Raw genomic sequence first — 72,089 nt, 5'->3', positions numbered from 1 at the left:
ACGCCACAACGTGGAGTAGGCAAGTGTTGGACTTGGCCGAACCACGGGATAAACCACTGTGCCATCTCTGTGTTGATCTCTTTGTGGTTATCGTGTAGTGCAAGCTCTCCTCTCTAGCCACTTGGCTTAATTGTGCTAACTCCTAATCATGTTTTGTGGATTAAGTTTCAAGTTTTTACAGGATCACCTATTCACCCCACCCCCTCTAGGTGCTCTCAATTGATATCAGAGCCGTTCTCTTCAAGAAAGGGACTAACCGCCCGAAGAGATGGATCCTAGGGGCAAGGGGATGGTGGTCAACGATAAGGAGAAGGAGTCCTTTGTCAATGATCCAAAGGAGGACAAGCCTACTGACTCGGGCTCGAGCCACAAAAGAAAAGATGGGAAGAAGAAGAAAACAAGGCACATCAAAGAGATAGTCTACTACGACAGCGACGAATCCTCTTATTCCCAAAAGGACGACGACAACGACTATGAGAAAAAGAAGACGGTTTATTCAAACTTCTCTTTTGATTATTCTCGTATTCCTCAATGTACCAATGCTCATTTACTCTCCATTCCACTTGGTAAACCTCCTCATTTTGATGGAGAGGACTACGGATTTTGGAGTCACAAAATGCGTAGTCACTTGTTCTCTCTCCATCCTAGTATATGGGAGATAGTAGAGAGTGGAATGAAATTTGATAGCTCGGATAGTCCTTTGTTTATCAATGAACAGATTCATAAAAATGCACAAGCTACTACTGTGTTGTTAGCCTCATTGTGCAGGGACGAGTACCATAAAGTGAGCGGCTTGGACAATGCCAAGCAGATCTGGGACACCCTCAAGATCTCACATGAGGGGAACGACGTCACCATGCTCACCAAGATGGAGTTGGTGGAAGGCGAACTCGGGAGATTCGCGATGATAAGAGGGGAGGAGCCAACCCAGACGTACAACAGGCTAAAGACCCTTGTCAACAAGATAAGGAGCTATGGAAGCACGCGATGGACGGACCACGACGTCGTCCGCCTAATGTTAAGGTCCTTTACTGTCCTTGATCCACATCTTGTCAACAATATTCGTGAGAATCCCAGGTACACCAAGATGTCGCCCGAAGAAATTCTTGGGAAATTTGTAAGCGGGCGGATGATGATCAAGGAGGCGAGATACGTGGATGATGCATTAAATGGCCCAATCCACGAGCCTCAAACCATTGCTCTCAAAGCGACAAGGAGCAAGGAGGCACTACCTAGCAAGGTGGCGCAAGTTGAGGCGGCCGGGCTTAATGAGGAAGAAATGGCCCTTATCATCAAGCGGTTCAAGACGGCGCTAAAGGGTCGCAAGGAGCACCCCAACAAGAACAAGACGAAGGGGAAGCGCTCCTGCTTCAAATGTGGTAAGATTGGTCATTTTATCGCTAATTGTCCCGATAATGATAGTGACCAGGAAAAGAAGAGTGGAAAGTGGGAAAAGAAGAAGAACTACAAGAAGGCGAAGGGCGAGGCACATCTTGGAAAGGAGTGGGATTCGGATTGCTCCTCGTCCTACTCCGACAACGAAGGACTCACCGCCACCGCCTTCAACAAGTCATCCCTCTTCCCCAACGAGCATCACACATGCCTCATGGCAAAGGAGAAGAAGGTATGTACTCGAAACAATACCACTTATGCTTCTTCAAGCGAGGATGAGTCTAGTGATGATGATGAAATAGACTATTCATGCTTATTTAAGGGATTAGATAGAACTAAGATTGATAAGATTAATGAATTGATTGATGCTTTAAATGATAAGAATAGATTACTAGAAAAACAAGAGGACCTTTTATATGAAGAGCATGATAAATTTGTTAGTGCACAAAACTCTCTTGCTCTAGAAGTTAAAAGGAATGAAATGCTTTCTTGTGAACTATCTACTTGTCATGAAACCATTTCTACTTTAAAAAGTGTTAATGATGATTTAAATGCTAAACTAGAAGTAGCAAGTAAATCTAACTCTTGTGTAGAACATGTTATGATTTGCAATAGGTGCAAAGATTTTAATGTAGATGCTTGTAGTGAACACCTAGTTTGCATTTCTAAATTAAATGATGAAGTGGCTAGTCTTAATGCCCAACTTAAGACTAGCAAAAGAGAATTTGACAAGCTAAAATTTGCAAGGGATGCCTACACGATTGGTAGACACCCCTCAATTAAGGATGGTCTTGGCTTCAAGAGGGAAGTCAAGAACTTAACAAGCCATAAGGCTTCCATCTCCGCCAAGGAGAAAGGGAAGGCTCCTATGGCTAGTAGTGCTCAAAAGAACCATGCCTTCATGTATCATGATAGGAGACAGTCTAGAAATGGTTATAGAAGTTATGATGCTTTTGATTCTTATGCCATGGTTGCTTCTAGTTCTTCTATTATGCATGATAGAAATTTAGCTAGGAGAAATGTTATTAATCACATGCCTAGAAGAAATGTTGTTCATGTGCCTAGGAAAACAAATAGTGAACCTTCTACAATTTATCATGCTTTAAATGCTTCCTTTGCTATTAGTAGAAAGGATAGGAAGATAGTTGCTAGAAAATTAGGGGCAAAATGCAAGGGAGATAAAACTTGCATTTGGGTCCCTAAGGCTATTTGTACTAACCTTGTAGGACCCAACATGAGTTGGGTACCTAAGACCCAAGCCTAAATTTGCCTTGCAGGTTTATGCATCCGGGGGTTCAAGCTAGATTATCGACAGCGGATGCACAAACCACATGATGGGGGAAAAGAGGATGTTCTCTTCCTACGTCAAGAACAAGGATCCCCAAGATTCAATCATATTCGGTGATGGGAACCAAGGCAAGGTGAAAGGGTTAGGAAAAATTGCTATTTCATCCGAGCACTCTATTTCTAATGTGTTCTTAGTTGAGTCGCTTGGATATAACTTGTTGTCTGTGAGTCAACTTTGTAATATGGGATATAACTGTTTATTCACAAATGTAGATGTGTCTGTCTTTAGAAGAAGTGATGGTTCATTAGCTTTAAGGGTGTATTAGACGACAAACTTTATTTAGTCGATTTTGCAAAAGAGGAGGCTGGTCTAGATGCATGCTTAATTGCTAAGACTAGCATGGGCTGGCTGTGGCATCGCCGTTTAGCTCATGTAGGGATGAAGAACCTTCACAAGCTTCTAAAGGGAGAACACGTGATAGGTCTAACTAATGTAACTTTCGAAAAAGATAGACCTTGTGCAGCTTGTCAAGCAGGTAAACAGGTGGGAAGCTCTCATCATGCCAAAAACGTGATGACAACATCAAGACCCCTGGAGTTACTTCATATGGACCTCTTCGGACCCGTCGCCTATCTAAGTATAGGAGGAAGTAAGTATGGTCATGTTATAGTTGATGATTTTTCCCGCTTCACTTGGGTATTCTTTTTGTAGGATAAATCTGAAACCCAAGGGACCCTCAAGCGCTTTCTAAGGAGAGCTCAAAACGAGTTTGAGCTCAAGGTGAAGAAGATAAGGAGCGACAATGGGTCCGAGTTCAAGAACCTTCAAGTGGAGGAGTATCTTGAGGAGGAAGGAATCAAGCACGAGTTCTCTGCTCCCTACACACCACAGCAAAATGGTGTGGCAGAGAGGAAGAACATGACGCTTATAGACATGGCGAGGACGATGCTTGGAGAGTTCAAGACCCCCGAGCGCTTTTGGTCGGAAGCTGTGAACACGGCTTGCCACGCCATCACCGGGTCTACCTTCATCGCCTCCTCAAGAAGACTTCGTATGAGCTACTAACCGGTAACAAACCCAATGTTTCGTATTTCCTAGTTTTTTGGGAGTAAATGCTACATTCTTGTGAAGAAGGGTAGGAATTCCAAATTTGCTCCCAAAGCGGTAGAAGGGTTTTTGTTAGGTTATGACTCAAATACAAAGGTGTATAGGGTCTTCAACAAATCATCGGGTTTGGTTGAAGTCTCTAGCGACGTTGTATTTGATGAGACTAATGGCTCTCCAAGAGAGCAAGTTGTTGATCTTGATGATGTAGATGAAGAAGACGTTCCAACGGCCGCAATACGCACCATGGCGATTGAAGATGTGAGGCCACAGGAACAAAATGAGCGAGATCAATCTTCTTCCTCAACAATGGTGCATCCCCCAACTCAAGACGATGAACAGGTTCATCAAGAGGAGGCGTATGATCAAGGGGGAGCACAAGATGATCATGTAATGGAAGAAGAAGCACAACCGGCACCTCCAACTCAAGTCCGTGCGATGATCCAAAGGGATCATCCCGTCGACCAGATTTTGGGTGACATTAGCAAGGGAGTAACTACTCGGTCTCGATTAGTTAATTTTTGTGAGCATTACTCCTTTGTCTCTTCTATTGAGCCTTTCAGGGTAGAGGAGGCCTTGCTAGATCCAGACTGGGTGTTGGCCATGCAGGAGGAGCTCAACAACTTCAAGAGAAATGAAGTTTGGACACTGGTGCCTCGTCCCAAGCAAAATGTTGTGGGAACCAAGTGGGTGTTCCGCAACAAACAAGACGAGCACGGGGTGGTGACAAGGAACAAGGCACGACTTGTGGCAAAAGGTTATGCCCAAGTCGCAGGTTTGGACTTTGAGGAGACTTTTGCTCCTGTGGCTAGGCTAGAGTCCATTCGTATTTTGCTAGCATATGCCGCTCACCATTCTTTCAGGTTGTTCCAAATGGATGTGAAGAGCGCTTTCCTCAACGGGCCAATCAAGGAGGAGGTGTACGTGGAGCAACCCCCTGGCTTCGAGGATGAACGGTACCCCGACCACGTCTGTAAGCTCTCTAAGGCGCTCTATGGACTTAAGCAAGCCCCAAGAGCATGATATGAATGCCTTAGAGACTTTTTAATTGCTAATGCTTTCAAGGTTGGAAAAGCCGATCCAACTCTTTTTACTAAGACATGTGATGGTGATCTTTTTGTGTGCCAAATTTATGTCGATGAAATAATATTTGGTTCTACTAACCAAAAGTCTTGTGAAGAGTTTAGCAGGGTGATGACTCAAAAGTTTGAGATGTCGATGATGGGCGAGTTAAGCTATTTCCTTGGGTTCCAAGTGAGGCAACTCAAGGATGGGACCTTCATCTCCCAAACTAAGTACACTCAAGACTTGATCAAGAGGTTTGGGATGAAGGCCGCCAAGCCCGCAAAGACTCCAATGGGAACGGACGGACACACCGACCTCAACAAAGGAGGTAAGTCCGTTGATCAAAAAGCATACCGGTCTATGATAGGGTCTTTACTTTATTTATGTGCTAGCAGACCTCATATTATGCTTAGCGTATGCATGTGTGCTAGATTTCAATCCGATCCAAGGGAATGTCACTTAGTGGCTGTGAAGCGAATTCTTAGATATTTAGTCGCTACGCCTTGCTTCGGGATCTGGTATGCAAAGGGGTCTACCTTTGACTTGATTGGATATTCAGACTCCGACTATGCTGGATGTAAGGTCGATAGGAAGAGTACATCGGGGACGTGCCAATTCTTAGGAAGGTCCCTGGTGTCATGGAGTTCTAAGAAACAAACTTTCGTTGCCCTATCCACCGCTGAGGCCGAGTACGTTACCGCAGGACAGTGTTGCGCGCAACTACTTTGGATGAGGCAAACCCTCAGGGACTTTGGCTACAATCTGAGCAAAGTCCCACTCCTATGTGATAATGAGAGTGCTATCCGCATGGCGGATAATCCTGTTGGACACAGCCGCACAAAGCACATAGACATCCGGCATCACTTTTTAAGAGACCACCAGCAAAAGGGAGATATCGAAGTGTTTCATGTTAGCTCCGAGAACCAGCTAGCCGATATCTTTACCAAGCCTTTAGATGAGCAGACCTTTTGCAAGTTGCGTAGTGAGCTAAATGTCTTAGATTCGCGGAACTTGGATTGATTTATAGCATACATGTGTTTATGCCTTTGATCATGTTCCTTAATGCATTTTGTTGTTCATTTATGGTGCTCCAGTTGTACAAGCACTCCCCGGATCTCACAAGTCCTTTGCAAGTGATGCACACATCTAGGGGGAGATGTACTACAACTTGACCCTTTGAGACTAACTGTGTGCTTGAGTTTGCTTAATTTAGTCTCAAAGGAGGTTTGAAAGGGAAAAGGTGGACTTGGACCATGCAAGACTTCCACTGCACTCCGATAAAAGAGTAACTAATTCTGAGTTCATCTTTGTACTCTTATTGCCTTTTTTACTCTTAGTTGAAGATTTTGGTGAGGCAATGGGGTTAAAGGGGCCAAAAGTGATCTCATTTTGGTGCTTGATGCCAAAGGGGGAGAAAATAAGGCCAAAGCAAGAAATGGATCAGCTACCACTTGTGAATTTTGAAAATAGTAGAGTTAGAGTTTTTGTTTGTCAAAATACTCCTATTTGTCTCTTATTGTCAAGTTGGTCTCTTGTGAGGAGAAGGCTTAATTATGGGAAAAGGGGGAGTTTTTGAATCCTTGATCAATTTCTCGTGAAATGTCTCTCTTTATGTTTCAACATGTGTGTTTGACTTAGAGATAGGAAATTGAGTTTGATTTGCAAAAACAAACCAAGTGGTGGCAAAGAATGATCCATATATGTCAAATTTGAATCAAAACATTTTGAGTTCTTATGTGAATTGATTTTGCACTTGTTCTACTTGCTTTATGTTGTGTTGGCATAAATCACCAAAAAGGGGGAGATTGAAAGGGAAATGTGCCCTTGGGCCATTTCTAAGTATTTTGGTGATTTAGTGTCCAACACAAGTGCCTAAGTGTTAAATGGTTGACAAAGTACAAATCAAGTATAAAGGTATGTTTCTCAGACTTAGTACATTGTTTTAGTGACTAATGTATTGTGTCTAAGCGCTGGAAACAGGAAAAATCAAGTTGAAATTAAGGTGGCTTTGTTCAGCCAAAGTCAGCTCTGTCTGGGTGCACCGGACTGTCCGGTGGTGCACCGGACAGTGTCCGGTGCGCCAGGCTGGCTCAGGCGAACTTGCTGCTCTCGAGAAGTGATTAACGGCGTACGGCTATAATTCACCGGACTGTCCGGTGTGCACCGGACTGTCCGGTGAGCCATACGGTCGGTCGGGCCAACGGTCGGCCGCGCGATCCGCGCGAGACACGTGGCCGAGCCAACGGTCGAGAAGGGGCACCGGACTGTCCGGTGTGCACCGGACAGTGTCCGGTGCACCAACGGCTCCCAAGTGCCAACGGTCGGCTTCGCCAAATAAGGAAAGAGATCCGCACCGGACAGTGTCCGGTGGTGCACCGGACTGTCCGGTGCGCTAGGCGATAGAAGGCAAGAATTGCCTTCCTGGAATGCACTCAACGGCTCCTAGCTGCCTTGGGGCTATAAAAGGGACCCCTAGGCGCATGAAGGAGAAAACCAAGCATTCTCTAAGCATTCCTAAGCACCAAGACTTCGATTCCTCGCATTTGATTCTTTGTGATAGCAACTAGAGCTCCATTTGAGTTGTGAACTCGTCGGGTTGTGTTGTGAGCTCTTGTTGTGACTTGTGTGCATGTTGGTACTCTGATTTCGTGTCTTGTGTGCGTTGCTCATCCCTCCCTTACTCCGTGCTTCTTTGTGAACATCAAAGTGTAAGGGCGAGAGGCTCCAAGTTGTGGAGATTCCTCGCAAGTGGGATATAGTAAAGTGAAAGCAAAACACCGTGGTATTCAAGTGGGTCTTTGGACCGCTTGAAAGGGGTTGATTGCAACCCTCGTTCGTTGGGATGCCACAACGTGGAGTAGGCAAGTGTTGGACTTGGCCGAACCACGGGATAAACCACTGTGCCATCTCTGTGTTGATCTCTTTGTGGTTATCGTGTTGTGCAAGCTCTCCTCTCTAGCCACTTGGCTTAATTGTGCTAACTCCTAATCAAGTTTTGTGGATTAAGTTTCAAGTTTTTACAGGATCACCTATTCACCCCCACCCCCTCTAGGTGCTCTCAGTTGGTTATATGGCCACACGAGAATCACAACCGGAGCAACAACAAGTGACATGGATTGTGCGAACTTTGTTACGAGCTCGTTGCGACAGATGCGTGATTTTTTGTTCAGGTTTCGTGAGGTGAGGGAAGGAGCTGACATCGTGGTCCCACGCGACAGCGGCCAGGGTGCGAGACACGCGCAACAGCGAGAGCGACAGATGGTGCAGGACCCGCGCGTCAGAGTGGAAGTCAGACGCGTGCGCAGAGGGCTGCTGGTCGCGCACGTGTGTCTGGGCTGACGGCGCGAAGCAGATGGGCCGAGCTAGGGGAATTCGGCCCAGGTAAGTTTAGGTGAGTTTTTTTTCTGTTGGTCCTTGTTCTCGAATGCTATATATCAAGAACAAAGCAACACAATTGTTAATGATTAAAGAGCTTCGTCCTTCGAAAATTATTTCCTTTTGGATATAATGATCTTTAGACAAAGGTCATGAAGGACATACCTTCATCATCTCGGTTAATAAATATAAATGAAGGAACATGAAACACAGAAGAAGAATATAAATAATGATAATAAAGCAATACATTATCTATATTCTTATTTTATCTCATAAACATGAATAGATATTCATTATAATTGCATATCTTTGGTACCTTTGGCTTGACAGAAGGTGAGAATGTGAGTGACGCAAGGGCGATTACAGTACATGGGTACTGTTCATCTATTTATAGGCACGAGACGCAGCCCGGACGAAATTACATCTATGTCCCTGATAACTGATTATGATCATAATACAAACTATCAAGGACTATACAGTCTTTTCCTCTTTAAGTCGGTATCGTCCTTCTTCTTTAGCATGACACCAAGCCGAAGCTCTTTCAATCGTAGCTTCGGCTTATATCTTCATGTCACACCTGCTTTTGTACTGTCTTGCCGAAGGTGTTTTTGGCTAGAGGACCTTCGGCGGAGAAGAAGACCCCCAACCTTTTCCTTTTCCCCTTTTTATTTCAAGTTTCTAATCTTCAAATTTAAATCTGATTTGAAATCAAGCATCCATTAAATGCACAAACCAAAATCCAACATGAATGCGTTATATTTATTTATTAATCATCCCATTTGATCAAAATGCTTTCAAATATGAAATTCACACACAAATATTTATCTTATGTATAGAATATCTTATTTTGTACATGAAGCTTGAAATTTAAGGTTAATTCATTTGTTTTACGGAACATTATTTTATAATGTAAAATCTCTATTAGGAGATGCCCTTTTTTAGAGAAGGTTTTAACACACGATCCTTAAAGTATGGTTTTATCAATTAAACAATCTTCAACATGAATGCAAAGTTGAGTTTTATTTTGATTATATATTCTATTTACTTAGACAAATGCTTTTAAGTGCATAATTCACAAAAGGATAATCTCCTTCAAACACATAGTGAAGGGTTTCTTTCTATTATTTCTTTTCTGAGTTTCAATTTAAATTTTATGTATCAAAGTTCAAATATTTAGCACTCATTTATTTATTCTAGAAAAGGTTAAACAAATTCAAATATGAAATCTAGATTAGATTACATAGATTACATTATTAGAGCATTTCCCCTACATATATGATTTGACCAAGGAATAAAGTAATTCTTATTATGATCTTTTATTACGAATCACTTTATTTATATGTTTGGGAAGAAGTTTTCCTACATGACCCAAAATTATGATTTTGGGGCGTTACAAAAACGATGATGGTCTGACCATGACGACCGAGGTAGCACGTAAGCAGCTTCGTTACATGCCTCTTATACCTCAGTTGAAACACTTGTTTATCTCCAACAATACAGCCAGACACATGAGATGGCACAAATAAGGCGTTTGTGAGTATCCCGATGTCATGGCGCACACAGCTGATATAGATGCATGGAAGGCACTAGATGACTTCGATTCCAGTTTTATAGACGAAATGCGAAATGCCCGCTTCAGTTTGGCAACATATGGTTTCTCGCCTTTCAATCTAACTGCACTGCCCTACTCATGCTAGCTCGTCTTTGCTGTTCCATACAACCTTCCACTAGCTCTTTGTATGAAATATGAATTTGTTTTCTTGTGTATGGTAATACCTGATTCAGATCATCCTGGAACAAAGATCGATGTGATGATGAGACCCCTGATTGAAGAATTGAAAATTTTGTTGGAAGGAGTCGAGGCGTACGATTGTTACAAGAAACAGAAGTTCAACCTGAGAGCTGTGTTTTTGTGGCCGATTCAAGATTTTATGGCTTATGGTATCTTTGCTAGATGGAGATGTCATGGGATTCTAACATGTCTGATATGCGCTGAAGACACTTTATGCTTCCACTGAAGTTTGGTGGAAATATATGTTACTTCGATTGCCATAGATTTTTTTGCCTCAGGATCACCCGTTCAGGTTTGAGAGGAACGCTTTTAGAAAGGACACGAGTGTGACGAGGGCACCACCCAAGCATCTTAGTGGTCTAGAGATTCTCACGAGACTTAATGATTTGAAACTAAACGAACATGGAAATCGGTTTGAAGGTTTTGGAACCGAGCATAATTGGACTCACAAATGTGGTCTATGGAAACTCCCTTATGTGAAAGCCTTGATTCTGATGCATAACATTGACGTCATGCACCAAGAATGAAATATGGGTGAAAGCATTATCAGCACTTGCCTAAATATCACTAACAAAACAAAAGACAACCCTAAGGCTAGAAAAGATTTGGCCTTAATTTGTAGTCGACCAACTCTGGAGCTAGGAGAGAACAAGAAGAAGACATGTGTTCCTTACAGCCTTAAACCTAAAAGGAAGAAACAATTGATGAAATGGTTGAAAAACTTAAAGTTCCATGATGGTTACGACACAGGCTTTAGAAGGTCTGTGAAATTGAAGACAAGAAAGTTTTTTGGGTTGAAGAGTCATGACTACCACATAATAATGGAAAGACTCCTTCCTATTATGTTCCGTGGTTTTATAAAAGATGATATGTGGAAAGCATTAGCAGAGCTAAGCTACTTTTATAGACATCTTTGTACTAAAAAATAAAGAAAGTGATGATAGAGAAGCTTGAGCAACAAATACTGGTTTTGGTATGCAAACTTGAAAAAATATTTCCTATGGGTTTCTTCAATCTGATGCAACATCTACTTGTTCACCTACCATACGAAGCTAAGGTAGGTGGTCCTGTCCAGTATAGATGGTTGTATCACATCGAACGGATACTAAAGAAGCTACGTGCGATGGTTGGTAATAAGAGACGAGTTGAAGGGTGCATCTCCGAGGAATTCAAATACAAAGAGATAACATCGTTCATGGGCATGTACTTCGTAGAGGAACACAACGTCAACGTGCCAGTGTTGCGGTACCATGTCGATGAAGAGCCCCCTTACAGTGATCTTGAAATTTTTCAATGGAGGGGCAAAACTTAGGACCCAGCATAGCCTACTGTTTCACCAATGACGAATGGAAGACTGTTTTGCTCTACATGTATAACAACATGGAAGAGATGAATCAGTTTCTCCTATAAGTGTGAACTTAATTTTTAGTCATTGTCCCTATCCTGTTTTTTCTTATCCTAATAGGTTTGTTTCCTTGTACTAACAATGAATTTGTTCTCAAAATTGGATGTCTGGTCGTGAACCAACATCAAATCAACGTGATCAGATTCGTCGAGAGGGAAAAGATGGGGGAACGAATTTCTTGTGTTGGTTTTGAGATTATGTAGATAGGAATGACAATATATACTAGGACCTTCAACAATTGTCTGTAGGAGCAGTAACTATCAGAATTTATGGTCGGTATGATGTCAATGGTTTCCGTTTCCGTTCTATAAGGTTCGAATATGCTCATCCTCTTGCAACCACAACCAATTCTGGAGTTGTAACTAGAGTTGTCAATGGTGAAGGGAATGTGACTAATTATTATGGAGTCATTAATGATATACTCTAGTACAAGTTTTTCAGAGATAAACAACTCAAAGTGGTGTTCTTCGATTGTGATTGGTTTACGCCCAATAGTGCAACACGTGAAAACCAATATGGCATGGTGGAAGTCAAACACAATGATCAAATACAAGGCCACAACACTATAATCCTTGCCCACCAATGCGAGCATGTGTATTATATGACATATCAATCTCAGAAGAAGAGTTTGATTGATTGGAGGGTAGTGTACAAATTTAATCCTCGTGAACGACTATATGCTCCTAGTGATTTTGGTTATGTTGAAAATCAAATCGAGCAGGAGGTGGGGGCTACTGAGATTTTCCAAGACGACGAACTTATGAGCATGTTTAACGTACAAACTAAAATGTTGGAAGAATCCTTACTAGGCGATCAAAATGATGTAGAGGTTCCTCCAAAAAGAAAACGAGTGTCGAGAAAGAAGAAAGCTACTTGGCGTCCATTGAATCGATGGAAACAACTGGATCCTGATTATGATTATGATTAATGAGTATATAATTGTATTTCATTATTTGTTTCATTATTTTATACTTCATTCTATATTCATATTTTGATTGATGTACTAACTTGTTTTTTGTTAAAACAGGATGTCAAATAAGGTCTCTTGCTCAGAGTTTGCTTGGGACGAGGAGCAGCTCGAGGAGTGAGGACTCAATGTTTTAGGGCACAAATTCTTCCATGAGTAGACACAGAGCGCTGGCATAACTTTTGCCTCCAGACGATCAACACGATGTAAGTTACTTGATGTTGCATGAGGTAAGTTACTTGTTTCATAGGATGCTTAAATCGAGCGACGGTTGAGAAAAGATGCTACAAATGGTGTGAGGACCATGCGGTAGATGATGATGGAGATGATGCTGGAGACGATGCTGGTGGAGATTCAGCATGTGTGGATTCTGCTGTTGGTGGAGATTCCATAGCTGGGTCTGGATCTTCTCGAGTTAGGAGAACGAGGAAGTTGCATTTTGTTGGACCACCGCCAGAGCTTCCACCCGAGTCTCAAGTTTTGATAAATCCAAGTGGAAAGTGAGTGGCATAGTCTTTGTTTAATTGTTACCACAAGTTATGCATTTATTTCTACATTGTTTTGTGCTTGCAGGACTTGGATCGATGACTCGTTCACATGCACAGGACACTACAGACAGGTGAACATGGTCCTTGGTAATCTTATTCGTCTCCACTGGCCTGGTCTTGTGACTTTGCCTAGTGGCGAGTCTATCCTCACCACCAGGGGAGCATTATCGCTATGGTGTGTGTAGAACGTTTGGCAACACAGGCACTAGTTTGGGGTGCATTATGGGTATGATTTTTCTTTACTAATTTTTCTATCTCATTTTTTTCTAATGGTTGCTTGTATGAAATAACGCTGTTTTTTGCATAAACGATACAAGTTGCCAGAAAATGGGTCATATGATCTGAATGCTCGTTACGTGTTTGAGTATAATGGGAACGATGTCGTTGCAGATGTGTAGGCGTTTCGGACCCGCGAGGACCGTCAACCGACCAGTGAATTTGTTGCTGCGTGTCCCTGCCCAGATGGGTTGATGCAAGATGGAACACAAGAGGGAAATGAGGCTTATGTTATCTCCCACCGGGGTGCTCGTAGTAGGGGTTACAAGCGTCGCGAGAGAGCGAGGGCGAGAGCGAGAGAGAGAGTCCCTGCGTGCGTCCATCTCTGCCTGTCTCGTCTGCCCCGCCTCCCTCTATGTCAACGTGTGCCCACGTGAGCGTGTGTCAACGTGAACCTATCTCCACGTACGTGTTGTCAACATGACTTAGGAAGGCCCTGGACATCCCCTTTTATAGATGCAAGGAGATGTCCAGCTGTACAACGGGGTGTAGCTATGCGCTACGTGGCTGGCGGGGAAGTGCCTTGAGCCATGTACACGAGCTAACGTGGCCGTCGGAGAAGTGCCTTGAGCCCTGTAGAAGCACAGCTGTCGGGCGGCATGGATCCTGCTGACGTTGTCTTGCTTCCATAAGGAGCTGAGAACCCTCGATGTCATGGATGCACGCGAGGAACCATCATTACTGGCTATCGGAGTAGTTTGATGTGACTCCGGTCTTGTTCCTTTGTAGCAAAGGATGGCTAGCTACCGGTAGGGTAATGATGTCTCCCCTGTAGCGTAGTCGGTCCGAGGCCCAGGTCGGGCGAGGCGGAGACTCCTCCCGAGGCTGGGGCTGGGCCGAGGCATGGGGTCGGGCGAGGCGGAGGCCTTCTCTCGAGGCCGAGCCTGAGGTCGAGGCCTAAGGTCGGGCGAGGCGGAGCTCCCTACTGCGCCCGAGGCTGAAATCGTGGGAGATCGTGACTCAGTTTTACCCTGGTGGTTGGCACAGTAACCGGAGCGGGGTGAATAGCGTTGTTTTCCTGTCAGATCGGTCAGTAAAGGGGCGAAGTGACTGCGGTCACTTCGACCTTGTCGACTGAGGCACACGTGTCAGGATAAGGTGTCAGGCGATCCCCGCATTGAATGCGCATGCGATACGGTCGGCTGGTAAGGCTATTTGGCCAAGGTCGCTGCACGACATAGTCTGCCCGAGCTGGGCTTCGGGCGAGCCGAGGGTGCGTCTGCTGACTGAGGGGACCCTCGGGCGAGGCGTGAATCGGTCCGGGACTACTGTTCCCGCCCGAGGCCGAGGCTGGGCTCGGATGAGGTTGCGTCCCTTGGTAGACGAGGCCCTGACTTGAACCGCGTTTTATCAGTCGTGTCTAGGAGTATTGGGGGTACCCCTAATTATGGTACCCGACAGTAGCCCCCGAGCCTCAAAGCGAGTGCGGGCACTCGCTTGGAGGTTCTGCCGGATGTTTGCAAGGGGACCGGCCCTTCTCGGTTATATTTTGTTCCGGTGGGTGCGCGCGAGCGCACCCGCCGGGTGTAGCCCCCGAGGCCTCGGAGGAGTGGTTTGACTCCTCTGAGGTCTTAATTCTTTTTGTGATGCCTCGGTCGGCCTTGTTGTTCCCTCATGCGGCCTGGCCGTAGCCCAGGTGCACGGTCAGGCTCCGAGTTTTCACGCTGGTTTGTTGACGTGGTCAACGGTTCGGCCGTAGCCTGGTGCGAGAGCAGCTCCCGAGCCTCTGCACGGAGCGAGAGGACGATCAAGGACCGTCTCAACTTTTATTGTATGCCCCTTCGTCGCCTCTCCGCAAGGAGGAGGGGGGAAAGCGCCATGTTACCCTCGGGGGGCACCGAACATGGTGTTTCCAGTGAGTTGCTAGCGGGTGATCCGAGTGGACGCCGGAGCCCCATTCGATAAGGGTCGGGTAGTGGCCCAGAGGCGCGCTCCAAAAGTACCTACAGGTGATTTGCCGGACCCGGACCCATTCGATAGAGTCCGAGGGCTCGGTGCCTCCCTCCGGTGGGATTCCGTTACAAAATCGTTCCCGCTGGTCTCGGAAATGTCCTAGGGTACCTCGGGAGCGTAGCCCGAGCCTCGGCCATGTAACGGACGTACCCAGGGTCATCCCTAACTCTGCGTGCTCTGGGGCGGCTGTCAAACCCTTCCGAGGGGCCAGCCTTCGAACCCCTGATAAGTAAAGGGCACAGAGCCCGAGTGCTCTGGGGCGGTTGCCGAACCCCGGAGGGCGCAACCTTCGAACCCCTGATCAGTAGGAGGGCTCGGGGCCCGTTTCCTTCGCTGGGAAGGATCCTTTTTCGAAATATCCCCTTTCCCGGTCCCTATGGCAAGAGAGAGAGAGGGAAAGAAAGAGGACATGAATTTAAATAAGGTGGCGCACCTTTTTTGACGCGGCCATCATGACAGAGGTGAAACGACGCCCGCTTCTCCTGCCGGAGGTGTCGCTTGCCCTGCCAAGGAGTTAATGCGATGGGACGGGCGATTCGTGGGGCGTCTGTTGCGCGTGCGCGAGCCGTTCGAGGAATGGAGCACGAGTGCGTCATCTTTACTCCGTGGGAGAGGGCTTCCCTGCCGCTTCAGGAGAGGGTGCGAGCCTGTAGGTGATTGGACCGCTGCTTCTGCCCGTCTGTTGCTGCAATTACTGTCGGCCCACCTCTGGTCATATCAACCGTCGTGCCTATCCCCGTGGCTGACTAACCCATGATCGTTGCACTCAATTGGCACTGTTGGGTCACGCGCAGGGCTGCCTCGAGTCGCGGCACTGGTTCTGCAGTCGAGTAGACGCGGCATTAGCGCGAGTGGCGGTGCGGTTTCCTTGCACGTAGTAACCGTTGTGCCGGTTACATGACATGTGGGCCCGGGCCTCCATGCTGGACCGCCGGATGCGACGAAGCCGAAAGGGTGCACAACCGTGGTGCGGTTGCATGCCTTCTGCGTGGCGGTCCGCCCTTTCGACCGCTGGTTTCGGCGAGGATGGGGGAATGCTTGTAACTGCGGGGCGGTTATATGCTTCGTGTGCGGCAATTTGGCTTCTTCCGTTTCGAGTCAGCTCGCATGATGTGTGGGACCCAGCCCTCGCGTCGGAGGTGAGAACCCTGGAGCACGTCGGTGGAGACTTTGTTCGTGATGCTTGGGGGTGCGAGTGAGGAGATCTGCCTTTAAAAAGGGATCGACCCCCCAGGCAGTAGACATGCCTTCACACTCTTCGCATTCGTTGCGCCCTTCCACCTTCCGAACCCCCAGATGGGGTGCACCTGCGTTGCCTTCTTTTTGCTGCTGTTTGAGGAGCACGACCCCGTGGGGGTTGGCGCTCTTCAGTCATCGTTCGGCTTCAAGGATTTTCATCAGGCAACCCGGCTGTAGTCCCCCCGTCGGCGGTCACCCAGGATGATGACCGTAGGCCTCGTGGTGGGGAAGAGCGAGTCGAGCCGTGGCCTACCCCCTACCCTCAGCTTCAAGGATGTTCATCATCTGTGCTGGGGAGGAGGGTGCACCGAGCCGAGGTCCGCCTCGGCGTGGGCAGCGGCTCGCTCCTTCCCTCAGTGATCGGGGGAGAAGGGCGTCCGCCGTCCGTGGCGCTGGCAGCTGCTGCGTGTCTGGCTCCCCGACCTGAGTGGCTCTGGCGCTGCTTCCGGTGCCACCTCCTACCGCTGGGGCGGAGCGCGGCTGCCCGTCCACCGCTCGGGTGTCGGTCGCGTCGTGCACGGGCCGACCACGTCTAGGTCCTCCTTGCGCTGTCGGCTGCACCGGGGGGTCGCACAACACGTCGTACGCCACGAGGGCGGTACTCGTGTTCTGGGACGGTCCTGTTCTCATTCTTCTGGTGAGGACGGGAGTGAGGACCTGCCGGTGCGCTTTGGGGCGGCCGCCGCTCGCCGGTGCGGTGTTGGTGGGTAGGTGGTCACTGTCGTCGATGCTGAGGTGGTGGTCGCCATAGGTGAGGCTTCCCCTTGCCGAAGCGGTTGCCTCCGCCGACGAGACCGTCAGTGCCACCTGCGCTCCGGACCTCCGCCTCTTTGGCTTTAATGGCTGGTTCTCGTCCCCCGTGAGGGGACATGAACGAGGGCCTTTCAGCAGGAGCGTTTGCCCTAAGGCCATCGCTGCTGTTGTCTAGCCGCCCGAGGCGGAGGTCGTTGTCGCGCTGCCGGTGCAGTGGTTGCCGGCGAGCCACCTGGAGTTTGTTATCCTGCAGGCCTACTGGTGTGGAGGTTGTTCATTCCTGCGGGAATGGACCCGGAGTCCCATTTGTAATGGTACCCTCTTGAGAGCGAGATGTAATAGCTTTAAGTACTAAGACATCTGTTGTAGGTCGGGACAACCGTCGAGGGCGCTGCCGATGTCTAAGTCTAGGTACCATTGTTACCCCAAGTACGTGTGTTTGTTCTTTGTGGCTGCTGAGGCCTGAACATTTGGGTATAAAGACGTGCTTCTTTCCTCTTGTTTCGAGCATTTGGACTTGTTCGTCGGTAGCAGAATCACTTATCCGAGCGTGAGCTACCTTTCGCGGAAGGTGACGAGTGAGGTATCCGTATCCCGGAGGCGTAGGAGTCCCTCGGCTCGATTGGCCTTGCCGTTCAAGGTCTCTCTCGCTCGTCATTCGGATTCTGTTATCGATGCAGTCGAAAGGCACGAAAGTCGTTTTGGCGAAAAACTTTTCCGAGGAAAGTTTTGACACAGAGGGGGCTTCCCCCTTTCTAGACCCGAGGCGACCGCTCGGGCCGGGACCCTTGCGGAGGGTCTGGCCGTGGTCATCGGGTCTGCCCGGTCTGCCTGAGCCATGGCCTCACAGCAGCGTGCCCGGGCCGAGGGTATGCTTTGGCCGCTCTGCGACTTTGTTTATGTCTCCATTCTTCTCCTTTAATCTGAAGAAAGTTGTCCTGCTGGCTGCAGGGTTCGAGACGGCTCTTAACGAGGCCGTCAAGAACTGCAAGGCGCTTGCCGAGGCGGTTGAGCAGAAGGAGGCCGAGCGTGTGGCCATGTCCGAGGCCATCTCGGCTTTTTGCCAGGCCTTCGGCCTCGACGGCGTCTCCTCGGGTAGCTCCCCCCAGAGTCATCTGCGGGCCTTGGGCAACCATGTGCGCATCAGACTCCGCGGGGCGCTGCACCACGGCGTTAGGCGGGCCTTCGCCGTGCTCGCTTCCCACTACGACGTGGATCTGGAGCGGGTCAGCGAGGGGTACTGCTTACCCAACGATGAGGAGGCTTCCTTAGCCGAGGTCCAGAGGCTTGACGCGGCTGTTGAGGGCCCGAGTGCGGCACTGGCTTCCTCCTTTGAGGTGGAGATCCTTCCGCCCGTGTCGCCATCTGAGGCCGTGCCAGATCCTGCCGAGGGTGGAAATGACGCCGAGCGTGCTGATCCTCCCCCTGCCGATGTCTGAGCCTGCAAGAACAGTTTGCTTGAAGTATGCGTATGTTTTTTGCGGCTGCTGAGGCCAAAACATTTTTATTGTCAGGTTATAAAGCTGCGTTTTCCTCTCGTTTCGTGTATTAGGACTTGTTCGGTAGCAGAATCGCTTATCCGAGCGTGAGTTACTTTTCGCGGAAGGTGATGAGTGAGGTATCCGTATCCCGGAGGCGTAGGAGTCCCTCGGCTCGGTCGGCCTTGCCGCTTACGTGTTCTCCCGTCGTTTTTAGGATTCTGTTATCGACGTAGTCGAAAAGGCACGAAAGTCGTTCTAGCAGAAAAGTTTTCGAGCGTTAGGACTTGTTCGGTAGTAGAATCGCTTATCCGAGCGTGAGTTACTTTTTGCGGAAGGTGATGAGTGAGGTATCCATATCCCGGAGGCGTAGGAGTCCCTCGGCTCAGTCAGCCTTGCCGTTCAAGGTCTCTCTCGTTCGTTTTAGGATTCTGTTATCGACGCAGTCGAAAAGCGCGAAAGATGTTCTGGCAAAAGATTTTTCTGAGGAAAATTTTGACGCAGAGGGGGTTCCCCCCTTCTAGCCCCCGAGGGAGGGTCGGGCTTTGCCGAGGCAAGGCTGATCCTTCCTTGATGGTTAGACTTTATTTATGCATGTAAAGAAAGCGAGATACAAGAACGACTTGAAACATTTTAAGGGTAAAAGCGACGTAGCTGTTGGATGTTCCAAGCGTTGTTGTAGACCTCACCTTGATCGTTGGCCAGCTTGTATGTCCCAGGCTTCAAAATCTTGGCGATGATGAAGGGCCCTTCCCAGGGAGGAGTAAGCTTGTGGCGCCCTCGGGCGTCTTGTCGCAGCCGAAGTACCAAGTCTCCCACTTGGAAGCCTCGGGGCCGAACCCTTTGGGCGTGGTAGCATCGCAGAGACTGCTGATACCGCGTCGAGTGTAGTAAGGCCACGTCCCGAGCCTCTTCCAGCTGGTCTAAGGAATCTTCTCGGTTGGTATGGTTGCTTTGGTCGTCGTAAGCCTTTGTCCTCGGGGAACCGTATTCTAAGTTCGTGGGTAGAATGGCCTCGGCCCCATAGACTAGAAAGAACGGCGAGAAACTCGTGGCCCGGCTCGGCGTCGTCCTCAGACCCCAAACCACCGAGGGTAGCTCTTTTATCCACCGCTTGCCGAACTTATTGAGGTCGTTGTAGATCCTCGGCTTTAGTCCCTGCAAAATCATACCGTTGGCGCGCTCCACCTGCCCATTTGTCGGTGAAGTCCAGGAACTTTTTCCCAGTGAACTGCGTGCCATTGTCGGTGATGATGGAGTTTGGGACCCCAAAGCGATGGATGATATTTGTAAAGAACGCCACTGCCTGCTCGAACCCGATGCTGGTTAAGGGTCGGACCTCGATCCACTTGTAGAATTTGTCGATGGCGACCAGCAGGTGCTAGAAGCCCCCGGGTGCCTTCTACAAGGGACCGACGAGGTCCAGACCCCATACGGCAAACGACCAAGTGATGGGTATTGTTTGCAGGGTTTGAGCGGGCAGGTGCGTCTGTCTCGCGTAGAATTGACACCCTCGGCAGGAGCGTACAATCCTTGGAAAAGTTTTTCGCCACACCCGCCGGGTGTAGCCCCCGAGTGTATTTCTTGTAACAGCTCTTTTCCTTGGGCGACGGATATGCATCGTTGGAGAATGCCTGAGGGGCTGCGATGGTACAACTATTTTTCATCACCCAGTAAAACGAATGACTTGGCACGCCGAGCCAGTCGCCGAGCTTCGGCCTTGTCGAGGGGCAGCTCTTCTCAGAGGAGATATTGCAGGTACGGGGTCTGCCAGTTTTGGTTTGGCGCAACCCCATTCCGCTCTCCCTCGATGTGCAAGGCCTCGCCCTCGGCGGCCGAGGGTACCTCGAGCTGGGCCGAGGTCTCGTCGGGTTCGGGCGCGTCGTCGAGTTTCACGGATGGTTGATATATGTCCCTGGAGAAGACGCCCGGGGGAACCGTCGTTCGCCCCGAGGCTATTTTAGCCAGCTCATCCGCAGTCTCGTTGTACCGCCGAGCAACATGGTTGAGTTCCAGCCCGTGGAACTTATCTTCCAAGCGCCGGACTTCGTCGCAACAGGCCTCCATTTTTCGATCGCGGCAGTGGGAGTTCTTCATGACTTGGTCAATGACAAGCTGCGAGTCGCCCCGAGCGTCGAGGCGCCGGACCCCTAGCTCGACGGCGATGCGCAACCCGTTAACCAAAGCCTCGTACTCGGCCACGTTGTTTGACGCCGGAAAATGGAGGCGCAACACGTAGCGCACATGTTTCCTGAGGGGTGAGATGAAGAGCAAGCCAGCACCTTCTCCTGTTTTCATCAGCGACCCATCGAAGTACATGGTCCAAAGTTCGGCCTGGATTGGAGCTGTCGGCAGTTGGGTGTCGACCCATTCAGCCAGGAAGTCTACCAAGACTTGGGATTTTATGGCCTTCCAAGGAGCGAATGAAATCATTTCGCCCATGAGTTCCACTGCCCATTTTGCTATCCTACCTGAGGCCTCTCAGCGCTAGATGATCTCTCCCAGGGGGAAGGATGACACCATAGTCACCGGATGAGACTCGAAATAGTGTCGCAACTTTCGCCGCGTAAGAATTACTGTGTACAGTAGCTTCTGGATTTGTGGGTAGCGGATCTTGGTCTTGGTTAGCACCTCACTGATGAAGTAGACCGGCCTCTGGACGAGCAGTGCGTGCCCCTCTTCTCGTCTCTCGACTATGATCGTGACGCTGACCACCTGAGTGGTTGCGGCTATGTAGATCAAGAGGGCTTCTCCCACAGCGGGGGGCACCAAGATGGGTGCATTAGTAAGGAGTGCCTTTAAGTTTCCGAGGGCTTCCTCGGCCTCGGGGGTCCAAGTGAAGCGCTCGGCCTTCCTTAAGAGGCGGTACAAGGGTAATCCTTTCTCGCCAAGGCGCGAGATGAAGCGGCTCAGAGCCGCAAGGCATCCCATAACCCTTTGTACTCCTTTTAAATCCTTGACGGGTCCCATGTTGGTGATGGCTGCGATTTTCTCCGGGTTGGCCTCGATGCCTCTTTCGGAGACGATGAACCCCAGGAGCATGCCTCGGGGGACCCCGAAGACACATTTCTCGGGATTGAGTTTTACGCCTTTTGCACACATGCACCCAAAAGTCACTTCGAGGTCGGAGAGGAGGTCAGAGGCTTTCCTTGTCTTGACAACGATGTCATTGACGTAAGCCTCGACCGTTCTGCCGATGTGCTCCCCAAACACATGGTTCATGCACCTTTGGTAGGTTGCACCTGCATTCCTCAAGCCAAATGGCATAGTAGTGTAACAATACATGCCAAAGGGTGTGATGAAAGAGATCACGAGCTGGTCGGACTCTTTCATCTTGATTTGGTGATAACCTGAATAGGCGTCGAGGAATGGCAGGGTTTCACACCTAGCAGTGGAGTCCACAATTTGATCGATGCGAGGCAGAGGGTAGGGAACCTTTGGACATGCCTTATTTAAACCATTGTAGTCTACGCACATCCTCCATTTCCCACCCTTTTTCTTTTCAAGCACAGGGTTAGCTAGCCATTCGGGATGGAATACCTCTTTGATGAACCCTGCAGCCATCAGCTTGTGGACCTCCTCGCCTATGGCCCCGTGCTTCTCTTCATCAAAACGGCGCAGATGCTGATTCACGGGTCGAGCACCGGCTCGGATATCCAGCGAGTGCTCGGCGACATCCCTCGGTATGCCTGGCATGTCCGAGGGACTCCACACAAAAATTTTGGCATTTGCAAGGAGAAAGTCAACGAGCACTGCTTCCTATTTGGGGTTGAGCTCGGAGTCGATCCTGACTTGCCTGCAGGCGTCGTTGATGGGGTCGAGGGCGACGGTCTTAACCGCCTCGGCTGGTTCGAAGTTGCCGGTGTGGCGCTTCGCATCAGGCGCCTCCTTGGAGAGGCAATCCAGGTCAGCGATGAGAGCCTCGGACTCGGCGATGGCCTCAGCGTACTCCACACATTCCACGTCGCACTCGTAAGCATGGCGGTACGTGGATCCGACGGTGATGATTCCCTTGGGGCCTGGCATCTTGAGCTTGAGGTACGTGTAGTTGGGGACGGCCATGAACTTGGCGTAGCATGGTCTTCCCAACACCGCGTGATAGGTCCCTCGGAACCCGACCACCTCGAACGTGAGGGTTTTCCTGCGGAAGTTGGAGGTAGTTCTGAAGCAGACGGGCAAATCAAGTTGCCCAAGGGGCAGGACGCGCTTACCGGGGATGATCCCGTGAAAGGGTGCTGCACCGGCCCGGATCATGGACAGATCTATCCCCAAGAGCCCTAGGGTCTCGGCGTAGATGATGTTGAGGCTGCTGCCTTCGTCCATGAGGACCTTGGTGAGCCTAGCGTTGCCGATGACGGGGTCGACGACGAGCGGGTACCTTCCTGGGCTCGGCACATAGTCGGGGTGGTCACCTTGGTCGAAGGTGATGGGCTTGTCGGACCAGTCTAGGTAGACCGGCGCCGCTACCTTCACCAAGCAGACCTCCCAGCGCTCCTGCTTGCGGTGCCGAGCCGAGGCGTTCGCCACCTGTCCGCCGTAGATCATGAAGAATTCGCGGACCTCCGGGAACTCCTCTTCCTTGTCGCCCCCCTTCTTGTTGTTGCCTTGGTCCTTGCCACCTTCTGCCGAGGGTCCCGCCTTGATGAAGTAACGCCAGAGCATGTCACACTCCTCAAGGGTGTGCTTGACGGGACCCCTGTGATAGGGGCACGACTCCTTGAGCATCTTGTCAAACGTGTTGACTCCTCCGGGAGGCTTCTGAGGATTCCTGTGCTCGGCAGCAGCGACGAGATCCGCGTCAACGGCGTTGCGCTTTGCTTGCGCCTTCCTCTTGGCCTTCTTTTTCAAGCCACGCTGGATAGACGCCTCGGAGGCGTCTTCCTTCTGTCTTCCCTGAGGCTGCTTGTCCTTTCGGAAGATGGCTTCAACCGCCTCCTGACCAGAGGCGAACTTGGTGGCTATGTCCATCAACTCGCTCGCCTTGGTGGGAGTCTTGCGCCCCAGTTTGCCCACCAGGTCCCGGCACGTGGTGCCGGCGAGGAATGCCCCGATGACGTCCGAGTCGGTGATGTTAGGCAGTTCGGTGCGCTGCTTCGAAAACCGCCGGATGTACTCTCGCAGGGATTCCCCTGGCAGCTGGCGGCAACTTCGGAGATCCCATGAGTTCCTAGGGCGCACATACGTACCTTGGAAGTTTCCCGCGAAGGCCTTGACCAAGTCATCCCAGTTAGAGATCTGCGCAGGAGGCAGATGCTCTAGCCATGCCCGGGCAGCATCGGAGAGGAAAAGGGGGAGGTTGCGGATGATGAGGTTGTCGTCATTCGTCCCTCCCAACTGGCATGTCAGTCGGTAATCCGCAAGCCACAACTCCGGCCTTGTCTCCCCCGAGTACTTGGTGATGGTAGTCAGAGCTCGGAATCGGGCCGGGAACGGCACCCGTCGTATGGCCCGGCTGAAGACCCTCGGACCTGGCGGTTTGGGCGAGGGGCTCCGGTCCTCCTCACTGTCGTAGCATCCTCCGCGCCTGGGGTGGTAGCCTCGGCGCATCCTCTCTTTGAGGCGGGCTCGACGGTCGCGGCGGTGCTGCTCGTCGCCGAGGCGATCCAGGGCCGCAGGCGTCCCGTCCCGCGTGAGTCCGGTGCGGACCGAGGTCTCCCGCATGCGTCGGGAGGATGTTGCGTGATGCTCCGAGGGGCACCCCTGCCTTCGGGAGGCAGAGCTCTCGGCTCATCGGACCGCTGCGTCTTCCAGGAGACCCTTGAGTTCGCCCTGGATACGCCGCCCCTCAGTGGTGGATGGCTCCGGCATTGCTCGGAGTAGCATCGCCGCTGCAGCTAGATTCTGGCCGACACCGCTGAAAAGCCGGGGGCAGCCCTGCCCTGGCATTGTCAACGATATGGCGCTGGACGTCTCGGGCCCGATGACGCGCTCCTCCGGCAAGTGCTCGGCCTGCCCACTCCTGCTCGATGTTTTGTCGGAGCTGCACAAGCCGCCCCGCTTCTTCGTCGAGCTTGGCCTGCATCTCGCGGAATTGCTCGAGCTGTGTGTCCTGACCCCCCGCAGGGACTGGGACCACAGCTAGCTCCCGCGGGATGTCAATGCGAGACGTAGGCACAGGGGCGTTGTAATCTTGCGGCATGCCGAGGTGGTTGTCCTCACCGTGATCCCCCTGATCGATGTGGAAACACTCGCGACTTGGGTCGCAACCCTCGTCGCCGAGGCTGTGGTCATCGTCGGAGCAGCCGGAGAGGCAGTAGTCACATGCGGACATGAAGTCTCGCATGGAACTGGGATCACGGAGTCCGGAGAAATCCCAACCGAAGTCGGAGTTGTCGTCTTCCTCGGAACCCGCGAGTCCGGAGGTTGAGACGGTCGTCAGTCGGTCCCAAGATGACCACATATGGTACCCCGGAAGGTTAGGATATGCCTTTACGAAAGCGCTTACCGAAGCGGGGTCGCTTGGTGGATCGAAGCTGAATCTAAAAGGAACAGGGTGGAAAACGGACGGTACCTCTTGGTCGATGGACAGTGGGGAAGTCGCGTCGGGGACGGACTGCACCGCTATCTCAGGTACGAGGCTAACGCCCAGCAAGTCCTTCGCGAGGGTGTTGGCGTCATCAGTCCGCTTGGGGTTGGCGCGTTGCGGGGAAGCGACACCCGTCGTTGTCTCATGTGCGAGGACAACACCCGACATGGCCCCCGCAGGGGTGCCGGCGTCGTCGACTCGCTCTGGCCCAAAAACCGACGAGGTGCCGCTTCCTGCATGGCCATGGTTGCCCCATCTCCTCCTCCTCCAACGAGGAGGGTGGCGGGGCAAACCCGGGTGTTCCTCTTCTGCCACGGTGGGAAGTCGTCGTCGAGTTCGCCGCCGCCGGGCGAGCCGACGACCGTCGTTGCTGTCGTGCTACGAGGGGAGGAGTACCATGTCGTAGCTGTCGTCGCGGGACATGAACTCGAGACTCCCGAAGTGGAGCACCGTCCTAGGCTAAAGAGGCTGCTGGAGGCTACCCATCTGGAACTCAATGGGAAAGTGTTCGTTAACACGCAGCGAGCCCCTACCTGGTGCGCCAACTGTCGGCGTTTCGGACCCGTGAGGACCGTCAACCGACCAGTGAATTTGTTGTTGTGTGTCCCTGCCTAGATGGGTTGATGCAAGATGGAACACAAGAGGGAAATGAGGCTTATGTTATCTCGCACCGGGGTGCTCGTAGTATGGGTTACAAGTGTCGCGAGAGAGCGAGGGCGAGAGCGAGAGAGTCCCTGCGTGCGTCCGTCTCTGCCTGTCTCGTCTGCCCCGCCTCCCTCTATGTCAACGTGTGTCCACGTGAGTGTGTGTCAACGTGAACCTATCTCCACGTACGTGTTGTCAACATGACTTAGGAAGGCCCTGGACATCCCCTTTAATAGATGCAAGGAGATGTCCAGCTGTACAACGGGGTGTAGCTATGCGCTACGTGGTTGGCAGGGAAGTGCCTTGAGCCCTGTACACGAGCTAACGTGGCCGTCGGAGAAGTGCCTTGAGCCCTGTAGAAGCACAGCTGTCGGGCGGCATGGATCCTGCTGACAATGTCTTGCTTCCGTAGGGAGTTGAGAACCCTCGACGTCATGGATGCACGCGGGGAACCATCATTACCGGCTATCGGAGTAGTTTGATGTGACTCTGGTCTTGTTCCTTTGTAGCAAAGGATGGCTAGCTAGCGGTAGGGTAATGATGTCTCCCCTATAGTGTAGTCGGTCCGAGGCCTAGGTCGGGCGAGGCAGAGACTCCTCCCGAGGCCGGGGCTAGGGCCGAGGCCTGGGGTCGGGAGAGGCGGAGGCCTTCTCCTGAGGCCGAGCCTGAGGCCTAGGCCTGAGGTCGGGCGAGGCGGAGCTCCCTGCTGCACCCGAGGCTGAACTCGTGGGAGATCGTGACTCAGTTTTACCCTGGTGGTTGGCAGAGTAGCCGGAGCGGGGTGAATAGCGTTGTTTTCCTGTCAGATCGGTCAGTAAAGGGGCAAAGTGACTGCGGTCACTTCGACCTTGTCGACTGAGGCACGCGTGTCTGGATAAGGTGTCAGGCGATCCCCGCATTGAATGCGCATGCGATACGGTCGGCTGGTAAGGCGATTTGGCCAAGGTCGCTGCACGACATAGTCTACCCGAGCTGGGCTTCGAGCGAGACGAGGGTGCGTCTGCTGACTGAGGGGACCCTCGGGCGAGGCGTGAATCGGTCCAGGACTACTGTTCCCGCCCGAGGCCGAGACTGGGCTCCGATGAGGTTGCGTCCCTTGGTATACGAGGCCCTGACTTGAACCGCGTTTTATTAGCCGTGTTTAGGAGTATTGGGGGTACCCCTAATTATGGTACCCGACAAGATGCAATGGGACAGGGCAAGTGATGATGACTGGCCGATGCCGAAGACCAAGGCGGACTGGTCATCAATTTACCTTACGGAGGAGATATACCTTGAGGTAAACAAGTTGTTGCCTCTTCTATCTTTTTTACTGATTCTTGTCTTGGGTACATGTTAATGCATCAATTTGCTTGAATGAAAAACATTTCATGTAGGTGTTTACGACTTGGATGGCCACTCGATTAGAGGATTATGGGGCCTTGTGCAGGTGGTGGGCTTCCCCTGAGTTTCGCACTATTTTCGAAAGGAACAGGGGAAACCGTGATACTGAGTCGTTCCACAACTACAGCGGCGATGGACATGTGCGTTTGGCAAATCGAATGGTATGTCATAGTATGTTCTAACTTTGAAATACTTAGAAATGTGTCATTCTAACTTGTATGTATAGGAAGTCAAAACCGGTAGTATGCACATGGATGTGGAGGTGTATATGCAAGGGCATAGGGGTTCCGATCCTCAAAATCCTGATGTTTTATGCACTCAGATAGCCACCGACCGTCTAGTGAGTTTTTGGTACTCTAGTATGTGTTTGTGCATCAACTTGATGATGCATTTATATTTGGTATGTTTGCCTCTAGGCTTCATATGGGCAGGAGATGGTTCAGCGCCATTGGCAGGACTACGACTGGAGGACCCAGCCTATCGACCCTCAGGTTGCATATGCTAGCGAAGGAGGACAAGCCCATGGACGGTGAGAGTATTTCATTTGGATTTTGAAGTTATGCTCATATGCTTGCGATTGAATTGAATCATGGTTTACTCTACTAAGTCCATGGTTATCTCATGTGCATGTGTTACAGGGCTTTGAGACACCTCCCACTTCAGTTGCCGCACTTGTAGATGCATCTAGTCAAGACGACGCCTCAATTTCTTGTATGAACAACATTTTCAACTGCCAGTCCAGCCGGAGGAAGTGCCTACAACACCAACCAACTAGGTGACGGATATGTGTGACAAATGTTTAATTGTGTTTGATTTCATACTATATGTCAATGTCCATGTCAAAGACTATGTGAATGTGGATTTCGAACTATGTGAATGTGGATGTTGAACTATGACGATATTTGAATCAATGTGGATTCGAAACTATATGTGATGTTGCAATGTGTTTGTGAATGTGAATTGGTGTTTGTGAATGTAATTTTGAATGTGATTTCCTTGTATGAGAGTGTATGTGTGATAATTTGGAAAATATAAAATCTGTGTATTTTTGTAAATGTGAAAAATGAACAAAAAAATAGGGGTTTTTCTGACCTTTTTGGAAACTGTTATGTCCGACGACCTTTAATAGCCATCGAAGATAAGATTGTCCTATGTCTGACGGCTACTAAAGGTCATCGGTCTTTAAACCGGTGACAGCCAACAGCCTTCATGTAAGCCGTCAAACATAATGTGTCTTATGTCCGACGGCTTGCGTAGGGGCCGTCGGAACTAAAGGTGTGGGGCCAGGCAGCGACTGTTATGGCCGTTAATGGCTACAAATGTCGATGGCACTTTTCGGCCGTCGGACATAAGTTATGTCCGACGGCAGCCGTCGAACATAAGTCTATTTCCGACCTATTAAGGCTGAGGGACAGCTACCGTCGAATATAAGTCGAAAGTCGTCAGAAATAAGCTATTTTCGACGGTATATACCTTATTTCCTATGGTTTTGACCCTCATAATTTTTTCTTTTTTACTGTTGTGACGGGGTTCATTGTCCCAACTATAATATTTACATAGATTGCATAGCTCTCGTCGCTAATTCATGTGCCACCTGATTTATATCCCTAATGCAATGCTTAGTTGATATATCGTGGAACCCACTCCATATGATATTAAAGTCATCATACAAAGCGGCTATCATGTAGACCCCATCGATTTTGATGGACTCTGGTGCCACCGCTAGAAGAAGTCCATACCTTTGGAACAGAGTATTTCTCCGGTGTATCTCTCTAGGGGCGTATCGGATTCTTGATATGAGTGATAACTTTGTCGCCTTTCTACTGTACTACTTGCCGCAACATGAACTTGCATTGAAAACGGTGAACACGAATTATTTAAAAAAAAACTGTTCGCTGTTGCGGCTGCCGCTGTATAATTTGAACACAATGTCACCGTAGACTCAACTGCGAACCGCTTCTGGCTAAAGCCAACGCAACCTGAACCTTTTGTCCACCTGAAAACATTGGAGCTCGTAGACCATCCCATCGTGGGTGCTACCTGTTGGTGCGAGGTGGAAAGACAGAGAGGATAAGCCGAGATGTAGTAGCAAGAGTCCAAGCAATTAAGCAAGGCTGACGGACAAGTGCGCCATGCCATGCCGGAATGCAATTTCTTGCACCACGCGAGCTAGGTGGGCTCCGCGCGCGCGCGCACCTCGCACATCAGCACATGCGGGTGCCGGCCGGGGGGCTGGGAGAAAACGACGATCAGTTCCATCTTGATCGGCATCCATGACATTGCCATCCATGACCATGCATGATGATCCTCCTCTCCCTTCGAGGCTTCGAGGACCCTTCCTGATCACGTGAAGCCGAGAGGTTTCGGCGGGGCCGGCCGCACGTCCACCTCGCACACGAAGGCGTGCAACGATGCAAGTCATTCTCCCTCGGCCATGCATGGCATTTGCGCACGCGCGCGCGGATCCCTAAACTTAATGCGTGCAGCGCATTCCCCTCGATCTGTTTTGCTTCGGTTCCTTACACTACAGTAAACGAAGAAACATCCGACGGCCTCCTTATCTCCGACGGATCTGTACGAGGCCGTCGGAGATAAGGTTATGTCCGACGGCCACAACCGGCGCTCGTACATAGGCCTTATCTCCGATGGCCTCGTACAGAGCCGTCGGAGATAAGGTTATCTCCGACGGCCTCGTACCGAGCCGTCGGAGATAAGGCTTTTTAACGCGCGGATCCGACCCGCGCGCCTTCATTTTCACTCGTCCGTTTCTCTCTCTGCCGCCACCGCCGTCCCGCAACGAGCGCCATCGCCGCCACGCTCGTCGCGCTCGGTCGCCGCCCCGCCCGCCGGAGATAAGGCTACGTGCTCCGGCCGCAGCCGCCCCGTGGTCCGGCCCGTGCTCCGGCCACCGCCCCGAGCTCCGCCCCGTGCTCCGGCCGCCGCCGCCGCCCCGTTCGCCGGTCGCCGCCGCCCCGTGCTCCGGCCAACGGCCCCGTGCGCCCGCTGCCCGCCCGTGCGCCCGTCGCCGGCCGGCTCTCCAACCCGCTAAGTGAGTATACTTAATTAGCAATTTTGTTTATTAAAATTGTATGCTTGTATTAATGTATTTGATTAGAATTGTATGTTTGTATTAATGTATTTGATTAGAAATGTATGTATGAATGCATTTGATTGTTTAGTTTGTTATGTCCGACGGCCAAAATTTGATTACGTAATTAAAGTAACTTGTTTTAGTTTATTTAGTGGTACTTTAGATCATTTAAATTTTTAATTTCCGAGGGTAATTATTATGTCCTCGGAAATAAGGTCATTTTATATGATTTGTCATTTATAACAATGTTATTTCGTATGTAATATTGTATTGTAGTTTATTAGTTTAATTATTTAATAATGCACGATGATTATAGTTAATCATAGTGTATCGTAGTGTGAACAAACGAAACCTAGGCGTCACCCGTTTCGGCCCAACACACCTTACAAGCGACGCATGTGAGGTATGTTGGGTCGGAATTGTCCCTTTATTGGACAGCCTCGGGGTGACCGACAGAGTCCGTGTTTATGACAAAAGCATGTGCTCCTGCTTAGTTTCGACAGCATAACCTCTCTGTTCTCCAATTGCACCATTTTTAGGCGTGCGATTGGAGAACAACGGGGTTATGCTGCCGAAATTTCGCACGACCACATGTCTTGTCATAAACACGGTCTCGTCGGTCACTCCTGGGTGGGTTTAGGACCTATCCTTTCCTACAGATGTAGGGGCGTGATTTCTTCGTAAAAACGGATGGTCCGTGCATTACTTATCTAATTAAGTTAACGTCTCGTATCTAGTATGGAGGAGAATCGTCGATGGATGTATGAAGGTTGGAAGAAAAGAGGTGCTCTATCAAGTGAGTGGGTGGCCAAGACTGACGCTTTTCTCGACCATGCTTTTGCTCGGTCAGAGACTGGAACCGATGTTAGGTGCCCTTGTAGCAAGTGTCGGAACATTAATTTCCTTGACAGGAGGACTATGTCGATACATATTTGCAAGAACGGTTATATGCCAGGCTATGAGGTGTGGGTGCACCACGGTGAGGACCCACCTCCTCGTATTGTATCGGAAGTTCAGTCACATGAAGAGGAGGACTACGATAGGATGGAAGAGATGCTTGACGATGTACGCCATGAGTTTCTAACCATCGATTCGGAGAACCCCGGTCAACCCACCGAGTTTGAGGATCAAGCTACACCTGAGGTTCAGAAGTTCTTCGAGCTCCTTAAAGCTGCCGAAGAGCCGTTGCATGAGCACACAAAAGTGACCGTCCTTGTATTTGTGACTCGACTTATGGCTATTAAGTCTAAGTTTGCATTCTCAAACAACTGTTACAAGGAACTTTTGAACTTGATCAGTGATGTACTTCCGGAGAATCACAAGATGCCAAAGGACATGTATCAGTCTAAAAAGCTGTTATCTGGCCTCGGTATGGACTACGAAAAAATCGATGTCTGTGAAAATAATTGTATGCTTTTCTGGAAGGAGACCGCAGGTGAGAAGAAGTGTACTGTATGTGGTGAGCGTAGATTCGTTGAGGTTGAAAACGACGATGGTTTGACCGTGACTACGAAGATTGCACGTAAGCAGCTTCGTTACATGCCTCTCATACCTCGGTTGAAACGTTTGTTCATCTCCAAGAATACAGCCAGACACATGAGGTGGCACAAAGAAGGGGTACGTGAGAATCCAAATGTCATGGTGCACCCAGCTGATACAGATGCATGGAAGGCACTAGATGCTTTTGATTCCAGCTTTGCTGATGAAGTGCGGAATGTCCGCTTCGGTTTGGCAACAGATGGTTTCTCGCCATTCAATCTAACTGCAACGTCGTACTCATGTTGGCCCGTCTTTGCTGTTCCATACAACCTTCCACCAGCTCTTTGCATGAAATATGAATTTATTTTCTTGTGTCTTATAATACCTGGTCCCGATCATCCTGGAACAAAGATCGATGTGATGATGAGACCCCTGATTGAAGAATTGAAAATTTTGTGGGAAGGAGTCGAGGCGTACGATTGTTACAAGAAACAGAAGTTCAACTTGAGAGCCGCGTTTTTATGGTCTATTCATGATTTTATGGCTTATGGTATCTTTGCTGGATGGAGTTGTCATGGGATTTTGACATGTCCTATATGCGTTGAAGACACTTTATGCTTTCGACTAAAGTTTGGTGGAAAGATATGTTACTTCGATTGCCATAGAAGTTTTTTGCCAGAGGATCACCCGTTCAGGTTCGATAGGAACGCTTTTAAAAAGGACACGATTGTGACGAGGGGACCACCCAAGCGTCTAAGTGGTCCAGAGATTCTCGCGAGACTTAATGATTTGAAACTAAACGAACATGGAAATCGTTTTGAAGGTTATGGAACCGAGCATAATTGGACTCACAAATGTGGTCTATGGGAACTCCCTTATATGAAAGCCTTGATTCTAATGCATAACATTGATGTCATGCACCAGGAACGAAATATGGGTGAAAGCATTATCAGCACTTGCATGAATATCACCGACAAAACAAAAGACAACCCTAAGGCAAGGAAAGACTTGGCCTTAATCTGTAGAAGACCAACTATGGAGATAGGAGAGAATTAGAAGAAGCCACGTGCTCCTTTCAGTATTAAACCTAAAAGGAAGAAACAATTGATGAAATGGTTGAAAAACTTAAAGTTCCCAGATGGTTACGCCGCGGGCTTTAGAAGGTCTGTGAATTTGAAGACGGGCAAGTTTTCTGGGTTGAAGAGTCATGACTACCACATAATAATGGAAAGACTCCTTCCTGTTATGTTTCGTGGTTTTGTAAAAAATGATGTCTGGAAAGCATTAGCGGAGCTAAGCTACTTTTATAGACATCTTTGTGCCAAAGAAATAAAGAAAGAGATTATGGAGAAGCTTGAGCAAGAAATACCGATTTTGGTATGCAAACTTGAAAAAATATTTCCACCAGGTTTCTTGTATATTTTGGAAAGCATTAGCGGATCATGATTTTATTGCATATTTTATGATTTTATTGCATATTTTATTATTTTATTGTCGATTTATGAAATAACTTGTTTTTGTTAAAATAGGATGTCAAAGAAAATGAAGTCTTTAGCTCGTAGTTTGCTTGGGTCGAGGAGTAGCTCGAGGAGCAGCTCGAGGGGTGAGGATTCAGTTTTTCAGGGCACAGGTTCTACCATGAGCAGACGGAGAGCGCTGGCAGAACATTTGCCTCCACAAGATGTAAGTTAGTTGTTAAATTACATTATTTGAGTTACTTAATATTGTATGATGTAAGTTATTTGTTTCATAGGATGCTGAAATTGAGGAACCAGTGGTAGAGGATCATGCAAGAGATGATGTTGAAGATGATGGTGGAGATAATGTGGGAGATGATGCTGGAGACGACGCTGGTGGGGATTCTGGGGCTGGGGATTCTGGGGCTGGTGGAGATTCTGCAGCTGGGTCTGGAACTTCTCGAGTTAAGAGAACGAGGAAGCTGCATTTTGTTGGACCACCTCTAGAGCTTCCACCCGAATCTCGGGTTGTGATAAAGCCTGGTGGAAAGTGAGTGACATATCTTTGCTTAAATGTTATTGAAAGTTATGTTTTAATTTCTACATTGATTTCTGTTTGCAGGACTTGGATCGACGACTCGTTCACAGGCACAGGACACTACAGGCAGGTGAACATGGTTCTTGGTAATCTTGTTCGTCTGCACTGGCCTGGTCTTGTGACTTTGCCTACTGGCGAGTCTGTCCCCGCCACCACTTGGGAGCATTATCGCTATGGTGTCTGTAGAACGTTTGGCAACACACAGGCACTAGTTTGGGATGCATTCTGGGTATGACTTGTTTATACTATTTTAGTTATTCCATATATGTTTGCTTTTATGATAACACTATGGTTTTTGCAGAAACGGTACAAGTTGCCGGACGATGGATCATATGATATGAACGCTTGTTACGTGTTTGAGTATAACGTGAACGATGTCGTTGCAGATGCAATGTACTATGCACGAATTCAGGCTATAAAGGCATGGTACAGAGCAAATGCTGATGATCGACCGATGCCGAATACAAAGGCCGAGTGGTCATCAATTTACTTGACGGAGGAGCAATACCTAGAGGTAAACAGGTTGTTGCCTCTCATATCGCACAAAGCCATGTATTTGCTTGCTTTATTTAAAAAATTTCATGTAGGTGTCGGTGCCGTGGATGGCCACCCGATCAGACGGTTATCGGGCATTGTGCAGATGGTGGGCTTCCCCTGAGTTTCGTGCCATTTCCGAAAGGAACAGGGGAAACCGTGGAACTGAGTCGTTCCACAACTACGGCGGTGATGGTCATGTGCGCTTGGCTAAGCGAATGGTAAGTCTCAGTTTGTCGTAACTTTGAATTACATAGAAATGTGTCAATATAACTTTTATGTACAGGAAGTCAAATCCGGCCGTACGCCCACGGATGTGGAGGTGTATATGCAAGGCCATGGGGTTCTGATCCTCAGAATCCTGATGTGTTATGCACTCAGACGGCCACCGACCGTCTAGTGAGTTTTTGATACTCTATTATGTGTTTGATATTGTTTGCAATGGCATAGGAGTTATGCACTTATATTTGATATTGTTTGCCTCCAGGCTTCGTATGGGCAGGAGATGGTTCAACGCCATGGGGACGAGTACGATTGGAGGAGCCAGCCAATCGACCCTCAGGCAGCATATGCTAGTGCAGGAGGACAAGCCCATGGACGGTGAGATTATTTGATTTGGTTTTCAAAATTGTCATCATATGCTTGCGATTCAACTGAGCCATGAGTTAATATACTAAGTGCATGGTTCACTCTTGTAGGTTGGGTATTTTTGATTCTACGATTGATTCCAGAGAGCTGAGACGCCGTGGACGACAATCCACATCGTCGTCTTCACAGTCGTCCCGTTCACGATCAGCAGCCCATGAGATAGAGCTTGCGGTGTTGCGTCAACAGGCAGAGTACCATCAATCAGTCTTGAGGGAACAATTGGAGTACCAGAGGCAACAATCTGAATACCAGAGACAACAAGCCGAGTACCAGAAGAAGAGGGACGAGTATTATGCAAGCCTCCAGGCCCAAAATCAAGCTCTTCTCTCGGTAAGTTGAAGTAACATTTTGTAGCTTATTTTGCAAAACACTTGATGTGTATCTTGTTTGCTCAACAATGACTTGTATATAATTTGTAGCAACTAGCCCATCAAGCGGGCGTCCCGATGCCGACATATGGGATGCCGCCTCCGGACTTTGCACTGCCAATGCCAATGTTGGCGCCTCCACCACCGCCTCCGCCTCCGTCACAATTCCCTATGGTATGTACACATATGCGTGTGTGACATGTTCATAGATGTCTTATGTGTTTAAATGAACAACTGAGTGGTTACTATTACATGTGCTTGTGTTATAGGGATTTCAGACACCACCCGCTTCAGTTGCCGCACCTGGAGATGGGTCTGGTCAGGACGACACAACACATTCGTGGGTGAACAATCTTTTCAGCACGCATAGTCCAGCCGGAGGAGGTGGCGATGGATATGAGTGATAATGATGTAAAACACTTGTTGAAACCTTTCATGTGAAAGCCTACCCGTCGAATAATGTTCATTTTGGAGTTTGGACAACTATGTTTATGTAAACACTTATTGCAACCATTTGGAACTATGTTGTTATGTTAAATTTTGTGAATGTGAATGCTTATGTGATTATATTTGTGAATGTGTATACTTATGTGAGTATATTTGTTAATGTGAATGTGTATATGTGTATGAAATCTGTTTTGTATTTGCAAATGTCAGATTTTTTAAATTTCAGATTTTTTGTGCAATTTCTGAAAAACGTTATGTCCGACGGCTTAGTGTAGGCCGTCGGACATAAGGTATATGTTATGTCCGACGGCTTTAAACCGTCGGACATATGCTATATGTTATGTCCGACGGCTTTAAACCGTCGGACATAACAGCTGTGGGCCCAGGCGGCGGGTAAAACGGTTACGCCACCTTATCTCCGACGGTTCGATGGGACCGTCGGACATAGCGTATGTCCGACGGCAGCCGTCGGACATAATGCTATTTCCGACGCGTTATCCACGACGGCTTAAAACCGTCGGAGATAAGTTAATGCCGTCGGACATAGCTTATCTCTGACGGTCTAAATCTTATGTCCGACAGTTTTAGCCGTCGGAAATTTCCTTGTTTACTGTAGTGTTATATACAGGAGCACTGAGTATAGGGATATCTGGATCCGTTCTTACTCCCTCCGGTATAGTATTAGATGTCGTTTTAGACAGCATTTCATATACCACTAAATGAGTAATGGGGGGATAAATTTTCAGTAGTACCCAAGTTAAATAGGGGTCCAACGATCTCTTTGGTATGCGTATAGCCAGCCATACATACAAAAGCCAGGGGTAAAACTGAACATTACTGCTTTTATATCCTAGAATGACATCTTTTGTTACACTACTCACTACTACAGCATACCTCTGTACAGGCGGTTTGGTTCGTCTCTACACAGGCGGTTCCAGGAACCGCTTGTGGTGCACCGCCTGTGATGTAAAACAACATCACAGGCGGTCAATCAAAAACCGCCTGTGAAAAACACAGATTACATGCGGTCCAGTTCAAAGGAACCGCCTGTGATAGACACACATCACAGGCGGTTTCTTATCCTAGCCGCTTGTGTTAGCCACACATCACAGGCGGTTTTTATATAAGTCCGACTGCATACAATATAAATCACAGACGGTTTTCAATATACAGATTCATATATACAGAATTTTCAAACACAGAATATACACAGATTTCATACACAGATTATACACAGATTCACACAGATTGCATACACAGATTTCATACACATATTACAAGTTCCATAACAGGTATAATACACAGATTCATCCACAGATTTCATACACATATTACAAGTTCCATAACAGGTATAATACACAGATTCATCCACATATCAAGTTCCATCGTCATACACAGATTTATACACATATCAAGTTATCTCAAAGTTCCATAGACAACTAAACATCTAAAGTTCCTAACTAAAGACCTAAACACTGTGTGATATTGTGTACAAACTTAGTTCTGGGAATTTTTGCAAATTTCCATTTGTATTGTAGAATAGCCCTTGTTGATGAAGAACTTCACGGCGCATAAAGTAAAGCAAGTCTCTTACAACCTTAGCAACGCCGACGGAAACCATATCTCTTTCTAACCATTCAGCATTGATCTTGGATTTAGGAACCTGCAATGAAAGCAAAAAGCAAGCGGTGCTAAGAGTAATGTGATGAGCAACAATATAACATAAAAATTGCAACATAGACAATGATAGCGAACTTACATCCTCACGATTGACCATGTAATGGAAGGTGACACGACACCATTCGCATACATAATAACCGCATAGGACAGTACCCGGAGGTTGTTTGTCACCATATGGAAATAATGATATTGACAAATTAGGCTTGTCCTCTGGATGTTCGCCGCCAAGATCTTTCCAATAAAAACGGTATGCACTGCATATAAGAATAGCATTGTGAGATTAAGAATACATTTGTTAAGTTGTAATAAGTACAAGTGTGCAATAATAATCATACTTCTCTAAAATCTTCAAGAAGTCATTATACGTAGCCTTTTCCATTCTCAGTGAGTCGAAGACAACGACTTTACCATCCTTTGGCCAGATCATGATACAAATGTAGTGGTCACTATATAGACATAGACGAAAACACATGTTAAGATCACGATTGCCATAATTTATAGTTCAAAATTAAACCATGTCGATAACTTACTTAAAGTGGTGCGGAGCTATTATTAAGTCCTTGCCATGTTGTACATGATTATACATGGCTCGTCCAATGTATGCCGCCATTACCTTCATTTTCTTTCTCTAATTCTGTTTGACGGCTTTCTCAAATTCAGCATCGTCCAAGTCTTTGTATTCTTCTCCATGCCTCCGAGCAACTACTTTGTAGCGAGCTTGGGATATCATCAACGGGTCAAGAAACCCTGTCTTAAGTTGTTTCTTCTTATCATCCATGTATTGCATCCTACGTGTAATAGTGTTAATCGTTAGACTCTCGTTTATGTGTGTGTGTACAAAACTAACAAATATGAAAGTTTAGAGGTACTTACAAGCAAAAGAGGGATAAGTAGTTGGTTTCCATCCTTTGTCGGTGGTACAACGACCAGAGATCGTCAAAGAATAAATGCCGCACAGGATCTATATGATCATTGCTCCAAAATGCATCTTCTGGCACAACAAATGTGAATTCCTCGAGTTTGTATTTGTTGCTAGCCACCATGTACCACTCATGCATTCTAATCTCCGGAGTCGACAACTTAGAAAGTTGCACCGTCGTTAAGAACGGCCTCTCATTCACAAATTTTGGAGGAACATCCTCCTTCTTGTATACCGAGATATTGGTTTTAAGACGTAATGATTCTCGAGTATGAATCATTCCATCTTCTTCCCATACTTCGAAATTGTCTATTTGGGACCGTGTGCCTACTCCATGAGATGCTGATTCCGCTTTTGATTGATTTGTCATAACTCTCTGCAATTTATGCAGGTAGCGTGCCACTGATTCTGACGGTTTCTTGACATCGTCAGTGGCGATTCGCTTATGAATTTTCTTTGAAATAGTTGGCCCTTCAACATTGGTGCCAACCTTTGGTTCCTTTTTGATGTTGACGTCGACATTCTGAGGAACAATTTTGTCTACGTCCCCCTCGTCGAGTTTCTTCGCAAGAGGCGATATGATTGTTTCAACGATTTTTTTGGAGGTCGGTGTCATATTTTCCTGCACCATGGGGTGTGGAATGATCGAACTATCTTTTTGTTGCATTGGTGTTGAATTCGGCTCATCACCCAACTTGATGTCGCGTCGATGCCAAAGGACCAACTTGTTCATTGCCTCCTGCAAAGTTATGATCCCCTCAACTGGAAAATCTATCTCCCAATCTTCACAACCACTGTTTGTGATTTCTAGAACTTGGACCACAGCATAGTGTGGCGGGACAGGATTATCCTTGTAGTTAACAAGTCCTGGTTTTACCAAACCAGTAGCAGCTTGCTTTGTTTTTGTCCCAGATCGATTGATTGGAATATGAAGAAAGCAAGGCTTGTCCTCAACAATATCGTCTACAGGGTACTTGGTCAAGTCTTGCACAGATCCAACGCTGTTAGGGACTATAGGTGGACTCATGTGGCTTGGCTTGAGTTCAAATGATATGCATTCTGTTTTCTTCATTTTGTTCATCACGTCATTAATAGCCTTTTGTACCCTTTCATCAATAGTCTCTTCAAGGGTCCTTTTCGACTTCTCGTGTTTCCTATATGACGACGCATACTCTGGAAACGCCTCTCTCCAGGAAATCTTAGAAGAGATTCCCCGAGCCCGTCCAGTGTGTTCAGGATTGCCTAGTGCTGCAGTTAGTATGTCATTCTCCCTCCGAGGCTTAAATTCTCCTTTTTTTCTCTTATCTGCATATTCTTGAATTTTTGTCGAAACTTCGCCTACCAATTCTGGATGCAAAAGTTTGCCGTCCTCACTCAAACCTGCCCGACCTAAGATCCAACGAATAGCTCTCTCATCGATATCTTTTAATATTGGGTCCAAAGTGCCGTTAGTTATAGCTTCCTCGATTATCCTGTTCCACTGCACAACTTTATGGTGATATCCGGTTGACCCCAGGCGATGGGGGTGTTTGTTCATCTTCGCTCTCTGAGAATTAGTTTCGCCCAGTTCTTTGGCCTTCAGTTCGGTCTTCTGACGAACAAATTCCTCCCACTGAGCTTGAGTGATTTTCCCCATTTTCTTGGGCGGAGGAACCTTATTCTTCTTAACAAATTCCCTATTCATCTTGGCCTTCCACCCACGAAACATCTTGGCCATAGCAGAGAGCATCGACTTCCTTACTGCATCCTCTGTGCCTTTTGGGAACTTGAATGACTCAGACAACTTAGCCCATAGCTTGTTGCGGGTGTCTTCATCTAAATCCTTCCATTTTTGAAGTGTGATTGGCACTATATCTCTAGCAGTACACCCGCAGGAATTTCGAAACTTTGTAACCATGTCAAGTGGTTCTTCAGGAAACCCCTCTGCATTTAGTTTTGTTACGTACATAACTGCACCTTCTTTCATCTGATTCGGACCTCGTCGCCCTCGTTTCCGCTTATGTGAAACGGATGATTCAGGCATCGGAGCATCCTCCGTGTTTTGTGTAGAAGATGCATCCTCTTTCTTCTCTTCATTTGAAATCTATATAGTGAAACAATTAATGGCCTTTCATATATGAACATTATTTTAGAATATAGTCGACATATTTCTATTTACCTCTTCATCGTTGGGAATATAGTCGGCATCAAGCTCATCTGATGTTTTTTTCTTCCTTGGAGGTATAGGAGTACAAGGATTGTCGTCACTAGAACTATCCTCCCCGCTCCCTTCACCGGAGCTGCTCGTCGTCTGCCATTCAAGTTTGGTCGCGTCTTCATCAACTTTGTTAGACGCACCGGTGCAGACCACATCCATACTAGGCTGCTCGTTGTCTGCCATTCAAGCTGGTTCCATCGATAAAGGGATATACTGTTAGTCTGATATACTGGTTCCATCAATAAGGGAACTTGGAGAAAAGGTGATTCAAAAGAAATCGAACCCAAACCCCCCTCCGGGGCAGGATCGGGTCGGGAAGCAAGCTCGCAGATAGAAGTGCACTTTCCAATACAGTTAGACAGAGAAGGCATGGCTGTGATGTTATAATGCTGAAGGACCCCAAGAAGAGATTATGCCCTATAGTCTACCACCTCTCGTTATTTGTGGGCTTCACCGAGGGCGGGAAACATTTGGTGACATCAAACGACCTTCGGGCTGGGGACGTCTGCGAGCTTGTTAAGGGGCCAGACGATGGTGAGCCGGTGTACTCTGTCCGGATGTGTGGTCACAAAATTTAAAGCCGCCCCGGCTTCATCTGTGCGCTTCTCTTCTCTTATGTCGGCTACTAAGATCACCTAGCACCCCACCTAAGAGAAGAGAAGCACACACATGCAGCCGGGGCGGCTTTAAATTTTGTGACCACACATCCGGACATAGTACACCGGCTCACCATCGTCTGGCCCCTTAACAAGCTCGCAGACGTCTTCAGCCCGAAGGTCGTTTGCTATCACCAAATGTTTCCAGCCATCGGTGAAGCCCACAAATAACGGGAGGTGGTAGACTACAGGGCTTAATCTCTTCTTGGGGTCCTTCAGCATTATAACATCACAGCCATGCCTTCTCTGTCTAACTGCATTGGAAAGTGCACTTCTATCTGCGAGCTTGCTTCCCGACCCGATTCAGGCATTCCGCCGATGCCATTCTCCATATAAGTCCCAAACAGAGAATAGGGATGAGGTAGTCAAGATTGTAGGCGCTAGTGCTCAACTACTAGCATCTATAGATATGGACACAAGTCCAAATTTGGTGCTACTCGGCACCATCGATATCGCTAGAAAAAAATACATCAAAGAGATCCACTTCCCAATAGTACTCGAAGATAGTTCATTGACTTGACACTCTCTAAGAGGTTCATACAAAATACATTATCTCTAAGAGTGAAACCTACGATACTCATATCGTGTTGTTTAGGACTAAACATCAACAACCCCTTGACTGGTCGCTATCATACTCAATTCCAAAATATTTTTCCAATATGTCGGCTTGAGTAAGGAGATCTGGGCTTGGGAGTTCCTCCAAATCATCTGCAGCTTCATCATCTTCAGCATATTGCAGGGCTTCATCTTGAATAATTTTAGCCCTCTTGGAGTCAGCATACTTTTTGATGGACAGAGCACACTTCTCAAGCATGTCGCATACATCTCCAATTTGAAACAAAGTGGTCTTAAGTGTGTACACTGATTCCGGTTCACTAGTATCCACAACCCATCAGTCACTAGACTGCGAATGATGTCAACATGTGTCTCGATGACTCGAACTGAGCTCTCAACCATGTCAAGTGGCTCTTTTTCCATCTCTAAAACTGAAAATGGCCAAGTCTCACAATCAAAATTGAGATCGCAACAAAGGCAGGGATCAAAGGGAAAACAAGGATGTGGCTTATAGGGCAAAAAGAGGGGTCCAAATAACATTGTCATGGCTATGAACAAGTCAAAGATGAGAGATAAGAACAAGTCTTATAACATAGGGTTGGGAAGCAAAGATAGGTAGTCAAAAAACTAAGAAGGGAGATAAGAACAAGTCTTATAACATAGGGAGATAATAACATTGGCATGGCTATGTACTTCCATGATTTTATTATAACTGAATATGTAAGTGAAAAAACATTTAATCAGAAGGGATAAAAATAGATCCCAATCGATGGAGGGACACAAAATTCTTCATTCGAAGGATACTAACACCTTAATGGTATACAAACATTTAATCAGAAGGGATGAAAGAAATAAAAAAATTGATACATGAGAAGTAATTGACAACCAAGCAATAAGCATATGATTCAGGGATAGCCAAACAAGTAATTGACAACCAAGCAATAAGCAATAAGCATATTGACAACCAAACAAAATATGTAAGTGAAAACAACAACAGTAATTAATCTAAGAACTGATAATCAGGGATAGCCATTGATTAACACCTTAATGTGTTTGAACCATTGATTAACCTAAGCATTCGATTAACCTAACCATTTGATTAACCTAAGCTATGATTCAAACACATATATATCCAGCTGTGTATTCAAACACATATATGATTCAAACACAAGTAATCTGCCATCAATTAACATATATGATTCAAACACATATATGATTCAAACACATATAGGAAATTCGAGCCATGAACTTAGAAGAAATGAACCTGAACTTTGACCTTACTACGAGAGGAAGAAGAAAGAGCTTGGGGACGGTGGCGCTTCGGGCTCGGGGACCGTGACGGCGGCCCTTGGGCTCGGGGACGAGGACGGCGGGGCTCGAGCTCGGGCTCGGGGACGGCGGGCGCTCGGGCTCGGTGAAGGGGACGGCGGCGCTCGGGCTCGGTCTCGGGGACGACGTTGCTCGGGCGCTCGGGGACGGTGGCGCTCGGGCTCGGGGACGAGGACGGCGGGGCTCGAGCTCGGTGAAGGGGACGGCGGCGCTCGGACTCGGTGAAGGGGACGGCGTTGCTCGGGCGCTCGGGCTCGGGGACGGGGACGGCGGCGCTCGGGCTCGGGGACAGGGACGGCGGCGCTCGAGCTCGGGGACGGGGACGACGGCGCTCGGGTTCATGCTCGGGGACGGGGACACGGCGGCAGCCTGGCGGCGCTCGGGTTCGTGCTCGGGCGGGAAGAGTTAGGGTTCCTGGCGGCGCTCAGCTTTTTATATTGTAAAGAATCACAGGCGGATATTTAGCCAAACCGCCTGTGATAGACAACATCACAGGCGGTTGTTAATTCCGACCGCCTGTGATAAATTAACTTCACAGGCGGTCGACAAAAAAAACCGCCTGTGATGTTATCTATCACAAGCGGTTTTGCTAAATAACCGCCTGTGATGTGTGTACACTATAAAAGGGCTAGCCCCCGACGGGTTCCAGAACCCTAACTCGTAGAACCCTAATTCACAGCACTAGCGGCGGCGGGTTTTTTTTGAGATCTACAGGGAGAAGGTTTTGTTTTTGAGTTTATTGATTGATTTCAATAGTTTATGCATATATATGATCTCCATTTGTTTTCTTTCTCATTTTGATGCGATTTTTTGCCTTAATTTTGTAATATAGAACGGATTTGAAGAAAAGCTTTGGAATTCAAGATTTGGACTTATAATAGTTGATCTAGTTTAAAGATTCTTTAAAAACACAATTGTCTCACCTCAAGGTATCTATTGTTGCAATGTTTGTTTTATTTTCATACATATCAATTTGTTTCATGTTTTATGGATGAATTCAATTAATTAATGATTTTATTGATGTTAATCAATATAAGGATAGGTAATGGACCGAGGTTGGATGTACAATGTGCCAAGACCACATCCGTCATATATTCGAAAATTGAGAAGCTTTATTGAAGCGGCCAAAAAGCACGCGAATTTGCGAAAGAGCAAGGAGATATTATGTCCGTGCATCGACTGTGATAATAAGATAGCTTGGAGAGATACAGGAGTAATCCAATCACATCTGCTAAAAAGAGGGTTTACAAACAATTACACGATATGGTCAGAACATGGTGAGTTGGATCCGTGTGAAGTGCCTGGTAATGACGAGAGAGTTGTCGGAATTTTAGATCTTAAAGTTGATGGTAAAGTGGATAATGTGGATGCTAATCAAGATTTTGAAGAATTTGATTGCGAAGAGATGTTGCGCCATATGGAACCAGAAATGTTGAGTTCTGTGGGATTGCAGAAAGGGCTATCTAAAATGGAGGGACTAGAAAGTGCTTCAAAAGAACCTTTATATGATGAATCAAAGGGTTGTGACAAAGAGTTTACTACACTGCGTACAGTTCTAGAACTTCTGAAGTTGAAGGCTAGCGTCGGATGGTCTGATACTAGCTTCACAGATCTTTTGAATTTTCTGTCTCAATTACTACCAAAACCCAACAAACTACCAACAAGCCTTATAAAGCGAAGAAGCTTATATCTCCCATAGCTCTGGGTGTGCAAAAAATTCATGCTTGTCCGAACCATTGTATTCTGTATCGTGGCGATTTTGAGAACGCATCAAGATGCCCAGTTTGCAATGTCAGTCGATACAAGAAGAGCTACAATCAAGACTGTGTAAAAAAATTCCCGAAGAAAAATAAAAACAAGAAATCCACTATTGGACCTGAAAGTGACGATGACACTTTTGATGACATGGATGGGAAAAAGAAGTCAAAGAACCCAGCTTTGGTGATGTGGTACCTTCCAGTAATTGATCGCTTAAAACGTTTCTTCTCAAATCCTAGGGAGGCTGAGCTTATGCGTTGGCATGCTGAAAATCGCAAGCAGAATAACAAACAGATTCGACACCCTGCTGATGCATCACAATGGAAAAATTTCGATCTTATGTATCCTGAGTTTGCCAAAGAAACCAGAAATGTAAGATTTGCTTTGGGTACAGACGGAATGAATCCATTTGGTGAAAAAAGAAGTGTACATAGCACCTGGCCCGTGACTTTAACGATGTACAACCTTCCATCATGGCTGTGTCACAAAAGAAAGTACATTATGTTGACTATTCTTATTCAAGGTCCGAAATCAGCTGGTGTTGATATTGATGTGTTCCTAGAACCTCTTATGGAAGATATGACAAAGCTCTGGAATGAAGGAGTTAGAATATGAGATGAGTATTGCCATGAGTATTTCAACTTAAGAGCAATTATATTTGTTACCATCCATGATTCTCCCGGTGGCGCCACACTATCAGGGCAAAAGACTAAAGGAAAGAATGGTTGTGTAGTGTGCGTCGATGGAACTGCTTCCATGTACCTTAAATCATCCAAGAAGTTGGTGTTCATGGGACACAGACGGTTCTTGATGAAGCAACATAAGTACCGAAAGATGAAAGCGGAATTTAACAATCAACTGGAAAGTGAAGGTGCACCAAAGCCTTATAGTGGGAAACTTGTTTTTGAAATTGTAAAGAACATTCATGTTGTATTCGGAAAGGGAAAAAACAAAGGAGAAAAGAGAAAGAGAACTGACCCTTCAACTTACACAACTTTCAAGAAGCAATCAATTTTTTTCAAGTACCTCCCGTACTGGAAGGATATGGAAATTTGCCACAGCATTGATTTGATGCATGTAACAAAAAATGTTTTTGACAGCATCATTGGAACCTTGCTGGGCATGCCGAGTAGGACAAAAGACGGACTCAAATCACGCAATGATCTAGTAGATCTTCAAACCAGACCGGAACTTCATCCAATGGATAGTGGCAAAGGGAAGCCTTACCTCCCCCCAGCTAGCTACAACTTGTCAGTTGAGGAGAGAACAAAGATTTGCAAATGTTTGCGTGGGGTCAAAGTGCCCACAGGTTTCTCATCCAATATCAGCAGACTAGTCAGGATGAAGGACTTGTCTCTATTTGGCTACAACTCTCATGACTGCCATGTGATGATGACGGTGTTCCTCCCAATTGCGGTAAGAGCCCTCGAAACAGAGCATGTCAAAGTTGTCATCACACGCTTGTGTTACTTTTTCAATGCGGTTTCACAAAAAGTAATAGCTTTAGAAGACTTGGACTATCTAAAGGCATACATCATCGAGACTAAGTGCAAGCTTGAAATGTGTTTTCCTCCATCATTTTTTGATATGCAAGTACACCTAATCATACATCTCGTGGATCAGATAAAAATATTAGGGCCACTATATTTACATCATATGTTTCAGTTGGAGCGATACCTGGGAGTATTAAAAGGTTATGTGCGAAATCGCGCTCACCCAGAGGGTTCAATCATGGAGGGATACACTACAGAAGAAGTGATTGAGAGTTGTATGGATTACATCAGTGACGGAACAATGATAGGTGTGCCTGTACCTAAACATGAGGGTAAACTATGTGGGAGAGGGAGAATGGGCAAGAAAACTTTTCGCGTTGAGGATTACAAGCTAGTACATTGTGCTCATGGTAGTGTACTACAACATCTCACGATAGCCGAGCCTTACATAGAGGAACACCTGGATGAGCTTCGTAAAGAAAATCAGAACCGCACAGAGGACTGGATCATGAGGGAGCACAAACATCGTTTCAGCGAATGGTTAATGGACAAAAACATCCCATCCGGAGACTCTTTGGAAGAGAAAACAATGAAGAATTTGGCTTCTGGGCCATCGTGTTTTGTGACATCATGGCAAGCATATGACATCAATGGGTACACATTCTACACTAAATCAAAAGACATGAAAAGTGTTGCACAAAATAGCGGTGTTCGTATCGATGCTTTTGACCTACATGGACAGAAGACCACATATTTTGGATTCATAGAGGAAATATGGGAACTTGATTATGGCCCAAGCATGAAAATACCCTTATTTAAGTGCCAATGGGTACAACATCCCGTGGGGGTGATAGTGGATAACTACGGACTCACACTGGTAGACTTAAAGAAAGTAGGATATAAAGATGACCCGTGGGTTCTCGCCGAATGTGTTGCACAAGTGTTCTATGTACTCGATCCAGCAGATGAGAAGATGCATGTAGTTATTTCTAGAAAGCAAAAAATTGTTGGAGTTGAGAATGTGGGAGACCAAGATGAGGAATACAATAAGTATGAAGAGATGTTCGTCTTTAACGGTCCAGAGAGAATCAAGCGTGTGGAAAAGAAAATTGATAAGAACTTAAAGCCATACATGCGGAAAAATGGTAGTTCATGAAAAATTGTATGAATCAAATTGTATTTGTTATCATGTATGATCGACTATGAATTGTGGTTGCCAATTAATTTAAAATCTCTCTAGTTATCTATGTGTGCTATTATAATTCATTTAAATTGTATTTGCATATTATTGTTAAAAATTAAATATTAATTCATTTAAATTGTATTTGCATATTATTGTTAAAAATTAAATATTAATTCATTTAAATTGTATTTGCATATTTCTGTTAAAAATTAAAATTATTTTCATATTTAAATTGTATTTTCATATTTTTACAATCACAGGCGGTTTTTTCTTAGGGTCCGTTTGTGAAAAGGATAGAGCACCACAGGCGGTCCTAAACAAAAACCGCTTGTGATACTATTACATCACAGGCGTACTGAACCGCCTGGGACATCACAGACGGTTTTCTAACCGAACCGCCTATGATGTAAAAATCCTACCGCTTGTATAGAGCCAAATTGTACTAGTGACTGTCGGCGTTTCGGACCCGGAGGATCCACGAGCCAACCAGTAAATTTGTCGTTGCGTGCCCCTGCCCAGATGGGTTGGCGCGAGATGGAACACAAGGGGAAAACGCGGCTCGTATTATCTCGCACCAGGGGGGTGTGCTCGTAGTAGGGGTTACAAGCGTTCGCGAGAGAGAGAGAAAGAGCCTGTTCGTATGCTCGTCCCTCCGCGCGACCCCCTTCCGACCCCTCCCGCAGGAAGGGCCTGGACCTCCCTTTTATAGATGCAAGGAGAGGGTCCAGGTGTACAATGGGGGGTGTAGCTATGCGCTAACATGTCTGGCAGAGAGGTGCCTGAGCCCTGTGAACATGCCAACGTGGCTGTCGGAGAGGTGCTAGAGCCCTGTGTATGTGATAACGTGGCCGTCGGAGAAGTGCCTGAGCCCCGTAGAATTACAGCTGGCGGTGCTGCTGGGATCCTACTGACGTCTCCTTGCTTCCGTAGGGGGCTGAGAACCACCATCGTCACGGATGCACGCGGGGAGCCATCATTGCCTGTTACCGGGACGAGCCAGATGGGACACCGGTCTTGTTCCCTTGTAGCCTGAGCTAGCTAGGGGTAGGGTAATGATGTATCCCTTGTGGCACGGTCGGTCCGAGCCCAAGGTCGGGCGAGGCGGAGACTTCTCCTGAGGCTGAGGCCGGGTTCGGGCGAGGACGTGATTCCTCCCGAGGCCGAGGCTGAGGCCGAGTCTTGGGGTCGGGCGAGGCGGAGACCTCCTCCCGAGCCCGAGGCCCAAGGTCGGGCGAGGCGGAGCTTCCTGTTGCGCCCGAGGCTGAACTTGCTGTTGTCAGCCTTGCCCGGGTGGCTGGCACAGCAGTCGGAGCGGGGTGAGCGGCGCTGTTTTCCTGTCAGGTCGGTCAGTGGAAGGGCGAAGTGACTGCGATCACTTCGACCTTGCGACTGAGGCGCGCGTGTCAGGATAAGGTGTCAGGCGATCCTCGCGTTGAATGCGTCTGCGATACGGTCGGTTGGTGAGGCGATTTGGCCAAGGTTGCTTCTCGACGAAGCCTGCCCGAGCTGGGCCTCGGGCGAGCCGAGGGTGCGCCCGCTGCCTGAGGAGACCCTCGAGCGAGGCATGAATTCGTCTGGGACTATAGTCCCGGCCCGAGGCCGGGCTCGGGCGAGATCGCGTCCCTTGGGTAGACGAAGGCTTGACCTAAACCGTGCCCATCAGTCTTTGCAGCTTGTACTGATGGTGGTTACCAACCGTGTTTAGGAGTGTTGGGGGTAGCCCTAATTACGGTACCTGACAGTAGCCCCCGAGCCTCAAAGGGAGTGTTGGTACTCGCTTGGAGGCTTTGCCGCACTTTTTTGCGAGGGGACCGGCCTTCCTCAGTTATACTTTGTTTCGATGGGTGCACGCGAGCGCACCCGTCGGGTGTAGCCCCGAGGCCTCGAAGGAGTGGTTTGACTCCACTGAGGTCTTAATGCTTTTCGTGATGCTTCGGTCGGCCTTGTTGTTCCCTCATGCGACCTGGTCGTAGCCTGGGTGCATGGTCAGGTTCCGAGTTTTTAGGCTGGTTTGTTGACGCTGTCAACGGTTTGGTCGTAGCCAGGTTGCGAGAGCAGCCCCCGAGCCTCTGCATGGAGCGAGAGGACGATTAAGGATTGTCTCGACTTTTATTATACGCCCCTTCGTTGCCTTTCCGCAAGGAGGAAGGGGGGGAAAGCGCCATGTTGCCCTCGGAGGGCGCGAACATGGTGTCTCCAGTGAGTTGCTAACGGGTGATCCGAGTGGACGCCCGTGCCCCGTTCGATAAGGGTCGGCTAGTGGCCCAGAGGCGCGCTCCAAAAGTACCTGCAGGTTATTTGCCAGACCCGGACCCATTCGATAGGGTCCGAGGGCTCGATGCCTCCCTCTGGTGGGATTCCGTTATAAAATCGCTCCTGTTGGTCTCGGAAATGTCCTAGGGTACCTCGGGAGCGCAGCCCAAGCCTCGGCCATGTAACAGACGTACCCAGAGTCATCCCTCACTCTGCGTGCTCTGGGGCGGCTGTCGAACCCTTCCGTGGGGCCAGCCTTCGAACCCCTGATCAGTAGTGGGCGCGGAGCCCGATTGCTCTGGGGCGGCTGTCGAACCCTTCCGAGGGGCCAGCCTTCGAACCCCTGATTAGTAATGAGCTTGGAGTCGGAGTGCTCTGGGGCGGCTGTCGAACCCTTCCGAGGGTCCAGCCTTCAAACCCCTGATCAGTAGGAGGGCTCGGGGCCCGCTTCCTTCGTGGAGAAGGATCCCTTTCGAGGTATCCCCTTTCCCGGTCCCTGTTGGCAAGAGAGAGAAAGGGGAAGAGGAAAAGGATATGAATTTAAATAGTGTGGCGCACCTTATTTGACGCGGTCATCATGGCAGAGGCAAAACGACGCCCGCTTCGCCTGCCAAAGGTGTCGCTTGCCCTGCCGAGGAGTTAATGCGACGGGACGAGCGATTCGTGGGGCGGCCGTTGCGCGTGCTCGAGTTGTTCGAGGAACGGAACACGGGCGCGTCGTCTTCGTGTCGTGGGAGAGGGCTCTCCTGCCGCTTCAGGAGGGGACGCGAGCCTGCGGGCGATTTGACCGCTGCTTCTGCTCGTCTGCTGCTGCAATTACTGCCGGTCCACTTTTGGCCATATCGACCGTCGCGCTTCCCCTCGCGGCTGACCGACCCGTGATCGTTGTGCCCGATTGGCACTATTGGGTCATGCACAGGGCTGCCTCGAGTCGCGGCACTGGTTCCACAGTCGAGAAGACGCGGCATTGGCGCGAGTGGCGGTGTGGTTTCCTTGCACGCAGTAACTGTTGCGCTGGTTGCATGACATGTGGGCCCGGGCCTTCACGCTGACCCACCGGGCGCGATGAAGTCGAAAGGGTGCACATCCGTGGTGCGGTTGCATGCCTCCTGCATGGCGGTCCGCCCTTTCGCCCGCTGGTTTCGGCGAGAATGGGGGAACGCTTATAACCGCGGGGTGGTTACCTGCTTCTCGTGCAGTGGTTTGGCTTCTTCCATTTCTGGTCAGCCCGCATGACGTGTGGGACCCAGCCCCCGTGTCGGAGGGTGGGAACCCTGGAGCTCGTCGGTGGAGACTTTGCTCGTGACGCTTGGAATGCAAGTGGGGAGAGTTGCCTTTAAAAAGGGATCGATCCCCCGGGCAGTGGACATGCCTCCACACTCCCCTCATGCATTGCGCCCTTCCACCTTCTGAGCCCCCGGATGGGGTGCACCCGTGTTGCCTTCGTCTTGTTGCTGTTGGAGGAGCGCGACCCCGCGGGGGTTGGTGCTCTTCAGTCATCGCTCGGCTTCAAGGATTTTCATCACGCAGTCCGGCTGCATTCCCTCACCAATGGTCATCCAAGATGATGACCACCAGCTTCGTGGTGGGGAGAAGCAAGCCGGGCTACGGCCTCTGCCCCGCCCTCAGCTTCAAGGATGTTCATCATCCGGGCTGGGGAGGGGGGCGCACCGAGTTGGAGCCTGCCTCCGTGTGGGCTGGCGACCCGCTTCTTCCTCCGTCATTCGGGGGAGAAGAGCATCCTCCAGCTCTGCGGAGGAGGCGTCCTCCAGCCATGCGAGGGAAGGCGAACTGCTGCTGCCAGGACAGGGTGCAGCTGTCCGTCTTCCACACGAGCGACTATGGCCGGCTGCACCGGGGGGTCGCACAACACGTCGTACACCGCGAGGGCGGTACTCGTGTTCTAGGACGGTCCCGTTCTCGTTCTCGTGGCGAGAACGGGAGTGAGGACCTGCCGGTGCGCTTTGGAGCGGCCACCGCTCGCTGGTGCGGTGTTGGTGGGCAGGTGGCCGCTGTCGTCGGTGCTGAGGTGGTGGTTGCCGCTGGAGAGGCTTCCCACCGCAGCGGTGGTTGCTTCTGCCGGTGAGACCGTCAGTGCCACCTACGCTCCGGGCCTCCGGCTCTTTGGCTTTAATGGCTAGTTCTCGTCCCCCGTGAGGGGACGTGAACGAGGGCCTTTCAGCAGCAGCGTTTGCCCTGAGGCCGTCGCTGCAGCTGTCTTGTCGCCCGAGACGGAGGTCGTTGCCGCGCTGTTGGTGCAGCGGTTGCCGGCGAGCCACCCGGAGTTTGTTATCCCGCAGGCCCTCTGGTGTGGGGGTTGTTCATACCCGCGGGAGTGGAACCGGAGTTCCGTTTGTAATGGCACCCTGAGTATGGGTGTTTGTTCATTGTGGCTGCTGAGGCCTGAACATTTGGGCATTTTAGCGTAATGTCGTGTTCTTCCTTATTTCGAGCACTAGGACTCGCCTGTCGGCTAGTGGAACCACTTAACCGACTGTGAGTTGCCTTGTGCGGAAGGTGACGAGTGAGGTATCCGTATCCCGGAGGCGTAGGAGTCCCTCGGCTCGGTCGGCCTTGCCACTCAAGGCTTCTCTTGCTCAGTTTTAGAACCTTCAACTGCTCTGCGATGAGCCGAAGCCGGAGGCAGCGGTGTCAGCATGGACAGAGGCGGAGTTGGCTCGAAAAGAGGCTTCGTCGGCCCGGGAGCACGTGGCTTCCCTGGCCGAGGAGGTGCAGCAGCGGCGGCTAGAGCTTGGCCAGGCCGTCCGCTAGCGGGACCAACCCTGGAGTCACGCTGCCGAGGCCGTGAGCCAGGCTGAGATCCTCGGGGGACAGCTGGCTGAGGCTACGGAGCGGCCAGCCGAGGCGTCCGCTCGGGCCGGAACCCTTGCGGAGAACCTGACCATGAGGGCCCAAGCGCGGTGTTGGCGTCCTCCTTTGGGGTGGAGATCCCTCCGCTCGTGTCGCCGTCCGAGGCTGGGCCAGGTTCCGCCGAGGGTGGAAACGTCGCCGAGGGTACTGCTGCTCCCCCCGCCGATGTCTGAACCTGCGGGAACAGTTTGTCTGTAGCGTGCGTATGTTTTTCGCGGCCGCTGAGGCCTAAACATTTTAACGCCGGGTTATGAAGCTGCGTTTTTTCTCGTTTCGAGTGTTAGGACTTGTTTGGTAGCAGAATCCCTTATCCGAGCGTGAGTTACTAATCGTGGAAGGTGATGAGTGAGGTATCCGTATCCCAGAGGCGTAGGAGTCCCTCGGCTCGGTCGGCCTTGCCGCTTACGTGTACTCTCGTCGTTTTTAGGACCCCGCTATCGAAGCAGTCGAAAAGCGCGAAAGACGTTCTGGCAGAAAACTTTTTCGAGAAAAATTTTGACGCAGAGGGGGCTCCCCCCTTCTAGTCCCCGAGGGAGGGTCAGGCTTTGCCGAGGCAAGGCTGATCCTTCCTTGACGGTTAGACTTTATTTATGTATGTAAAGAAAACAAGGTATATGAACGACTTGAAACATCTTAAGGGTAGAAGCGACGTAGCTGTTGGATGTTCCAAGCGTTGCTGTAGACCTCACCTCGATCGTTGGCCAGCTTGTATGTTCTGGGCTTCAAAATCTTGGCGATGATGAATGGCCCTTCCCAGGGAGGGGTAAGCTTGTGGCGCCCTCAGGCGTCTTGCCGCAGCTGAAGTACCAAGTCTCCCACCTGGAAGCCTCGGGGCCGAACCCTTCTGGCGTGGTAGCATCGCAGAGACTGCTGATACCTCTCCGAGTGTAGTAAGGCCACGTCCCGAGCTTCTTCGAGCTGGTCCAATGAATCTTCTCGGCTGGTCTGGTTGCTTCGGTCGTCGTACGCCTTTGTCCTCGGGGAACCGTATTCTAAGTCTATGGGTAAGATAGCCTCGGCCCCATAGACTATAAAGAACGGCGAGAAACTCGTGGCTCGGCTCGGCATCGTCCTCAGACTCCAGACCACCGAGGGTAGCTCTTTCATCCACCGCTTGCCGAACTTGTTGAGGTCATTGTAGATCCTTGGTTTAAGTCCCTGCAGAATCATACCGTTGGCATCCTCCACCTGCCCATTCGTCATGGGGTGAGCTACGGCGGCCCAGTCCACACAGATGTGGTGGTCCTCACAGAAGTCCAGGAACTTCGTCCCAGTGAACTGCGTGCCATTGTCGGTGATGATGGAGTTCGGGACCCCATAGCGATGGATGATTTTTGTGAAAAACGCCACCGCCTGCTCGGACCTGATGCTGGTTAGGGGTTGGACCTCGATCCACTTGGAGAATTTGTCGATGGCGACCAGCAGGTGCGAGAAGCCTCCGGGTGCCTTCTGCAAGGGACCGACGAGGTCCAGACCCCATACAACAAATGGCCAGGTGATGGGTATTGTCTGCAGGGCCTGAGCGGGTAGGTGCGTCTGTATTGCGTAGAATTGACACCCTTGGCAGGAGCGTACAATCCTAGTAGCATCGGCCATCGCGGTCGGCCAGTAGAAACCTTGTCGGAAAGCGTTTCCCACGAGGGCTCGAGGTGCTGCGTGGTGACCGCAAGCCCCCGAGTGTATCTCTTGCAACAGCTCTTGTCCTTCGGCGATGGATATGCATCGTTGGAGAATGCCCGAGGGGCTGTGGCGGTAGAGCTCCTTTTCATCCCCTAGTAAGACGAACGACTTGGCGCGCCGCGCCAGTCGCTGAGCTTCGGCCTTGTCGAGGGGTAGCTCTCCTCGGTGGATATATTGCAGGTACGGGGTCTGCCAGTTCGGGTTTGGCGTGACCCCATTCCGCTCCCCCTCGATGCGCAGGACCTCACCCTCGGCGGCCGAGGCCTCCTCGGGCTCGGGCGTGTCGTCGATCTTGACGGAGGGTTGATGTATGTCTCTAGAGAAGACGTCCAGGGGAACCGTTGTCCGCCCCGAGGCTATTTTCGCCAGCTCATCCGCAGTCTCGTTGTACCGTCGAGCGATGTGGTTGAGCTCCAGCCCGTAGAACTTGTCTTCCAGGCACCGAACTTCATCGCAGTAAGCCTCCATCTTCGGGTCGCGGCAGTGGGAGTTCTTCATGACTTGGTCGATGACAAGCTGCGAGTCGCCACGAGCGTCGAGGCACCGAACCCCTAGCTCGACGGCGATGCGCAGCCCATTAACCAAAGCCTCGTACTCGGCCACGTTGTTTGATGCCGGAAAATGGAGGCGCAGCACTAGCGCACATGTTTCCCGAGGGGTGAGATGAAGAGCAGGCCCGCGCCGGCTCCTGTTTTCATCAACGACCCATCGAAGTACATGGTCCAAAGCTCGGGTTGGATCGGAGCTATTGGCAGTTGGGTGTCGACCCATTCAGCCACGAAGTCCGCCAAGACTTGGGATTTTATGGCCTTCCGAGGAGCGAACGAGATTGTCTCGCCCATGAGTTCCATCGCCCACTTTGCTATCCTACCCGAGGCCTCTCGGCACTGGATGATCTCCCCCAGGGGGAAGGATGACACCACAGTCACCGGATGAGACTCGAAGTAGTGTCGCAATTTTCGCCGCGTCAGAATTACTGCGTATAGTAGCTTCTGGATTTGTGGGTAGCGGATCTTGGTCTCGGATAACACCTCACTAATGAAGTAGACCGGCCTCTGGACGAGCAGTGCATGCCCTTCTTCTTGTCTCTCGACTACGATCGCGGCGCGGATCACCTGAGTGGTTGCGGCTACGTAGATCAAGAGAGCTTCTCCCGCATCGGGGGGGCACCAAGACGGGCGCGTTTGTAAGGAGCGCCTTTAAGTTTCCGACGGCTTCCTCGGCCTCGGGGGGTCCAAGTGAAGCGCTCGGTCTTCCTTAAGAGGCGGTACAGGGGTAGGCCCTTTTCGCCGAGGCGCGAGATGAAGCGGCTCAGAGCCGCAAGGCATCCCATGACCCTCTGTACTCCTTTCAAGTCTTTGATAGGCCCCATGTTGGTGATGGCTGCGATTTTCTCCGGGTTGGCCTCGATGCCCCGCTCGGAGACGATGAACCCTAGGAGCATGCCTCGGGGGACTTCGAAGACACACTTCTCGGGGTTGAGTTTTACGCCCTTCGCTCTCAGACACTTGAATGTCGTTTCAAGGTCAGAGAGAAGGTCGGAGGCTTTCTTTGTCTTGACTACAATGTCATCGACGTAAGCCTCGACCGTTCGGCCGATGTGCTCTCCGAACACGTGGTTCATGCACCTTTGGTATGTCGCACCTGCATTCCTCAAGCCAAATGGCATAGTAGTATAACAGTACATGCCAAAAGGTGTGATGAAAGAAGTCGCGAGCTGGTCGGACTCTTTCATCTTGATTTGGTGATAACCTGAATAGGCGTCGAGGAATGACAGGGCTTCGCACGCAGCAGTGGAGTCCACAATTTGATCGATGCGAGGCAGAGGGTAGGGAACCTTCGGACATGCTTTGTTTAGACCAGTATAGTCCACGCACATCCTCCATTTCCCACCTTTCTTTTTTACGAGCACAGGGTTAGCTAACCATTCGGGATGGAATACCTCTTTGATGAACCCTGTAGCCATCAGCTTGTGGATCTCCTCGCCTATGGCTCTGCGCTTTTCTTCGTTGAAACGGCGCAGAGGCTGCTTCACGGGTCGGGCACCGGCTCGGATATCCAGTGAGTGCTCGGCGACATCCCTCGGTATGTCGAGCATGTCCGAAGGACTCCACGCAAAAACTTCATCGTTTGCACGGAGAAAGTCGACGAGCACTGCTTCCTATTTGGGGTCGAGCTCGGAGCCGATCCGGACTTGCTTGCAGGCGTCATTGCTGGGGTCGAGGGCGACGGACTTAACAGCCTCAACCGGTTCGAAGTTGCCGGCGTGGCGCTTCGCATCAGGAACCTCCTTGGAGAGGCACTCCAGGTCGACGATGAGGGCCTCGGACTCGGTGAGGGCCTCAGCGTACTCCACGCACTCCACGTCGCATTCGTACGCGTGTCGGTACGTGGATCCGACGGTGATGACCCGTTGAGGCCTGGCATCTTGAGCTTGAGGTACGTGTAGTTGGGGACGGCCATGAACTTGGCGTAGCATGGTCTCCCCAGCACCGCGTGGTAGGTCCCTCGGAACCCGACCACCTCGAACGTGAGGGTTTCTCTGCGGAAGTTGGAGGGAGTCCCGAAACAGACAGGCAAATCGAGTTGCCCAAGGGGCAGGACGCGCTTTCCGGGGACGATCCCGTGAAAGGGCGCCGCACCGGCCCGGATCGTGGACAGGTCGATCTCCAAGAGCCCGAGGGTCTCGGCGTAGATGATGTTGAGGCTGCTGCCTCCATCCATGAGGACCTTGGTGAGCCTGGCGTTGCCGATGATAGGATCGACAACGAGCGGGTACCTTCCTGGGCTCGGCACGCAGTCGAGGTGGTCGCCCTGGTCAAAGGTGATTGGCTTGTCGGACCAGTCTAGGTAGACTGGCGCCGCCACCTTCACCGAGCAGACCTCCCGGCGCTCCTGCTTGCGGTGCCGAGCCGAGGCGTTCGCCACTCGCCCACCATAGATCATGAAGCAGCCGTGGACCTCGGGGAACTCCTCTTCCTTATCGCCCTCTTTCTTGTTGTCGTCTCGGCCTTTGCCATCTCCCGCCGGGGGCCCGGCCTTATGGAAGTAGCGCCGGAGCATGACACACTCCTCAAGGGTGTGCTTGACAGGACCCTAGTGATAGGGGCACAACTCCTTGAGCATCTTGTCGAACAGGTTGGCCCCTCCGGGAGGCTTCCGAGGGTTTCTGTGCTCGGCAGTAGCGACAAGATCCGTGTCAGCGGTGTCGCGCTTTGCTTGCGCCTTCTTCTTGGCCTTCTTCTTCGTGCCACGCTGGGCGGACGCCTCGGGGACGTCTTCCTGCTGCCGTCCCTGAGGCTGCTTGTCCTTCTAGAAGATGGCTTCGATCGCCTCCTGGCCAGAGGCGAACTTGGTGGCGATGTCCATCAACTCGCTCACCTTGGTGGGAGTCTTCCGCCCCAGTTTGCTCACCAGGTCTCGACAAGTGGTGCCGGCGAGGAACACCCCGATGACATCCGAGTCGGTGATGTTGGGCAGCTCGGTGCACTGCTTTGAAAACCGTCGGATGTAGTCTCGCAGGGATTCCCCTGGCTGCTGGCAGCAGCTTCGGAGATCCCATGAGTTCCCAGGGCGCACGTACGTGCCCTGGAAGTTTCCAGCGAAGGCCCTGACCAGGTCGTCCCAGTTGGAGATCTGCGCGGGAGGCAGATGCTCCAGCCAGGCCCGGGCAGCGTCGGAGAGGAACAGGGGGAGGTTGCGGATGATGAGGTTGTCGTCGTCCGTCCCTCCCAGCTGGCATGCCAGCCGGTAGTCCGCAAGCCACAACTCTGGCCTTGTCTCCCCTGAGTACTTGGTGATGGTAGTCGGGGCCCGGAACCGAGCCGAGAACGGCGCCCGTCGTATGCCCGGCTGAAGGCTTGTGGACCTAGTGGTTCGGGCGAGGGACTCCGATCCTCCTCGCTGTCGTAGCGTCCTCCGCGCCTGGGATGGTAGCCTCGGCGCACCCTCCCGTCGAGGCGGGCTCAACGATTGCGATGGTGTGGCTCGTCGCCGAGGCGACCCGGGGCTGCAGGCGCCCCGTCCCGCGTGCGGCCGGTGTGGACCGAGGCCTCCCGCATGAGTCGGGAAGTCGTTGCGCGATGCTCCGGGGGGAACCCTTGCCTTCGGGAGGCAGAGCTTTTGGCCCGCCGGACCGCAACATCCTCTAGAAGATTCTTGAGTTCTCCTTGGATACGCCGCCCTCGGTGGTGGATGGCTCTGGCATTGCTCGTAGTAGTATTGCCGCTGCCGCTAGATTCTGGCCGACCCCGCTGGAGGCCGGGGGCAGCCTTGCCCTGGCATCGTCAACGGTACGGCGTTGGACGTCCCGGGCCCGATGACACGCTTCTCCGGCGAGTGCTCGGCCTGCCCACTCCTGCTCAATGTTTTGCCGGAGCTGCACAAGTTGCCCTGCTTCCTCGTCGAGCTTGGCCTGCATCTCGCGGATTTGCTCGAGTTGTGTGTTCTGACCCCCCGCAGGGACTGGGATCACAGCTAGCTCCCACGGGATGTCAACGTGAGGCGCAGGCCCAGGGGGATCGTCATCCTCCGGCATACTGAGGTGGTTGCCTTCGTCGTGACCCCCTATATCGACGTGGAAACATTCGCGACTTGGGCCACAACCCTCGTCGTCAAGGTTGTGGCCATCATCGGAGCAATCGGAGAGGCAGTAGTCACATGCGGTCATGAGGTCTCGCATGGCACTAGGATCACGGAGCCCGGAGAAATCCCAACCAGAGTTAGGCTCGTCTTCTTCCTCGGAATCCGGGGGCCCGTAGGTTGAGACAGCCATCAGTCGGTCCCAAGATGACCACATATGGTACCCCAGAAGGTTAGGGTATGCCTTTACGAAAGCGCTCACCAAAGCGGGGTCGCTTGGTGGATCGAAGCTGAATCTAAAAGGCATAGGGTGGACAACGGACGGTACCTCTTGGTCGATGGATGGTGAGGAAGTCGCGTCGGGGACGGACTGCACCGTCATCTCAGGTACGAGGCTAACGCCCAACAAGTCCTTCGCGAGAGTGCTGGCGTCATCAGTCCGCTTGGGGTTGGCATGTTGCAGAGAGACGACATCCGTCGTTGTCTTAGGTGCGAGGACAACGCCCGACATGTCCCCCGCTGGGGTGTCGGTGTCGTCGACTCGCTTGACAGCCAACGAGGCGCCGCCTCCTGCCTGGCCACGGTTGCCCCGTCTCCTCCTTCTGCGGCGAGGAGGGTGGCGAGGCAAACCCGGATGCTGCTCTTCCGCCATGGGGGGAAGACGTCGTCGAGTTCGCCGCCGCCGGGCGAGCTGACGACCGTCGTTGTTGCTGTCACGCTGCGGGGGGAGGAGTACCATGTCGTAGATGCCGTCGAGGGACATGAACTCGAGACTCCCGAAGCAGAGCACCGTCCCGGGCTGAAGAGGTTGCTAAAGACTACCCATCTGGAACTCAACGGGAAGTTGTTTGTTAACACGCAGCAGGCCCCTACCTGGCGCGCCAACTGTCGACGTTTCGGACCCGGGGGGTCCGCGAGCCAACCATTAAATTTGTCGTTGCGTGCCCCTGTCCAGATGGGTTGGCGCGAGATGGAACACAAGGGGAAAACACGGCTCGTATTATCTCGCACCAGGGGGTGTGCTCGTAGTAGGGGTTACAAGCGTTCGCGAGAGAGAGAGAGAGAGAGCCTGTTCGTATGCTCGTCCCTCCGCGCGACCCCCTTCCGACCCTCCCGCAGGAAGGGCCTGTACCTCCCTTTTATAGATGCAAGGAGAGGGTCTAGGTGTACAATGGGGGGTGTAGCAATGCGCTAACGTGTCTGGCAGAGAGGTGCCTGAGCCCTGTGTACATGCCAATGTGGCTGTCGGAGAGGTGCTAGAGCCCTGTGTATGCGATAACGTGGCCGTCGGAGAAGTGCCTGAGCCCCGTAGAAGCACAGCTGGCGGTGCTGCTGGGATCCTGCTGACGTCTCCTTGCTTCTGTAGGAGGGTGAGAACCACCGTCGTCAGAGAAGCACGCGGGGAGCCATCATTGCCTGTTACCGGGACGAGCCAGATGGGACGCCGGTCTTGTTCCCTTGTAGCCTGAGCTAGCTAGGGGTAGGGTAATGATGTATCCCTTGTGGCGCGGTCGGTCCGAGCCCAAGGTCGGGCGAGGCGGAGACTTCTCCTGAGGCCGAGGCCGAGTTCGGGCGAGGACGTGATTCCTCCCGAGGCCGAGGCTGAGGCCGAGTCTTGGGGTCGGGCGAGGCGGAGACCTCCTCCCGAGGCCGAGGCCCAAGGTCGGGCGAGGCGGAGCTTCCTGTTGCGCCCGAGGCTGAACTTGCTGTTGTCAGCCTTGCCCGGGTGGCTGGCACAACCGTCAGAGCGGGGTGAGCGGCGCTGTTTTCCTGTCAGGTCGGTCAGTGGAAGGGCGAAGTGACTGCGGTCACTTCAACCTTGCCGACTGAGGCGCGCGTGTCAGGATAAAGTGTCAGGCGATCCTCGCATTGAATGCGTCTGCGATACGGTCGGTTGGTGAGGCGATTTGGCCAAGGTTGCTTCTCGACGAAGCCTGCCCGAGCTGGGCCTCGGGCGAGCCGAGGGTGCGCCCGCTGCCTGAGGAGACACTCAGGCGAGACGTGAATTCGTCTGGGACTATAGTCCCGGCCCGAGGCCGGGCTCGGGCGAGATCGCGTCCCTTGGATAGACGAGGCCTTGACCTGAACCGTGCCCATCAGTCTTTGCAGCTTGTGCTGATGGTGGTTATCAGCCGTGTTTAGTAGTGTTGGGGGTACCCCTAATTATGGTACCCGACAACTACACTTATTCATCTAGAATGACATCTAATACTACACAGGAGGGAGTAGGTGTTTCCCAGTAGATCTTGTGACTAGCGGATAAGCACGCATGAGCATGAAAAAGGGACTTTTGCCGAGAGCTAATCTAATTATGGACCGTTCGAGATGTGGACGGTCCGAGCGCCCTATAATGTCACAAATGGTGTTCAACCAATAGCAATCATACTCATACTTAGCACTTACTATAGTCTTTTTTTTAAAAAATCTTTTTATAAATTATCAGAATAACTATAAGACAAGCCCGATTAATCCAACGGTACATTGGAATAGTCTCCAACAAAATTTTCTTCTCGTTTTGAGCCGGCCCTGCTTGGAGGAGATATGCATCATTACGTTGCACGTGTATTAAACTTGGCATTATTCGCCTCGGCTACATTTTTTTTTTGCAAAGCACAATATTTGAGGGCCTTAGCCCTGTTTGGATCCCTATAGGCAGTAGTTATTTACCAATAGTTATTTTTTATTCAAACTTGTATAGACAATATATAGAACAGCTAATTATTAAGTAGATCCTTTAGATAACAACTATCTCACTAGCTGGATCAGATAATAGCTAATAACTAGCTAACTACTATTAGTTAATAGATCCAAAACAAAGTCTTAAGTCATGTTTGGTTCCTTTAGTCACCCGACTAAACTTTAGAGACTAAAATTTAATCACTAAAGTATCATATTTTGTTTTAGTGACTAAATCTCATTAAAGAGCATTAATTACTAGCATAAAGACTACATTACCCCTATTTAATAGGGCGGAGGGAACAAAGAGGAGGGTAGCTGCAGTAAAAATGCCACTTTAGTCAATTTTAGGGTATGTTTGGGAGGGCTTTACTTTAAAAGTATCAGATTTGTTCTAGCTTCTTCCATCCAAATAGGTCTATCTCTACGAGCTCTAGCTTTGAAAAAAAAATTGAAACTAGAGATCAGCTTCAAGAAATCCATGAAGCTCTTCAAGGGGTGATTCACAAACACTATTTTCATACATCCTCATGAAGTTGCACGGAAATTATTCACCATGTCACTGGTTACATAACATATTATTTTGATTCTCATGTGACAGCTCACTAATCATCAAGTGTAATCAAGGAAACTAACACAAATCAATTGTATTATAGAAGCTAGAGTTCATGCGCAAGCTAAACACTCGAATCCGACTCAACAATTTGTTGAATCTGGAAAATCAAAGCTGAAATTTTCAAAGTGAAATTCTCTCAAAGAGGCCATTAGTTACCCCTTGGTAACTAGATGGCTAAACTTCAATTGGAGGCTTTTAACCATCATGTTTGCTTCTTTACGAAATATTAAAATTTAGTCGCTAAAGTTTAATCACCCTAAACCAAACAGGTTTGGCCTAGTTACTTGATCAGATATTGGTGGTGGGGGGAGGGAATCTGCGTTGTTCAACACGATCACCAAAAGCATAAAAAGCAGCCATTAGGCTGCGAAATGACGATACCCATGAACATATCATCTCCCTGCTTGAACATCGATCTGAGTCTGGCCCACAGACGCTAGAAATACAAAACTAACCGAATAATCATTGTCCTTAAAAAAGGCAACCAAATCATTCACCTCAGTTCTGATGAATAATGTTACAATATACTTCACATTTTAGTTTAAAAATAAACTAACTTACGATATATATTCGGGTAAGTAATTGGCCAACAAGTAGCAAGCGGCCATGTCAAGCATGTTCGTCACAGTTTGTTTGTCTCACGAAATAATTACACATCCATCATTCGGTATGCTCCACTCGCAGCTTCCAGCGTTTATTTCTTTTCTTTTTTTTCTTTTTGCTGGGAGAGCCATCGCCGATCACCATCGTCCCAGAATCTGACACTAGTACTTGAAACCACGTACCGCGACAGACGAAAGCAACCAAGCGCGTCCGTCCCATCCCATGGGCCATGTATGTACACTGTACGCGTCACCCGCCGCGCGCCATCCTCTCCACGCTCCGCCACAGCCGCCGCGTCTCCTTGAGCGGGTCCTCGGCGGGCAGCTCGGCGCGGCAGCACGGGCAGGTGTTGCGCCGGGCCAGCCAGCGCAGAGCGCAGCGCCAGTGGAACTGGTGCCCGCACGGCCTGAGCCCGCACACGCCGCGTCCGCCAGCAGCCATCTCCTCCCGGCAGATGGCGCACGGCGCGCCGTCCACCGCCACGGGAATCAGCGCCAGCACGGCGGCGTACGACGCGGCCCCGCTCCCCTCGCCGTCCTTCGTCCCACCGTCGCCAGCCACCGCGGCGACGGCGTCCGCGAACCGGCGGCACTTGGCAGCCGCGTCCACGTAGGGGCCGAGTGCGGCCCAGGGCGTGCCGCCGAGGCCTGAGACGGAGAGCGCGGACGCCACCACGCCGTCCACGATCACCGCGCGCCAGTCGACCGGGGAAGGGGCGGCGGCCGCGGGGGAGTAGGAGTCGCACATGGCGAGGAGGAGGAGCGCGGCGTCGAGGTCGGGCGGCTGGAGGAGGAGGTGGTGGTGGTGGGTGGAGCCGCCGCCGCCGCTGCCGCCGTCGGGGCAGAGCACCGGGAGGAGCAGGAGGAGGGAGCGGAGGAGCGCGCGGCCCAGCAGCGCGGCCTTGGCGGGGAGAGGCATCGAGCGGAGCCGCGCGAGCGCGCGCGTGAAGTGCGGCGGGGAGAGGAGGAGGAACGCGAGGCGGGATTGCAGCCGCCGCGCGTCGGCGGCCAGCGCCCGCGCGAGGCCCGGGAGCTGCACGGCTGGAACGTTGAGGAGCGCGGCCATCAGGATTTCCGTCGAGGACGGCGGCGGCGGCGGCGGCTGGCCGTGGCTGTGGTCAGCGTCCATCGGGATCGGCGTGCCAGGCCACTGGAGTGGGAGGTGGAGTGAGCTGGTGGGAAATGCACGCACTTTTTGCAGGGTGTCAGTATTTATGCCGGGGTTTTGGAGGGCAATCGAATCCGTCTTGGAACTTGCGTAAAAATCGATGCCACAGCAGGATTTAAGAAAAATCTATCCAACAGATGTTCGTAAACAAAGATAAACTAGCCGCAAGATAGAAGATGTTCGATTCTAAAGTTAAAGATAAGTTTTAATTATTGAATTTACATTAGATAGATATTGTTTGTCGCTTAAAAATAAAGTAACATCCTGACATATATGATTTAACAACTCACAAACAAATATCACTCCCAGAATCAATAAGCACTACCGGGTTTTTTTTCAGAAAAAGGCTGTAGGAGAAGATTTTATTACGATAAGAGAGAAAAAATGTACAAACCGAGAATTAAACTGTATAAAAACTTAGAAGAAAAGCAGAAGAGAGATATGGAAGGAGGGGGTGGATTTATATAGAGACAAGTCACTGAGAGAAGTAGAAGAGAAGCAGAAGAGAGAGCCGACGATAAGCGGGGACTGGTCGTGCTTACCGAGGGTCGGCGAGCAGTTGGTCCCGGCGAGGCAAGAGGTCATGTTCTTTGTGGCCTTTCGTCCTTCCGGGGTTCGGGTCCCCTTCCAGACGGTGCCGTTTTGTGTAAAAATTCTCTGAGTAACTCGCAATCCTTATAGGCATATCAGACTGAGCGCTGATGGTTCGGACATGGGGCTTCAAGGAGTTTTTCGAAGTGATCGGGGGTTTCCATAGCTAGAGGCCTTCCTCCCGTCCGGCTTACCGTAGCCGCCAACACATCGGCTCGTTGTCGTCGGCCCCTTATCCCTTTTCACATTGAGGTGGTCGTCGACGTCTTCGTCCGACCCCTTGTCACACCCAGTCCTCCATTTGTGACGACTGTCGGTGACCCTCACTACGTCCTCCCCAAACGCATGGTCGGTCGCAATGTCGAAAAGCTCCTTTGCCATTGCGGGGTCTTTCGTTCCAGCTTATGCACCAGGGTTTTGTCAGTGGTTCCCAAGGTGAAAGCGTCGATAACGTATGCGTCCGTGAGGTTGGTAAGCTGGTTGAATTATCGCGAAAAGCGCAGGATATACTCCCTCGGGGCCTCGTCGGATTTCTGTAGACAATCGTTAAGGTCCCACGGGTTTCTTGGGCGTACGTACGTGCCCTAGAAATTTCCGACGAAAATCTCTTCCATGTCCACGCTAGCTCTGGATGCACCTAGGGCCAGGTTTGTGTTGAACTCGCTAAATACGGGGGGAGGTTCCGGATTATGAAACTGTCACAATCTGCTCCACCCGCACGACACGCAAGCCTATAGTCCTCCAGCAAGAGACCAAAAGCCCATGGCCCTGACGGCTGGGGGCTTGGGCTTCGTTCCTCTTTGGGGTCAAATCGGCCCCCACGATGTTGGCTATATTGATGGTCGTCGTTCGGCCCCTTCAAATAGCTCCTCACTGCTCCCTGGATCAGGCATGCTCTGTGCTCCTTCACCTATTTTCAGGTTCCAACAGGGTGGGTCCGCTCCGGACCCGCTTCAGGCTTGAGCGGTCGTCTCACAAAGGTGTCGTTGGTTGTCGACGCTATCGTGGCGCTCCAGTCAGCCCCGGGCTCCCAATGCCATCGTGCGAGGCCTTCGGCTTGCTGCCACGTGGTGAGGATCAGCAGGCTTCAAGTTTCCAGGTAGGTCCCTCGTTCATTCTGGATTTCTGCCTCAAAGAGCTCGCTCAGGACTACTGCAGCAGATGCAATGTCCCGGCGTGTCTGAGGGAACCATGGTTGTCTGCCCTTGCCATAAGTCGGACGGTGCGGGGCACGAGCCGCTTTGATGCGCGTTTGCCAAATGCCCCGTCGCAGCTTCCCTATTCGCCATCAAGGCAGTACTCACTTCCCGATGGGGGACCTCGACCTCTCCGGGCGGGGTCCTGTCCTGGTGGCGATCCCCGACATGGTGAGTTGAGGTGAGTTGGGGCTGACGCCACGGCGCATGTCGTGGTGTTGGCAGGGTTCCCCTCGATGTCCCCTGAGAGCAAGGAGGGCCCCCCGATCGATGAGATCACGAGGCATTCTCGGGTCGAAACGTGTCTAGTCCCATTCGACGGAGAACCAGGTCTGTCTCCCGATCCTGACAGGGGGAAACTAAAAGTCGCCTAGAGGGAGGGTGAATAAGCGAAACCTGAAAATTATAAACTTTGAACACGCACTTCACCCGGGGTTAGGGATAGAAATAAATAATAGTGAATTTGGAGTGCGGAAGATAGTTCTTTTTGCTTATTAGTTGCTCAATCAATGCGTATAACTTTGGAAGCAAACTCAAAACAATGTGAGCAAGAGAACTTTAGAGAGAGAGAGAGGAGAGGGGTGAAATAAATCGAATGGTGAAGATCAACACAAGTGGACACGACGATTTGTTTACCGAGGTTCGGTTCCAAAGAACCTACTCCCTATTGAGGAAGCCACAAAGGCTAGGTCTATTTCAACCATTTCCCTCTCACAATCGGTCACCTAGACCGATCGAGTGTTTCTTCTTAATCACACGGGTCACTAAGACCCCGCAAGGATCACCACACAATTAGGTGTCTCTTGCTTGCTTTACAAAACACTTGGAAAGATTAGAAGGATAAGAAGAAAGCAACCAAGCAACAAGAGCAACAAAAGAAACACAAATCACCCTCTCTCAAGTCACTAAACACTTTTGATCACTTGACTTCATTTTGGCACTTGGAGCGGATTTGAGGCTTTGAATGTGTCTTTGGAGTGTATCTTTGCTCTTGTATTGAATGAAGAGAGTGGGATGCTTGGATTGCTTGAATGGTGGTGGTTGGGGGTATTTATATCCCCAACCACTATTCTAGCCATTAGTTGACTTCTCTGTCGATGGGCACACCGGACAGTCTGGTGGTGCACCGGCACTCCATTGTTCATTGCCTGATGCGTCTCACGTCAGCCGACCGTTGGGGTTTGGAGTTGTTGACCATTGAAGTCGTCTGTCCTTTTGGTGCACCGGACAGTCCAGTGGCACACCGGACAATCCGGTGCGATCTGACATCGCAGACTGTCTTTTGACCTCTAACGATTAGACTGTTGCGCAGTCGACCGTTGGCGAAGTTGACCGTTGCTCCGTGGTCTCACCGAACAGTCTGGTGATTTTTAGTGGACGAGCGTTGAGAAAACCCGAGAGCGGCCAGTTCGCGGAGTGCTTTAGTCAGGGCACCGAACACTACCCGGTGCACACCGGACAGTCCGGTGCGCCACTGGCTGCAGCAAGTCTGTTTGCTCCAAACTTGCAGAACTGTCTCGCGGTCATTTTCTTTGTATGCGTATATGAGCTTTATGTGCCTGAGAAAAATATTAACTAGGCAAACTAGTTAGTTCACATGGTTTGTGATGGACGTCAAACACCAAAATCGATTATAGGAAATGTTGAGGCCATTTCCCTTTTGAAAGTCGCCTAGAGGGGGGTGCATAAGCGGAAACAGAAATTTACAACTTTAAACACACTACAAGCCAGGGTTAGCGTTAGAACAAATGTCAAGTCCGGGAGAGAGGGGAAAAACAAATCAACCAAGAAGTAAAGCGGATGGTCACGATGATTTGTTTTACCGAGGTTCGGTTCTTAAAGAACCTAGTCCCCGTTGAGGTGGTCATAAAGACCGGGTCTCTTTCAATCCTTTCCCTTACTCAAACGGTCACCTAGACCGAGTGAGCTTTCTTCCTTGATTTCTCGGGTCACTTAGACCCCGCAAGGACCACCACATGATTGGTGTCTCTTGCTTCGCTTACAAGGCTTTGAGAATAAGAATGAGAGAAAGAAGAAAGCCAACCAAGCAACAAGAGCAACAAAGAAACACAAGAACGATCCTCTCACAAGTCCTAAAGCACTAGAATTGAATTCGGGACTTTGATTGGATCAGTAGCTTTGATTTGTGTCTTGGAGTGTTGCACTTTGCCTTTGTACTGAATGAAGTGTGATGAATGCTTGGATGATTGGAGTGGAGGTGGTTGAGGGGTACTTATAGCCCTCAACCACCAAACAACCGTTGGGGAGGGCTGCTGTCGATGGGCGCACTGGACAGTCCGGTGCGCCACCAGACACTGTCCAGTGCGCCAGCCACGTCACCCAATCGTTTGGGTTCGGGCTCAGTCAACCGTTGGAGCCTTTGTCTTCTAGTGGCACTGGACAGTCCGGTGCGCCTCTGACGGGCGGCCCTGCTCTGTCGCGCACTGTTGCGCACTGTAGCTCTAGAATTCAGCTTTTCCAGACGACCGTTGCGCGAAGTAGCCGTTGCTCCGCTGGTGCACCGGACAGTCCGGTGGCACATCGAACAGTCCAGTGAATTATAGCGGAGCGCGTCCTCAGAAACCCGAAGGTGGCGAGTTTGGAGTTGTACAGTCCTGGTGCACCGGACACTGTCCGTTGGCACACAGGACAGTCTGGTGCGCCAAACTAGGGCACACTCGGTTTCTTTGCTCCTTTCTTTTTGAACCATTTCTTCAATCTTATATTGGTTTGTGTTGAACCTTTATGCACCTGTGGAATATATAATCTAGAGCAAACTAGTTAGTCCAATATTTGTGTTGGGCATTCAACCACCAAAATTATTATTAGGAAAAGGTTAAACCCTATTTCCCTTTCACCTTTCAATCTCCCCCCTTTTGGTGATTGATGCCAACACAAACCAAAGCAAATACCAAGTCTAGAAATGTAACTAGTTTGCATTTTGACAGATGTGCATAAGTTGCTTTGAAATGAAAGCAGTTTTAAGCATATATGTTTGATTTGTTATATTTAACATTTTGGACCACATTTGCACCACTTAGCTTTGTTTTGCAAATCTTTTGGAAAAGTCTTTTCAAATTCTTTTGCAATTAGCCAATGGTATAAGAATATGATTTCTAAAAGCATTTTAAAGTTTTTGAAAATTCTCCCCCTGATTCAAATGCTTTTCCATTGGCTAAATAAAAGTTCCCCCTGAAAAAGTTCTCCCCTTATTTGTCAAGAGGGTTTTTGCAAATGCCTATTGATTTCTCCCCCTTTTTGAAAAAGATTTTAGAAAACAGAGTGGTGGTGCGGTCCTTTTGCTTTGGCCTATTAATTGCTCCCCCTTTGGCATTAAGCGCCAAAAACGAAGAAAACTAGAGGCCTTTTAACGAGACAGATATGAAAGTAAATATATGAGTAGGGCAAAGGATATATGATACCGATAGAGTTGTAGTGGAAGCCTTGCCTTTGCCTATTACTCCATTTCCCTTTCAATCTAAGACTAAGCATAAAAGTACTCTTGGAAACACATTAGTCTTAGCTTTGGCACAAGAAGAATAACAAATATGCGTTTGTACCAAATGAAAGACATATGTCATGATCAAAGGTATAAAATGTGCAATGTGTGAAAGATTTCAATCAAAGTTCCAAGAATCTAAGATGTTTAGTTCATTCCTAAGCTTGCTAAAAGTATTTTCATCTAGGAGCTTGGTGAAGATATCAGCTAATTGGTTGTGGGTGCTAACATAGGCAATTTTGATATCCCCTTTTGTTGGTGATATCTCAAAAAGTGATATCGGATGTCTATGTGAGAGCACCTAGAGGGAGGGGTGAATAGGTGATCCTGTGAAACTTAAACTTATAGCCACAAAAACTTGTTAAGTGTTAGCATAATAATCGCCAAGTGGCTAGAGATGAGTCTCAACAAAACACAATACCACAAGAGATCAAACACAGAGATGACACAGTGGTTTATCCCGTGGTTCGGCCAAGACCAACGCTTGCCTACTCCACGTTGTGGCGTCCCAACGGACGAGGGTTGCAATCAACCCCTCTCAAGCGGTCCAAAGACCAACTTGAATACCACGGTGTTTTGCTTTGCCTTTCAATATCCCGTTTGCGAGGAATCTCCACAACTTGGAGCCTCTCGCCCTTACACTTGAGATTCACAAAGAAATACGGAGTAAGGGAGGAACTAGCAACGCACACAAGACTCAAAATCAGAGCAACAGCACGCACACAAGTCGCAACAAGAGCTCGCAACACAACTCAATGAGTTCACAACTCAACAAGAGCTCTAGATGCTATCACAATGAACCAAATGCGCGGAATCGATGTCTTGGTGCTTAGGAATGTTGTAGGAATGCTTGGGTGTGCTCCTCCATGCGCCTAGGGGTCCCTTTTATAGCCCCAAGGCAGCTAGGAGCCGTTGAGAGCAAATCTGGAAGGCCATTCTTGCCTTCTGTCATCGGGCGCACCGGACAGTCCGGTGCACACCGGACAGTGTCCGGTGCCCGATTTCCTTCCTTAAATGGCGAAGCCGACCGTTGGCGGCCAGAGAGCCGTTGGCACACCGGACATGTCCGGTGCACACCGGACAGTCCGGTGCCCCCTTCCGACCGTTGGACCGGCCACGTGTCGCGCGCAGATTCCGCGGCCGACCGTTGGCCCGGCCGACCGTTGGCTCACCGGACAGTCCGGTGCACACCGGACAGTCCGGTGAATTTTAGCCGTACGCCGTCGGCGAATTCCCGAGAGCGGCCACTTCGCGCCGAGTCAGCCTGGCGCACCGGACACTGTCCGGTGCACCACCGGACAGTCCGGTGTGCCAGACTGAGCTGAGTCTTGGTTGTACACAGCCAAGCCTTTTTCAACTCTTTTCTTTTCTTCTTCTTTCTGTTTCTAACACTTAGACAAGTATATTAGTACACAAAACCAATGTACTAAGACTTAGAAACATACCTTTACTCTTGATTTGCACTTTGTCCATCCATGAGCATAAATTCACATTTAAGCACTTGTGTTGGCACTCAATCACCAAAATACTTAGAAATGGCCCAAGGGCACATTTCCCTTTCAATCTCCCCCTTTTTGGTGATTTATGCCAACACAACATAAAGCAACTAGAACAAGTGCAATATCACTTCAAATAGAACTCAAATTTATTTTGATTCAATTTTGGCATATATGGATCATCCTTTGCCACCACTTGGTTTGTTTTTGCAAATCAAAACTCCAATTTCTATCTCTAAGTCAAACACACATGTTAAGTCATAAAGAGAGTCATTTCAGGAGTATTTGATTCAGGATTCCAAAAACTCCCCCTTTTTCCCATAATCAACATTTCTCCCCACAAGAAGCCAACTTTTGACACGAGAGACAATAAAAGAGTTTTGACAAACAAAAACTCTATTCTACTATTTTCAAAATCTCTCAAGTGGTAGCTGATCCATTTATCACTTTGGCCTTTATTTTCTCCCCCTTTGGCATCAAGCACCAAAACGGGATTAATGTTGGCCCTTTTAACCCCATTGCCTCACCAAAATCTTCAATAAGAATACAAAGGCAATGAGAGTACATGAGATGAACTTGGAATAAGTTACCCTCTCATCGGAGTGCAGTGGAAGTCTTTCATGGTCCAAGTCCACCTTTTCCCTTCCAAACCTCCTTTGAGACTAAAACAAGCAAACTCAAGCACATGGTTAGTCTCAAAGGGTCAAGTTGTAGCACAGCTCCCCCTAAATATGTGCATCACTTGCACAAAGGACTTGTGAGGTCCGGGGAGTGTTTGTACAACTTGAGCACCATAAGTAAGCAACGAAATGCATAATGAACATGATCAAGGGCATAAACACATGTATGCTATAAATCAATCCAAGTTCCGCGAATCTAAGACATTTAGCTCACTACGCAACCTGCAAAAGGTCTTCTCATTTAGAGGCTTGGTAAAGATATCGGCTAGCTGGTTCTCGGTGCTAACATGAAACACTTCGATATCTCCCTTTTGCTGGTGGTCTCTCAAAAAGTGATGCCGGATGTCTATGTGCTTTGTGCGGCTGTGTTCAACAGGATTTTCCGCCATGCGGATAGCACTCTCATTGTCACATAGGAGTGGGACTTTGCTCAGATTGTAGCCAAAGTCCCGAAGGGTTTGCCTCATCCAAAGTAGTTGCGCGCAACACTGCCCTGCAGCAACATACTCGGCCTCAGCGGTGGATAGAGCAATGGAGGTTTGTTTCTTAGAGTTCCACGACACCAGGGACCTTCCTAAGAATTGGCACGTCCCTGATGT

At 49.8% G+C, this 72,089-nt stretch overlaps 1 protein-coding gene and 1 long non-coding RNA gene across 2 annotated transcripts; one reads left to right on the top strand and one right to left on the bottom strand.

Annotated features, from left to right (window-relative positions):
• Positions 1-35,499: 35,499 nt before the first annotated feature.
• Positions 35,500-35,971, top strand: LOC109941630 (uncharacterized). Its single transcript, XR_002264298.2, has 2 exons — positions 35,500-35,538; positions 35,634-35,971. It is a non-coding gene; the product is annotated as an uncharacterized lncRNA (long non-coding RNA).
• A 26,730-nt stretch (positions 35,972-62,701) lies between these two features.
• LOC109941575 (E3 ubiquitin-protein ligase SGR9, amyloplastic) lies at positions 62,702-64,020 on the bottom strand. Its single transcript, XM_020542683.3, is given in 3 exon segments — positions 62,702-63,582; positions 63,584-63,681; positions 63,684-64,020. Coding segments are annotated over 3 exon segments (876 nt in total). The 5' UTR covers positions 63,990-64,020; the 3' UTR covers positions 62,702-63,110.
• Between the last annotated feature and the right edge of the window lie 8,069 nt (positions 64,021-72,089).

The sequence above is a fragment of the Zea mays genome, chromosome 8 (genome assembly GCF_902167145.1).
Source record: "Zea mays cultivar B73 chromosome 8, Zm-B73-REFERENCE-NAM-5.0, whole genome shotgun sequence".
Classification (NCBI taxonomy): Eukaryota; Viridiplantae; Streptophyta; class Magnoliopsida; order Poales; family Poaceae; genus Zea; species Zea mays.
Note: the sequence above shows the minus strand (reverse complement) of the source record. Positions and strands in the feature narration are given on the sequence as shown.